Source organism: Lactuca sativa, chromosome 5 (assembly GCF_002870075.4).
Source record: "Lactuca sativa cultivar Salinas chromosome 5, Lsat_Salinas_v11, whole genome shotgun sequence".
Classification (NCBI taxonomy): Eukaryota; Viridiplantae; Streptophyta; class Magnoliopsida; order Asterales; family Asteraceae; genus Lactuca; species Lactuca sativa.
In genome coordinates this window covers 352,831,401-352,903,489 of record NC_056627.2, presented here as the reverse complement: position 1 = coordinate 352,903,489, position 72,089 = coordinate 352,831,401, and the positions used below count along the sequence as shown (strand labels likewise).

Genomic DNA, 72,089 nt, shown 5'->3' with positions numbered 1-72,089 from the left:
TAAGGAGCTGAAAAGTTGTGAGTGATACCTTTAGACACCAAGAAGCTGTTGAGAGGATGATTAGTGAACTCGGTGCCATTATCACTGTGGATTTGTTGTACTGGCAGCTTGATCTGAAGTTCTATTTCTTTGATGAAGTTGATGAGAATTTGCGGTGTTTCGGATTTGAGTCTAAGGAAGAAAACCCATGTGAAGCGAGTGAAGTCATCTACTATAACCAGTATATACTTTTTGTGATGGAGACTGGCTACAGTTGATGGACCGCAGAGATCAATGTGCAGAAGCTCAAGTGGTTCAGATATTGAAGAGTCAATCACCATAGGGTAACTTGCTTTGGACTGCTTATCACATTCACAAGCAGGACAGATAGTGTCATTGCTGAACTTGATAATAGGGAGTCCTCTGACCAGCTCTCCAGTGACCAAAGTGTTGATGTATCTGAAGTTGAGATGAGCGAGCTTGCAGTGCCATAGCCAGCTGACTTCCGATACAGCTTTGGAAAGGAAACACAACTGTGGTTTGCCAATGATAAGAGAGACATCCAGCGGATACATGGTACCCTCGGATCGAGATTTGATCAAACAGGTGCTCCTATCATTTTTCATTACATAACAAAATTGATCATCAAATTCAACTCAATGGCCTGCCTTACATAGTTGGCCAACACTGATGAGATTGTGTTTAAGGTTTTCTGCATAAGCAACCTTTTGAATTGAGAAGTTCCCCGTAGTGAGTACACCATAACCTCGGATGATTCCATTCGTATTGTTGCCGAATGTAACATTTCCACTGTTGCAAATTGGCTTAAAATCCCGAAGGTATTCTAACCATCCGGTCATGTGCAAGGAGCAGGCACTGTCAATTAACCATTCATCTTCTTGTTCCACCTTGCACAAAGCCTAAGAATTACACGGTTAGTTTAGGCATCCAAACTAGTTTGGAGCCTTCAACAACTGATGAGTTTTTGAATGATGCATGGACCGAGGTTGCAGGGACTGGTTTCGTGTCAACTTTTAAACCTAGTCCTGGGAGTTTGGGTAGTTTTGGAGTGTTGTGTGTTTTTGCAAAGTTACGAGGTTTCTAGTCTTGGCAACTACACTGACACTCACAGGTTGAAATTTTGTCTTTTGTTCTGACACCATGTTTGGTCAGCGGTCTAAAGGATGAGTTTTTTGGCTTTTGACTAGTCCGAGGTTGAAAAGATCTGACATGAGTGTTGTTCGTTTTCTAAAAAGTTTGTTTTGAAAAAGGTTTAGCACGTGTAGATCTTTGAGTCCTTTTTGTTGGATTTGGCAGAATACCCTTCCACTTGTTAAAATTTTGATGTAACTTTAAATGTGTTAGAGTGGGTAAAATACCTTTCCATTTCGGATCATCTGAGGAATAGATTTGAAAAACACTGTTTTGAAAAGACTTTACACTCTTTTGAGTTGTGTTAGATGATTTAGGAATGACTGTTGAAACTGTACATTCCGTTTTGGATGTTTTCTTGATGGTAGAGTTTTTAGAAAAATAGTGAGAGAAAACAAATTTTTCTGGACTTTTGGATTTTTGAAATCTGACATGCTTTTTGTTTTTTGAAAACATTTGTCTATTTGTGCCTCGGGAGCGAATTTCTTCTTTGAAAGCCTTTTTAGCTAAGGATTTTGGTGAACCGCAGTCTCTGTTATTCAACTATGGTTTCCTAGAACCCTTTGGAATTTTGTGAAAACGTGGGCTTGAGTCATCAGAACTTGAAGATTCTAGGATTTGAGAACATTGACCCACTTCAAAGTTTTTTATGGGTAATTCATGATGAATCGTTTGAAGAGTGGCAGAACTTTTGTTCGAAGACTGCGGTAGGGATGACTTGACTACCGCAGAGTAAGTCTTAGATGAGACTTCAGTGGGATTTTTGTGGGACTTTTGACTACAGTGAGGGACACTACAGTCTGAGGATAGGGATGGAAAGTCTTTCGAGACTTCAGTGTCCTTAATGACAATTTCTTCATCAACTACGGATGATTTTTGATAATTTGTGAAGGTAGTGCCACAGATAGGAATTTGATCACATGTGTGACCCGAAACCTTAGGCACAATTTCCTCAATGACACAATTGTTGCTTAGATTATGCAGTCTACCGAAGTGAGTTTTGATATCTTCGGGAAAGGTCTTGTCATTGACTGGGAAATGAAATTCTCGGTCTGGTGGGACATACAGTCTGTCTTTGTTGAACCGGGGTGAGGAATCCATTACGGTAGGATATCCATTTGACCAACCCCAGTTATATGTGTTGTCCACGGTTCCATTATTTACCAAATTTTCAATAGCTTCACTTTCATTGAACAATTTTTCGATTAAAAGATTTAAGCGTACAATTTCACTCTGACCTAATTCTCTCTAGTTCAAAGCTATCTCTAATTAGATCTCACTCAACATTCTTGCATCTTTTTCTAACTCTAAATCTATTTCTAACATAGCCATTTTGAGTCTTTTGTTATCCAGTCGTCCTCTCACATGGAACATCTCGTGCGACGCAATGTTCTTCTCATATAAGGCTTTGTTATAATCTGTAAGGACGGCAACACATGTGTCGTTAAGATTATCTATGTAAGGTTGAAAATCATGCATGCTATAGTTTAGAGTTTGGATCATGAGTTTTACCTGTTCGACGATGCTTAGAGCTCCATCCTCTGCCATGTAGTAGTAGTTTTTGTCCATCTTTGTAGACCCATCATCATCAGCGGTTGCCAACATGCAGATCTTCCCTTTTCCACTGACACTGCTGATGGCCTCATCTTCGTCTCCGGATGACCAAACTTGATGGTCTCTTTTGACATGGGATACGTATGCCCTTGCCTTCTCCTTTTCTTCTAATTTTTGAGCCATTCTAAGGTAGAATGCTCTGTCTTTTACTACATTGGCCTTACAATCTCTTGCAAAATGATTCTCTTTGTTGCATTTGTGACAAACTACAACATCAGTCTTGTCTTCTGAGGGAGTACTGGAGTCAGTGGTTTGAGTAGGTTGCGGTGCTTCCTTTGGTTGAGTATTGTGATATTGCGGTGGTGGATGAGAACTTTTAGGATAATGTGAGTGATTGTTTTGTGGGTTGAAGTTACGATTGAAGGGTGGTTTGTTGAATTGTTGATTTTTGCGAAAAGAGTGAGGTGGTAGTCGGTTGAATTGTTTGCTAACTAGAGCAATTGCCTTTTGAAATTCTTCTTCATCATCATACTCTGAATCAGCCTCGTATGACTGAGGTGAAATGTCATACGAGGGGGAGTAAGATTGATTATGTGGAGTTTGTGCTATGAGAGCAAGAGGTCCTCTGAAGTCAGCACAGTCTTTGAGTACGGTGGATTCCTGTGCTTGCAGTTCTCCATAGAGTTTGTAGACTGACAAAGAATGAATCTTTCTATCACCTTGGACTATCATTTTAGCCGTAGTCCAATGTATTCCCAAACCATTAAGAAACTGAAGATTTGTTTCATGGTTACTGCGGATGGTGCCCCCATTGGATAACTTGATGACAATCAAGTTAAACCTTTTAAAGAAGTCTTCCAAACTTTCGCTAGTATGAGCTTTGAAGTTGTTAAACTCATTGAGTGCAACTGTAAGCTTCTTGTCTTGTGCTTGTTCTGAGCCTTCGTAAAGATTCTTGAGAACATCCCAGATCTCTTTTTCTGATTTGCAATTTATGATAATATCGAAGTTGTCAAGAGCAACTCCACGGGAGATTTCATAAAAAGCAACAACATCATTTTCCATTTTATCGAGATCATCCTTGGTGGGACGGATCATAGTTGGATGACCTCTTCCTAGTCTTGTTGTAGCTCCGTCAGTTTGGATTGGTGTAAGGACTGGGAAATGTGGTCCTTCTTCTACAGATCGCCATACATCTCTACCAAGTCTCCTTAAATATCTTTCCATTCTTTGTGACCAGTGATGATACTCATTTGCAACAAGTATTGGGGCTCGATTAGAACCACCAACACTGTTGGAAACATTCAGAGATAACGATTGTGCCATATTTTTGAAGTTTTTTTTGTTTAAGAAATGAGCTTCAGTGGTATAGAAGGCTCTTCGAAAAATCAGAGTTCCGATTTTCAAAAAGCAACCACTATGGCTCTGATACCAATTGTTGAGAGAAAAACTTTGAGACACACTTGAACAAACGTTAGAATAAGTATATTGCGGAATAGTTAATCTCGAAAGATCTAAAAGCTCAACAATAATATTTAGAGTTAGATGTTAGATAGTTAGTAGCGGAAAAGTAAAGAAATGGAAATGACAACAATTGTTATATCAAGTATACACTTAAGCTGATTCATAACGAGGAATGCATTCAAGCCAAGTTAATAAGTGAGATCAAACTTAGTGATTAAATCACAAAAGAATTGCTCCGAAGAGAGATTGTAATCGATTATGAAAGTAAGAAGAGTGAGTAAGAGAGATAGAAAAAATAACTTCAGAGATGTGTATTCAGAAGTTAGATGTGTAAGTTTTTGATATAAGAGAATGAGCTCTATTTATAGAGACTCATGAAGTACACTAGATTACGTCTCTAAGAGTAGCCATGCAAGGCATACTGGACAATAGAGAGTATTACAAAAAGATAAGTAAAGTAATCTAGTAAAAAGGACTGCGGTAGATAGAGACTGCGGTTGCGGTTGCTGATGAAGAAACTTGATTGTGGTGGCTTGTTGGCTGCGGTAGCTGAAGTTCAAGAGGGTCACTTTTTATGATTCAACAACAAGTTTTTGACATTTGAAGATTTGGTATGTCGCAATGGAATATTGCCATATTGTCTAAGAATATAATCTAATAATACATAGAGGAGGATCACCACATAGCAATGTAATCGTTGGAGGCCATTTTATCAGTAGGATTGCAAAATCATTTGACATCTTATCAAATAAAGTGATATTGAGCATGAAGGGGTATGCACCATAAATCATGGATATGAATTTTCTTAAAACCATTGATTCTTTTGAAGAGATTCAAGGATTTACTAGATTGAAGACGGTGAAGGAAGAAAATGAAGAAGAAAAAAAGGAATGCAAACACTAAGAAGAGAGATGGAGACAAACGAAGAATAGAAAAGGAGAATTATAGGTAGGTTAGAGCCAAATTTGAAGAAAAAGTGAAGAAATCAATCACTGGAGGAACTAACAATGTAGATATGATTAAGGGATTAATGTAAAGAATTTCACATGTGCGAGAACATGTAGATCGACTTCATTAGATGGTAGATTGGTCATTGGATTGTAGAGAAACGACCTTGGGATAGAAATGTTATTCCTCTAGAAAGATTGGTTTGGGTTGATGTGGAAGGGGTGCCATTATGTGCTTGGAGTAAAGAAACTTTTCGAAAGATGCTAAACAAATAGGGAAATATAGTACACATGGAAGATGAATTAGGAGAAGATGTATACAAAAAGCGTATTTATGTTTTGAATACGTTTTAAGGAATAATTTCGGATGTTTCGAGAGTTGGTTTTGAGTATCATTTTTTATCGATTAGAATTAAAGAAGCTCTCGGGTGGGCTCCTTCATTTGCATGGGATACCACAAAACCGGATTTTGATAATGGTGATATACTTGGGAAATTTCAAGAAGATGGTAGTTGTAATAAAAATTGTGAAACAGAATAAGGCTCAAATAATCCTTTTGGCACATATGAGACTTGGGCAAAAATGAAAGAAGTTGATGAGAAAGAAAATGATCCTTTTGAAGTAGAAACTCTATGTCCTGATAAAAATAATTTGGAAGTTAATAATTCTGAGGAGGGGAAAAGTCAGTATTCTACATCAAGTATACAAAATCAACAGAAGATTCACATCCCTACTTGAGTTCCTGTTTAGACACATTAGTCCCATGATTTTCTACTGTTGAAAAAGAGTTTGTGGTCTCTTTTTACCCTCAACGAACTTTGGTTTCGAGTACGGTTGTTGTTTGGCAAGCAGCGTCTGCTGTGTCTGGAACAAATCAGACCACATCAAGTCTGAAATCGACTATTATGGTGCTTGAGGCTGTTGCTCAGTTGAACAATGGTCAAAATGAAAAAATTTAAGAAGCTCCAGTTGGGTTTTATGGAGGTTTCGGTCAGGTATCAGGGATAATTGATTCTGAAGATAATCTCTCTCATCCTCCGGGGTTTTCAAATTTTATTAAGCATGGCGAGCATTCCGAAAGATCTATTAACAAGGGATCGTTTTTTAGAGAAATTCTAAAAAACTTTGGATATCGGGAAGTCAATGGGATATAATTTGGATGGTTACTTTGATCATGTTAAAGAAATAGTTAAAGGAAATGGAGAGAAAAGGGGTTTGAAATGAACTGTCTTTCTATAAACATTCAAGGAAAGGGTTGCAGAGATAAGCGGGGTTGGATTCGATCTTTATGTCAAAAGCTAATTTTCTAGTAATTCAAGAAACAAAAAATGGAAACTATTTATTTAGTTACAGTGAGGTCGTTTTGGGGAAATTACTCTTTTCTTTTGAAGTTTATCCTTTACGGGATGTTGTCGGGGTATCTTAAAAGTATGGGATTCGAATCGGATTTCTCATAAGAAAAGTCATATTTCTGAGTTTTTTCTTGCTATTGAGGCGGTATGGGTGAATTCTGGGTTGGAGGTGATGTTTATTGTGGTTTATTCTCCGCAAGGGGTGCAATGCAAGAGATAATTATGGAATCAAATTTTTCATTTAATTAATTATTTTCATGGAGAGTGTGTTTTGATGGGTGATTATAATGAAGTGCAAAATGATTTGGAAAGAATTGGTTCTCAATTTCACCAAAATTCAACTAGAATTTTTAACGACTTTATTGAGCAAGCCAACCTGACTGATATTCCTTTGGGCGGGCCACATTTTACTTGGAGTGATAAATGGGGATCAAAGTTTAGTAAGTTAGATCGGTTTTTCATTTTGGATGGGTTTTTGGATTCTTTCCTCACATTTCGGGTATGATTTTGGAAAAATTTATTTCGGATCATAGCTCGATTCTCTTATTGGAGCATGTTGTTGATTATGGCCCAATTTTGTTTCGTGTGTTTCACTCTTGGCTCGATATGGACGGGTTTGATATGGTTGTTCATGACTCTTGGTCCCAAGCTCATGCCAGGACTGTATTTCATCGCCCTTGGGTTAAATTTAAGAAAAAACTTTAGTTTCTTAAATATAATCTTCAAGCTTGGAGTGCTAGTAGTCGTGTTCGTATGGGTACTAAGCATAGAGAACTTCAGCAGCCTCTTGATTCTATTGATATGCGGCTTACGGAAGAGAGGGGTACAGTTGATTTACATGAGCAATGTGTTACAATGATTACAGAAATCACTAAGTTGGACCATATCTAACAGCTGGATTTAATCCAAAAGGCTAAGATTTGGTGGGGTATTGAGGGTGATGAGAACTTGGGATTTTTTTTCATGGTGTCATAAAGGATGGAGTGTGGGTTGATGAGCCGATTATTGTAAAGGATGAATTTCATGAAAATTTTCAATCTCAATGTTCCAAATTGAATGGCCCATGGCGTCGAACGGATTCTTCTTATTTTTTTAAGTTATCAGACTCTCAGATTCAGTTTCTTCAGGCTCCTTTTATCAATGAAGAAATAAAAAAGACGGTGTGGGATTGTGGGTCAACGAAGGCTCCGGGACTAGATGGGTTTACTTTCATCTTTATTAAACGTTACTAGTATATTATGGAGAAATATTTCATTGATTTTGTGAGCCATTTCCATTCACACTCTTCTATTCCTAAGGGTGTAATGTGATATGTGCATAATTAGTTAATTATTTAACATATATTCTTAGTTATTTTTGGTTAATTATGAGAATAATTTGGACAAAAGGTACTTAAAATGCTTTGAATTGTGTTTTCAGCCCAAAAGATATGCTTGGATGTAAAAAGGAGAAAAGGAAAGCAAGAGAAGATTAAAGGGTGCCAAGAATGACCTACTCGGCGAGTACCTCGGCCCTACTCGGCGAGTACACGATGAGATACTAGAAGATATGTACGACTGCTAACCTGAAGACGGATAAGTATTGACCTACTCGGCGAGTTGATTCTGCTACTCGCCGAGTAGCCTCTGTTTTGAGATATCTTTATAAGACGAATCCTGATCACTTGGGAGGAAACTTCTGGCGAATTTTGGGAGAATTACCTGCGACAAAAAGATTCAGAAGGCATTGAAGAACTCTAAGCTTCAAGAGTTGGAAGAATTCAAGCAATTAGGTTAATTCTACCACTTAGACTTAGGAATTAAACATGTTTGCTTTCTTAAACTTCGTTTCTTTGTTTGTTTCTACTGCAACTATGAGCTAAACTCGTTTTTGTTTCTGTTTGGGGAATACCAAAGAACTCCTATGGTTTAATTATTGAATTTTGTTTAATTGTCTATTGGTGATTTGTTAAATTAAGTTTGTTAAAGAACCTTATGTGTTAATCACTACTATTTTCTGTTAATTGGAAGGCAATTAGGTTGCATGAACATCACTTAATTGTTAACCTCATATGTCTATGTGAATGCTAAAACGTATGCTTGGAAGTAATGATTATGAAACTAAGATTAATAAGAAAATAGGAAGATTAATGTGTGAGCTTGTTGAGAAACCACCAACAAGAGGTTAATTGAATTAATAACTTAGTTGACCATTACAAATCTTATTTAACCCAAATAATTAATCTAGGGAATTAATTAGTTTAAACACTTGATCAACGCTTAAATTAGTTAATTGTCTAAGGGTTAGGAGTAATGAACATGAACCTAACTATTATCATTGGTAACCAATAGCAATTAATCTATCTTAACTTAAATAACCATAGGAGTGAATTGGTTGAACCTAAATAGAAACATCTTTATCAAATTTGGTGAATAGTTGTTGCTTTAGTTAATTAGTTAAATTTAATTTGTTAAGTTTCTAGTCTTGCAAAACTAGAGAAAAACCATTTACTTTTATTATTTATTTTAGTTAAAATTAGCTATTAGTTTAATTTCCGTTCCCTGAGTTCGATACCTTACTTATCAATCTATACCACTTAAAGACAGGTTCACTGCCTTTGTGTGCTCAAATTATTAATAAAAAGTAGGGATAAAACTAGTTGAATTTACACACATCAAGTTTTTGGCGCCGTTGCCGGGGAACGGTTCTAAATAATTAAGCTAATTCCTAATTTTTTCGATCCTTTGTGTGAGTTTACTTGCATAAAGTTCATTTATTGCAGTTTAGTAAATAGCAATTAGGTTTTAGTATCTGTTTTAGTTAGATTTAAAACTTAGAAATTTTTTTGAAAAATCACTGCTACTCGCCGAGTGCACTCGCGACTACTCGGCGAGTAACAGCTCATTTAGATTTTTTTTCTTTTAGTTGTTTGCAATTTTTTTTTGTTCTTTTTACGCTTTTATTTGATTAATTTCAGGACTTTCATGACCAGAGGAGCAAACACGCCACTGGTACCCCCGTTTGAAGACCCCGAATCCGAATTGAAAAGAAACAAAGGGAAGGACGTGGAGAGTTCAAGCACACCAAAGAAATCACCATTGTCCAACTTGAAGACTGTTTTCGGAAAAAAGAAGAGCAGCAAATCCGGAGCTTCAAGCGCTTCCTTAATAATTGAAGAGCCAATTCAAGAAGAAATTAGATACGAAACCGAGGAAGAAGACGAGGCAACTTACGAGCAAGACACCGAAGAGGAGGAAGAATTAGCATTCACTATGGCTAACATTGATGAAATTCTCATGGGAGAATGGAAGAAGAGGATGCGCGACGACCATGGCCCGGGACTTGTGCAACCCGCAATTCCCGCAACTGCCACCTTTGAGCTAAAAGGTCATATCCTAGCTTCACTCAAGGAGATACCTTTCCACGGGAAAGATCATGAAGACGCCTACAAACATTTGGATGAAGTAAATGATGTTGCTGATTACTTCAACATTCCAAATGTTAACCGCGAAACTCAGCTGCTTAGGATGCTTCCAGTAACCTTCAAGGGTGCTGCTAAAGACTGGCTCAAATCACTTCCTCCTGGGTCAGTCACTACTTGGGCCAGAATGAAGGAAGAATTTATAGATCACTTTTGCCCACCATCAAAAATAGCCAAGCTCAAGAAGGCCATTGCAAATTTTGAACAACAAGCTGGAGAGTCGTTGTATGAAGCATGGGAGAGGTACAAAAGTCTACTACGAAATTGCCCACACCATGATCTAAATAGCCAACAAGAAGTGTCCATCTTTTATGATGGAGTCAATGTTACGACCCGGCAGCTGCTAGACTCACAGGGCCCACTTACGAAGAAGCCACCCCCGGTAATCAAAGAATTAATTGAAGAATTCTCTAAACACTCTAGAGAATACCACAACCCAAGGAATGATGTCACGAGGGGAGCCGCATATGCTGCTACTGAAGATTTATCCGCGGTCATGGCCATGTTAAAAACCATGGATAGAAGAATGGATAAAATGGATCAAACGATCCATGCCATACGGGTGGGTTGCGAGAATTGCAATGGACCTCACCTCACTAGAGATTGTGATTTGGATGAGCACGGCAACAAAAAGGCACAAGCATGCTATTCGAGCGGTGACCGATATGATGAAGACTGGCGAAGACAGAAGAAGGAGTGGTTGCCTTATGAAGAGTACAAGAAGGCCAAGGAGGAGAAGTATAGGCAAAAAGGGAGAGGATTCTACCAAAAAGAGGAGCCGGTGCAAGAGAAGAAGCCAAGCTTGGAAGAGATGCTAACTAAATTTGTGGCTGCTTCCGAGAAAAGACACAGTGACCACGATGCTGCTATCCAAGAAACAAGAACAATGCTCAGGAATCAGCAAGCATCCATCCATAATATAGAAACTCAGCTTGGGCAACTCGCTCAACAATTAAACCAAAGGTCACCGGGTGAACTTCCTAGCAAAACCGAGAACAACCCACGAGGCGCGCAAGTGAACATTATTACCACAAGAAGTGGGAAGGTTATTACTCCCCTGGCCCCCATTCGTACTGAAGAGAATAAGGACTCACAGAAGGAAGAAACGGAAGCACAAGCTGAGAACCAACATTCACAATCTGAGAGATCTACTCGCCGAGTAGGACCGATGTACTCGGCGAGTACATCTGAAAAACCGCATGATCAGCCACCCGTCAAACCTTACCAGCCTCCAATGCCGTACCCAGCCCGAGCCCAGAAGGAGAAGCAGGAAGAGGAGTATCAGAAATTCCTTGATCATATTAAAACTCTTCAAATAAACATTCCTTTCATCGAAGCCGTCATGCAAATGCCCAAGTACGCAAAGTTCCTTAAGGAACTCCTCACTAATAGAAGAAAGATGGAAGAGGTGCAGAAAGTAGTATTGAATGAGAATTGCTCCGCAGCCATGCTAAACAAACTACCAAAGAAGAAGGGTGATACGGGGAGCTTAACTTTACCTTGCCAATTTGGCAACTTGGCAGCAATTCATGCTTTAGCTGATTCGGGAGCGAGTGTAAACCTTATGCCATACTCGTTCTTCAAAAAGCTGGACCTCCCAGAGCCAAAGCCAATTCGGATGGCAATTCATTTAGCAAACAAGACGGTTACTTTCCCAAGAGGCATATGTGAAGATCTATTAGTGAAAGTAGACAAGTTTGTCTTCCCGGCTGACTTCATCATTCTTGACATGGAGGCGGATCCGCAAGTACCAATCATCCTTGGAAGACCCTTCCTCAACACCGCTAGTGCCATCGTAGACATGAGAGACTCAAAGCTCACATTGCGAGTTGGGGATGACTCAGTAACATTCGGGGTAGACCAAGCCATGAAGTACTCAAGGAGTAGTGACGACGCGGCGTTCTCAATCGACATGCTTGACGAGTTATTGGAAGGAGACATACCTGAAGATTCCAGCAAGGTTGCAGCTTTTGAAGAAGTATTTGATCCAGAGAAAGATTTACTAGAGATTGAAAGACTGTTGGAGGAAGCAGAGTATGAAGAACTCAAAAACCAAGCTGAAAGCCCTACTCGCCGAGTAGACCCGATCTACTCGCCGAGTACACCTGAAGAAAAGTCAGCAGTCGCAAATGCCGCCATGAACTCGCCGAGTACCATACCTGCACTCGGCGAGTACGCCACTATGAACACTAAATTGGAGCTCAAAACACTGCCTAACCATCTGGAATACGCCTTTCTGGAAGAAGGAAATCAGAAGCCAGTAATTATAGCCTCAGATCTCTCCAAGACAGAAAAGGAAGAGCTTGTACGGGTACTGAAGAAAAGAAAGAAAGCCATCGCGTGGAGCATCTCCGACATAAAGGGAATAAGTCCATCCTACTGCTCTCACAAAATAAACTTAGAAGAAGGAGCCAGACCGGTGGTGCAACATCAAAGAAGGTTAAACCCGAACATGCAAGAAGTCGTCAAGAAGGAGGTGGTAAAGCTTTTGGATGCAGGAATCATCTACTCCATCTCCGATAGCCCATGGGTGAGTCCGGTCCAGGTGGTGCCCAAGAAAGGAGGAATGACGGTCATTACCAACGAGAAGAATGAGTTAATTCCAACGCGAACGGTAACCGGTTGGCGAGTGTGTATCGATTATCGCAAGCTAAACGATGCCACTCGCAAAGACCATTTCCCCCTTCCTTTCATAGACCAAATGTTAGAGAGACTTTCGGGCCATAGCTATTATTGCTTCTTAGACGGGTTTTCCGGGTATTTCCAAATACCCATAGACCCAATGGACCAAGAGAAGACCACCTTTACATGCCCCAGTGGGACCTTCGCCTATAGACGCATGCCATTTGGCTTATGCAATGCACCTGCGACATTTCAAAGGTGCATGACCGCCATATTCCATGATATGGTGGAGAAATTCATGGAGGTCTTTATGGATGATTTCTCTGTATTTGGATCTTCTTTTAATGACTGCCTTACAAATCTTGACTCGATGCTTGCTAGATGTGAGAAAACCGACTTGGTCCTAAATTGGGAAAAGTGTCATTTCATGGTCAAGGAGGGTATAGTATTGGGACATAAAGTCTCTAAAAAGGGGATTGAGGTGGATCGGGCAAAGATAGACACCATCGCTAAATTACCCCCGCCAACTAATGTGAAGGGCATTAGAAGCTTTTTGGGACACGCAGGCTTTTACCGGCGTTTTATTAAAGATTTTTCTAAAATTACGAAACCTCTAACACAATTATTGTTAAAAGATGCACCCTTTAATTTCACTAAAGAGTGTTTAGAGGCATTTGACTTTTTAAAAGAAAAATTAACTAATGCCCCAATCATTATAGCACCAAATTGGAACTTACCCTTCGAGATCATGTGTGATGCGAGTGACTATGCACTAGGAGCCGTCCTTGGACAAAGGGTTGACAAGCATTTTCAACCCATTTATTATGCAAGCAAGACCTTGAATCCTGCCCAAGAGAATTATACCACTACTGAAAAAGAACTGTTAGCCGTAGTTTATGCTTTCGATAAATTTCGCCCTTATTTGGTTTTATCTAAAACCACTGTTTTTACTGACCACTCGGCTATCAAGTATTTGTTTTCCAAACAGGATGCCAAGCCAAGACTAATACGATGGGTGCTGCTTCTTCAAGAATTCGATATAGAGATACGAGATAAGAAGGGAATGGAGAACGTAGCTGCCGATCATTTATCTAGGCTCGAGAACCCGGCATTGCAAGAAGATAAAGATGGAGATGACTTCCCGGATGAATACATTATGGTGTCCGTGGGAGAGGAACCATGGTTCGCGGATATAGCTAACTACTTAGTTACAAATTACGTCCCGAAGGAGTATAGTAGTCAGCAAAAGAAGAAATTCTTTTCGGAGATCAAATATTACTTTTGGGACGATCCATACCTCTTCCGAAGTTGCGCGGACGGGATTATAAGAAGATGTGTGTTCGGAAAGGAGAGTCGAAAAATACTAGAGCAATGCCATAGCGGACCCACGGGAGGACATCATGGCGCACACTATACCGCAAAGAAGATCTTTGACATTGGGTTTTATTGGCCAACAATCTTCAAAGATGCAGCCCAATATGTCAAAGAATGTGATGCTTGCCAAAGGGTGGGAAACATTTCCTCCCGTAATGAAATGCCACAACATAGCATTCAAGTGTGCGAGGTGTTCGACGTGTGGGGCATAGACTTCATGGGGCCATTCCCCACATCCAAAGGAAACAAGTACATTCTCGTGGCGGTGGATTATGTGTCAAAATGGGCGGAGGCGCAGGCTTTACCTACAAACGACGGACGGGTAGTGGTACGCTTCTTGAAAAGACTATTCTCCCGGTTTGGTGTTCCAAAGGCCTTAATTAGTGACCGTGGTACACACTTTGCCAATGATCAATTGGACAAGGTGCTCAAGAAATATGGGGTGACCCATAAGTTCTCCACATCATACCACCCGCAAACGAGTGGGCAAACGGAAGTTACCAATCGAGCTTTGAAGCGTATCTTGGAGAAGTCGGTGGGAAGTAATCGCAAGGAATGGTCGGATAAATTGGATGACGCGCTATGGGCGTTCCGTACCGCTTTCAAAACACCTATTGGTACTACACCATATAGGTTAGTTTATGGAAAGCAATGCCATTTACCGGTTGAAATCGAGCACAAGGCATATTGGGCGCTAAAAAGATGTAACTTTGACATGGAAGAAATGAAGACAAACCGCTTAATGCAAATGAATGCCCTTGAAGAACTACGAAATGAAGCCTATTCTAGCTCATGGCTTTATAAAGAAAAGACCAAGAGATGGCATGACCTAAGAATCAAAAGCAAGGACATCCATGAAGGACAAAAAGTACTACTCTTCAATTCCCGCCTAAAACTCTTCTCGGGAAAACTTAAATCCAGGTGGGATGGTCCATTTGTGGTCAAGACGGTGTTTCCTCATGGGGCTATTGAATTGATCTCGAGAGATGGCACGCCATTTAAAGTCAATGGCCATCGAGTGAAGAAATATGAAGAAGGAGTCCCCCGCAATGAAGGAATGGAGGAGCTCCTGCTGTGCGGAATCGCAAAAACATAAAGGGGGCGGAGTCCAGCTAATGACTCCATCAAAAGAAGCGCTTCTCGGGAGGCAACCCGAGCTTCACGTTTGCATTTTTTTCCCGCTCTTTATTTTTCGTATTGTTTTTTTTTTCATTTCTAGTCATTCATTCTACTTCTCTAATTGCTTGAGGACAAGCTCTACTGAAAGTGTGGGGTGGAAAGGCTAAAATAAAGGAAATCACATAGTAAAATTGGCAAAAACGTAAATTTTTTCAATCTGAGACATATACTCGGCGAGTATATCGGTTACACTCGGCGAGTAGATGCTCGTATACAGCTAAAACTTCACAACACGCGTCCGTACTCGGCGAGTATATCAATTATACTCGGCGAGTATACGGTTTAAACCCAGTAAAATAAAATCTGTAAAAAAACTGCTTTTGTTCAACACTTCACCCCCATACTCGCCGAGCAGTTTCTCTCAGCCACCTCCCAAGAAGTTCCTCAAGATCTAGTCAATTTTCTTCCAATTTCTCTTAATTCAAGCACCAAGGTAACATTTTTACTCTTTAATTTCATGAAAGGTCCAGTCTTTGTCACCTATTTCCCCACATTTGGTATATTTTCGGATTTGGGGAGTTTTTCACAATTTCTAGGGCTTTGATTTACTCATGAATTAGGGGATATTTGGTGTAATTTCTTCAACATATGTGGTTAGAAACACAATTACGACAAACCCCTATGGATAAATTGGACTAATTCGCAGACTACACAGCTTCGATTTCGAATCTGTTCGAGTGTTCATACTACTCGGCGAGTATGCTCGCGTACTCGGCGAGTAGGTCTCGCAAAGATGAAAAATTTTCTGTTTTATTTATGGGGTGTTGTTTGTTGTTGTGTTTTTGTTATGTTTTTACAGGGAGCATGGCAAGGAGAGGACAATCATCAAGAGGAGGAGGCCATGGTGATATGCCATGGTTAGCCTTTCAACAAATTACCTCTAAATCCTCCAAAACTCGAGCCCTAAACAGGTTGGAAGCGCTGCGACAGAAAGAAATTCACTTGCCCACTGCAGTGGATTGGGGATGGATGGGTAATGTCGGCTTGGAAGAGGAACTTACTCCATATTTGGTAAAAGATTGTAACTTGGGTTATGCCAACATCACTTGTGATGGTTGGCTGCAATTATTTAAAATACAAGAGCCAGTATATGCGGAGTTGTGCTGGGAATTCTTTGCTACTATTTCATTCCGAGGTGGGAGTGAATATTACAATCCAAACACGATCTCGTTTTCTTTGGGAGGAGAGATGCGACAATGCAGCATGGTTGAGTTCTCTTGGCGGTTGGGCATCTACGATCAAGATATGGCGATGACGGACTACTTTGAAGCCTTCTTGGAAAATACCTACAAAGAACTTCCCGAGGGGGTGGTGGCATCAACATGGTGGAGTACAATTGCTAACCGGGTCTATATACCTTCCACTGCTCAAGAAGGGCATATTCGTTCTCCAATCCATCGACTCATTCACCGATTCATTGCAAGCACAATCAACATGCGAAAGGATGGGGATAAAGTTCCCACCCTTGATATCTTTTATATGTGGAGTATCATCACCCCCGATGTTTTCTGCGATCTCCCATATTGCTTTGCTAAATTTCTTGCGGAGGGAGCAGTTAAGGAAAAAATCAACTCGAAGATCAATGGGGGTATGTTCATCACGAGGCTCGCGCGATCATTTGGGATTTTGGAATTACCGCAAGCCCAAATGCTAACGGTTATCCACCCTCCTCCGTTCAATACGGCACTCTATAGGAGGGCTCGGATAGTGGAGAAATTTGGTGATTCCTTTACTATTCCAAATGAAGATGAGCCGGCGGTCCCAGAAGAGCCCGGAAGGCGGGTTAGGCCAAGGAACGAGCGGGTACGTGAAGACCCACCGGTGATTCCGGTGGAGGATAACGAAGGGTGGAACCAAGTGGAGTATCGGCGATACTTGGATGATATAGGGCAAGGAGTCAATTACACCAATCAATCCTTTGATTATCTTTTCCAACAAATGCACATTGCCCCGCGGCCGGGACCCGGTTATCCGTACATAATGAATTGGGACGAACGGATGCAACGAAGGAGTGGAGAAGGTGGAAGTGGAGCTGGAGGAGCTGGGATGGACGATGAGGAATGAAGATTTTATTTTGTTTGGTTTGTGATGTTTGTTTTAAAAAAAAAAAAAAAAAAAAAAAAAAAAAAAAAAAAAAAAAAACAATTGTGAACTTGGGACTTGGTGAAGTGGTTTGAATTTTAGTGTTACTGTTAGTTTTCTTTTCAGGTATTGAAGCTAGGATGCATGCTATTTAGGAATGGTCAAGCGAGACATGAGAGCTTTTAGGGATGCTTATGGAGTTTTGTTCCTAGGGTTGAGTCCGTACTAATCGAGAATTTATTAGAGTGCTGCTATTTAGAGAGTTCTTGGAGAGTGCATTTATATTTGCATGACAACACTAGAGTAAAGAAAGCCAGCAATTAGACAATTTCTGGAATTATATGCTCTACTCGCCGAGTGAACTAATACTACTCGGCGAGTACATCTGCTTCTGTGCGATCTGCTTGTCCGATACATCCTACTCGCCGAGTTTACTCCAATACTCGCCGAGTATCCTGCTGCAGGAGGAATTTTTCTTTTTTCTGGTTATTGTTCATGTGCCATTCATACATTCTTTGTGCACTACTACTGCGACTTGTGCAACAACCAATTTTCCTTGGAGTTTTTCGAGCTATCAACCACACGAGACATATGACACCCATGCCATGGATGAGCTGTTCCCATGGTTAAAGTCACTAGAAGATGGAGTTGAAGACGAGAGTGTCAACCTAGCGACTGCTACCCCAGGGGAGTTTGTTCCAACTTTCTCTCTAATTGCATTTTTTGTTATAATATGCAATGAGGGCATTGCATAAAATAAGTGTGGGGTAGGGGGTTAGTCACATCTTAGAACACTTAGAATCTTAATTTAGGCTAATGTTTAACTTGTTGAATATTTAAAATGCTTAGGTCTTAAATTAGAAAATTTTGGTAAAAATTAGGATTCCATATTAAAGTTGTGTTAATAATTGCATGAGAACCCAAATGTTTAGTTGAGCCTATACACGTTCTAGTGCATTTGTGGCTTCCTTATTCCAGTGAAATCATGAGACAAAAACACGACCCTGCTCAGCCTGAGGGATGCAATATGTTTTGCAGCCTAAACCTGAAATGTATCCAGGAAGATTTTTATCATTAGCCAATAAAGGTTGAGATTGAGCGCCCCTGCTTAAGCATGTAGGGATTTGAGTGAAAAAAAGTGAGGAATACATGTAAAAAAAAAAAAGAGAGAATTACAAGAAAAAGTTTGAAGAATTTTTGGAGCATCAAAGTCAAATGTCAAATATGAAGATCGGAAATTCGAAGAAATTCAAAAAGTTGAAGATACCAAAAATCAAGCAACAAAGTTGGTGAATTTGAAGATATCAAAGATCAAATGTCAAAGAAGTGAAGAATTCCAAAGAGCTCCAATGTGGTATCATTAATTGTAATTATCTAGATTATGTATGCTTGGGTTGCTCAATTAAAAATACCTTGAGGGTAAAGAGGTTTTCTGAGGATGGATTCGGAGGGTTGCATAAAATGAGCATAGTTCGGGGTGAGTGGGCGAATGTTTATGAGGATTGTGAGTATTTGGAGTATGGGGGGTTTTTAGGAATTAGACACAAATGCATGCGTTGCGGTCTTGGCATAATGGCTGGGAATGATTGGAATTATTAATGTGATTTTAATGTGTTTAAAACATAGTTTTGCTTGGGGGCAAGCAAAAGTCAAGTGTGGGGTATTTTGATATGTGCATAATTAGTTAATTATTTAACATATATTCTTAGTTATTTTTGGTTAATTATGAGAATAATTTGGACAAAAGGTACTTAAAATGCTTTGAATTGTGTTTTCAGCCCAAAAGATATGCTTGGATGTAAAAAGGAGAAAAGGAAAGCAAGAGAAGATTAAAGGGTGCCAAGAATGACCTACTCGGCGAGTACCTCGGCCCTACTCGGCGAGTACACGATGAGATACTAGAAGATATGTACGACTGCTAACCTGAAGACGGATAAGTATTGACCTACTCGGCGAGTTGATTCTGCTACTCGCCGAGTAGCCTCTGTTTTGAGATATCTTTATAAGACGAATCCTGATCACTTGGGAGGAAACTTCTGGCGAATTTTGGGAGAATTACCTGCGACAAAAAGATTCAGAAGGCATTGAAGAACTCTAAGCTTCAAGAGTTGGAAGAATTCAAGCAATTAGGTTAATTCTACCACTTAGACTTAGGAATTAAACATGTTTGCTTTCTTAAACTTCGTTTCTTTGTTTGTTTCTACTGCAACTATGAGCTAAACTCGTTTTTGTTTCTGTTTGGGGAATACCAAAGAACTCCTATGGTTTAATTATTGAATTTTGTTTAATTGTCTATTGGTGATTTGTTAAATTAAGTTTGTTAAAGAACCTTATGTGTTAATCACTACTATTTTCTGTTAATTGGAAGGCAATTAGGTTGCATGAACATCACTTAATTGTTAACCTCATATGTCTATGTGAATGCTAAAACGTATGCTTGGAAGTAATGATTATGAAACTAAGATTAATAAGAAAATAGGAAGATTAATGTGTGAGCTTGTTGAGAAACCACCAACAAGAGGTTAATTGAATTAATAACTTAGTTGACCATTACAAATCTTATTTAACCCAAATAATTAATCTAGGGAATTAATTAGTTTAAACACTTGATCAACGCTTAAATTAGTTAATTGTCTAAGGGTTAGGAGTAATGAACATGAACCTAACTATTATCATTGGTAACCAATAGCAATTAATCTATCTTAACTTAAATAACCATAGGAGTGAATTGGTTGAACCTAAATAGAAACATCTTTATCAAATTTGGTGAATAGTTGTTGCTTTAGTTAATTAGTTAAATTTAATTTGTTAAGTTTCTAGTCTTGCAAAACTAGAGAAAAACCATTTACTTTTATTATTTATTTTAGTTAAAATTAGCTATTAGTTTAATTTCCGTTCCCTGAGTTCGATACCTTACTTATCAATCTATACCACTTAAAGACAGGTTCACTGCCTTTGTGTGCTCAAATTATTAATAAAAAGTAGGGATAAAACTAGTTGAATTTACACACATCATAATGCTTCCTTTTTTACTTTGATTTTGAAAGTCATTGATCCAAAGATTGTAAAAGATTTCAGACCAATAAGCCTAATTGGGTGGAAATATAAAAATATTGGTAAACTTTCAGCTAATAGATTGGCGGTGGTTATTGGTAGTGTGGTGAGCATGGAGTAGTCTTCTTTTATTCAGGGAAGACAAATTTTAGATGGTCCGTTTCTTCTGCCAGGGTTGTGGTGGCTGCAGCAGTAATAGCCTCTGTGACAGCAGCATAATGCTCGTCAAAAGTCTCAATTAGTGTGGTCTTAATAGACCCGAACATCTCTAGTTTTTACTTGGTCGCATACAGAAACACAAATACAAAAATCATTATGGACTGGCTCAAGTGCACACTAAATACTACCTTCCACACCAACCCATAGTCGCCCCTAATCCTCCTCCTAGGATCCTAATTCACAAGTACTCTATCCCTCATGGATATCAAACTACTATCTCAGTAGATTCCTCAATGAACATCTAGTTATCTCTCCTAGATTAATCTTTGACTCAAAACTCTCTTAAAAAGGTTCCTACTATGTACCCTTACTCAGCACACACACAGAGCAAATAGTAGATAATATCAATCAATAGCAATCCCCCTAGGCATCATGAATCAGGCAACTCTAGCTCTAAATTCCTAAAATACCTAGCCTATCATCTAGCATGCAACTCAAATATATCATAATATAAACAAATAAGGGTATCTTGGGAAAATCACCGTTCGGGCTCTGGTTGATTGTACATACTGCTTCATCTCGTTTCCTCTTAAAAACTTTTACTCGTTTTGAAAATCATTTCTCTTTAGAAAATTCCTCAAATCCTCAGATTGAGTCCAGACATACCCAAGGGAACATCTAAATCCCTCAAACCAAGGCTCTAATACAAACTTATAACGCTCTAAATTTTCAAATAAAATTTTCATTTTTAAAACCACACAAAACACAGTTTCACATTTCTCAAACCCATATTTATAAGTTGTTCAAAACACAATACAACAAAATGTTTGACAATATCCCAAAATCCTCAAAACATAATCCCAAGCAGGTGTGTACAATCATGTTGATGCCTTCCTGCGATCCTAAGAGGTACCTGAAACACATTTCACGCAACACTGTAAACACGAAGCTTAGTGAGTTTCCAAAATACCACACACAAATAATTAGCCTCTCATGGCTATATCTCGATAAGGACCCTCCGGTCATGTGTCTCAGTAAAGACCCTTTGGTCTCACAACTCGGGTTGGACCGTCCAGTCTGGTATCTCAGTGACGACCCTCCGGTCTCACAACTCAGTTTAGACCGTCCGGTCCTAACACAATAAGGCACAAAATAGTATACATCATAAATCACAAAGACAAAATGCATGATATCACATAACTCAGTATAAGCACATAAGACCCTCCGGTCACACAGTATTACCACTCAGGTAAGTATAGTGAGAAGCATCACCTCGTAAGTAACCAAGTAGGTCTCGTACTCAACGATCAGTCTAGACTCCGCCTACATATCATAATCATCTCTAATTAACAATTTATAACAACTCCAAAGATGTTAAGCTAACCCTTTTACTGCCTCTCGGAAAGGGTGAAAGACCATTTTACCCCTCATGGCGTCCAAAGTCCACAACTTGACCAAACCCTAATAGTGAACAGAAGTCAACGTTCTAGTCAACATTCCATGTTGACCCAACTCGTCGAGTGCATCTATGCGACTCGTTGAGATCCTTCGTTTATTTGAAATATCAGGAAAATCCAACTCAACTCGCCGAGTTGTCTCACCAACTCGCCGAGTTTGTAACGCATCCAAACTATCGGTGGAAAACCCTAACCAACTCGTCGAGTTGGCTCACCAACTCGTCGAGTTCCTTCAATCCATTCTCTCATTCAGACATCTTTAAGCAAGGCTCGGACCCAACACTCTAGATCTAGCCTCCTAAGGCTGAAATAACACATAAAGTTGCAAGCTTTATGTCCATGCATGGCATCTAGGGATAAGTTTGCCAAACCAAAGCTCAACAAAGGGTTTAAGGTATGGAAGTAGTCCAAAACTGGATAAATCTCGAGTCTTTAGACCTAAAGAGCCTAATAATGTCCAGATCTGAAGTCTTAGCTTCAAGGTAAGATCAAAGCCAATAAGGACCCAAGGGAAATGCTAAAAATGGCCATAACTCTCTAATGGAGAGACCTAACAAACAAGTGATCAAGTTAGTGGCTTTTTACCTCCAAATGGCCACTAACACTGAAAGAATACAGGATCCAAGGACTCCTTCTCGTTCCAAGCCTTTTGCTCCTCAAGCTCCTTCAAAGAATGCACCCAAAACACACTCTTAGCCTCTCTATCTCTTTCTCTCTCACATATGATAATAGCTCGATTAGGGTTTCTCTCAGGGTGTTAAGGTGATGAGGGAGGCGGGTAAAGTAGTTAAGGTTTTTTAAATAGGGTACAAACCTTGAGTATTAGGGTTTTCTCGCTTAGCTCCTACTCGTCGAGTTTTCTTGTCAAAATGAATATAAATTAGTTTAATTTTATACCTTGAAGTTGGGATGTTACAATTCTCCCTCACTAGAATCATATTTTTCCCTCGAAGTCATTCTCCGGAAACAGCTCTAGGTACTGCTCACGCATCTCGGACTCCGGCTCCCAAGTCCACTCGGATCCCATCTAATGTTGCCACTGAACCTGAACCAAGGGCACCTCTTTATTCCTCAAGACCTTCATCTTCTTATCCAAAATCGCCACTGGTTTCTCAATGTAGTTCGGGTGATCATCAACCTGAATGTCCTCTAAAGGGACCATTGTCGTCTCGTCGGCTACACACTTCCTCAGTTGGGACACATGGAAGATTTTATGGATATGGCTCAACTCTGCAGGCAACTCTAACCGATAAGCCACCTTACCTACTCGAGCAATCACTCTGAAAGGACCAATGTATTTAGGCCCAGCTTGCCCTGCTTCCTAAATCAGATCACCCCTTTCCATGGGGATACTTTCAAGAGGACAAAGTCGCCGACCTGGAATTCTAGGTCGGCACGTCTCCGGTCTGCGTAACTCTTCTGACGACTCTGGGTCGTCAGTAAACTCTGTCTGGCCTACTAGATTTGCTTTGTTGTCTTGAGCACTATTTCAGTGCTCCCCATCACTCTCTGGCCGACCTTTACCTAACAGATGGGAGTCTAACACCTCATCCCATACAAAAGCTCAAAGAGAGGCATCCCAATACTAGAGTGGTGGTTGTTGTTGTATGGAAACTCAGCCAAGGGCAGGTAGGTGCCCCAACTCCCACCAAAGTCTATAACACATGCGCGTAGCATGTCCTCGAGCGTCTGAATCGTCCGTTCGCTCTGTCCGTCTGTCGGTGGGTGGTATGCGGTGCTAAAATGCAGCTGGGTGCCCAACTCCTCATGAAATTTCTCTGGAACCTGAAAGTAAAACACACATCACGATCTGACACTATCAATGTTAGCACCACATGCCGGGCCACCACCTCTTGCACATAGACCTCAACCAATTTGTCAGCAGAAGAGCTCTCACTTATAGCCAGGAAGTGAGCACTCTTCGTCAATCAATCTACAATCACCCATATCGCATCGACACCTTGCGCAGACCTCAGTAACTTGGTAATAAAATCCATGGAGATATATTCCCACTTCCACAGGGAAATCTCCGAAGGCTGCAACTGGCCGCGAGGATGCTGGTGCTCTGCCTTGACCTGACGACAGGCCAAGCATCTCTCAACTACCCATGCCACATCTCTCTTTATACAGGGCCACCAATTATCCTTTTTCAAGTCCAAATACATCTTGGTGGCCCCATGATGGATCAAGAATCTCGAACTATGGGGCTCCTCCATCCAAATCCATCGAGCTCCACCCGAATATGGCACCCATATTCGTCCACGGAAGGTCATAAGCCCCCGACTATCAGTCTCAAACCCAGAAATATGCCCAATCACCCGCTGTCTCTTACAGTTCTCTAGTCTCATGGCCATCATGTGGGCCTCTCGGATGGTATCTAAGACTAGATTCGTCATTGTCATCCTCATACACACATCTCGGATCAGGGCACTCGCTGCCCTACGACTCAGGGCGTCGGCTACCACATTAGCCTTGTTAGGGTGATACAAAATCTCACAATCACAGTCTTTCACTACATCCAACCACCTCCTATGTCTCATATTTAGTTTGGGTTGATGCATAAGGTACTTCAGGCTCTTATGGTTCGTGTAAATGGTACATAAGACACTATAAAGATAGTGGCGCCAAATCTTGAGGGTGAATACCACCGCCCCCAACTCTAAGTCATGGGTGGGATACCTCGTCTCGTGAGGCTTTAGCTACCTTGAAGCATATTCTATCACATGCCCCCCTATGCATCAACATGGCACCCATCCCATATATGGATGCGTCACAGTAGACTACAAATTCCTCTACTCCCTCTGGAAGAGCTAACACTGGAGCTTCGTACAATCTCTGGCAAAGAGTCTCGAATGATGCATGCTTCTTAGGCCCCCAAGTAAAGATAACACCCTTCCTGGTCAATTTGGTGAGAGGAACGACAATCTTGGAGAAATCTAAAATAAACCTCCAATAATAGCCTGCCAGGCCCAGAAAACTCCTGATCTTGGATGGGGATCTCGGCACCACCCATCGCATAACTGCCTCAGTCTTGGTCGGGTCGACGAAAATCCCATTCTGGTTAACAAGGTACCCTAAAAACTGGACCTCTCGTAACCAGAAATCACACTTGGAGAATCTGGCATAAAACCTCTCCATCCTCAACACTTCAAGAATCTCCCGAAGATGTTCCTCGTGTTGTTCCCTAGACCTCAAGTATAACAAAATGTCATTGACGAACACGATCACCGACCTATCCAACATGCTTCTACATCCATTTCATGAGCTCCATGAACGCTGCTAGTGCATTGGTGATCCCAAAAGGCATCACCACAAACTCGTAATGCCCATAACGAGTCTTAAAGGTCGTCTTATGAATATCCTCCTCGCAGACACCCATATGATGATACCCAAATCTCAAATCAATCTTGGAAAACCAAGACACCCCCTGCAATTGATCAAACAAATCGTCGATCCTCGGTAGTGGATAACGGTTCTTGACCGTCAGATTGTTCAACTCCCAGTAGTCGATGTACATTCGGTGTGAACCATCCTTCTTCTTGACAAAAAGGATCGGCGCTCCCCACGCCGAGCTACTTGGTCTAATGAAACCCTTCCCCAGCAACTCCTGGAGCTGAGAGGATAACTCCTGCATTTCGGGCGGCGCAAGGCGATAAGGTGCCTTGGCAATAGGCACCGCCCCCGGAATCAGATCGATCCGGAACTCCACCTGTCTCTCAGGAGGCACACCCAGAAATTCCTAGGGAAAAACATTCGGGAACTCACATACTACTAGAACATTGGAAATAGAACTCGACTTCTCAGCGGCAACTCGCGTATCCATCACGTACGCTAAAAATCCCATGCATCCCTATTGTAGACACTGCCTCACCCTGGTGGTAGAGCATAAAGTTGATCCCGATCTAGTTCACTCGCTATAAACAGTAAGGACTCCCCCACTAGGGTAGACCTGGCAATGGGTCGGGTTTGGAGCGAATCGACCTTGATCCAAACCCTTTTAACAAATTCCAAAACCCAATCCAAACCCGCTCCATAACCCGCAGGGTTTTGAATAATCAAACCCATACCCTTATCCACCGAATCAGCAGATATCCAAACCTACCCCAATAATCAAACACATTTTACTTAAATCATAAAATCACATTTGTAGTTACTTCTATTTGGTTTTTGACCCTTGATTGCATTGATAGAGAATAACAATTACAAACTTTCTTCCAGTTGATAAATGAATTTATTGATTTATAAATGAATTGGTGTTTACATTATGAAATATAAATGAAATGACATCATGATTCTAGGGAGAAGACTGCAAGTCAAGAAGTTGAGTCCCCGAGTCCTATGTATAAATAGTTTAGTCTTTGGCCTTTTCTCTTTGGACTTTTGATTGGTATTTAAAGTAAAATTTAGGTAGTATAAAATATAAATGTATAATTCTAAAATTTATATGGGGCGGGTTATAAATGGAGCGGATCAGTGATGATCCATACCCGACCCTTTTAATAAAAGGGTTAGCGGGTACGGGTCGTTAATGGGTAAATGGATCAAAAACTATGCTCCAAACCCATATAATTGTTAAGGGTTTGGATCGGATCAGGGTTAAAACCCGCTCCATTTCCAGGCCTACACTAGGGTCTTGTATGGTCACCGTCTGACACTCACAGTCAATCACGGCTCCAAACCGGCTCAACCAATCCATGCCCACAATGACACAGACATCACCCATCGCTATCGGCACCAGATCTATTAGAAACTCAATGCCAAAAATCTCTATAACACATCCTCAGAATATATTAGTGGAAAAAATCATATGCTCAGCGGCTATAGGAACCCTCAGTGGTCGACTCAACGCCTCGCGTATAACACTAATATGACAACTAAAGGATAAAGACACAAAAGATCGACTCGCACCTGAGTCAAAAAACACCAAGGTAGGCACAAAAATCACAAGAAAAGTACCTATATGAAACACATTATAAGCATAATAAAATCTCAAAATAACACGAATAAGGAGATACGTACCAGCAACAACGTCAGGTGTTGTGCGGACCTCCTTCGCAGTTAGCTGGAATGCCCTCCACGAGCTCTCGGAACCTCGGCCTTCCCCAGTCGGCCATCAGTAACGTGAAAAGCAGCAAGAGCAGAAGCATGGGTTGGTCCCTGAGTGAGATGGGGACACTCGGGGTTCCGGTAGCCAGTCTGGTTGCAATGAACACAAACCGAAAATCCCTTGGGGAAGTCCTTAGCCATATGCCCATCCTTGCCACATTTGTAGCAAATCCCTACTCGGAAAGATCCCCCATGGTTGTTGTCGTACTTGCCACAAGTGCGGCCCTTCTGGCCTCCTGCTCTCGTATCAACAGGCTTAGCCCGCTTCGTCGTCAGCTTCAACTACACTGGTCTCTTGTCCCTCCCCTGAGGCTCTCCCTCCTCCCTGGCCTGAATCTCCAGCTCAATCCCTCTCCTCCTGGAATTGGTCTGTAACTTGGCCAATGTCTGATATGATGAGTTCGCCACGAACTCTCGAATATCTCTCCTCAAAATTCTCAAGTACTGGCCCACACGTGCTTACTCAGTAGACACGTGCTCAGGGCAGAACAATGCCCTCTCATGAAACATCCTCGTAATCTCTATCACTGGTTTTGCCTTCTGATTGAGAGAAAGAACTCTTGTGCCAATCATTCCCTCTCCACCTGGGGAACATACTCATCTCTGAATAACTAGGTAAACCTCTCCCAAGTCACCGCAACATGATCTGCAGGAGTAAAATCAATCGTCACGAACTTCCACCAGTCCTTCGCTCCCAAGTGAAGCTGGTTCAGTGCAAACCAAACTCTCAAGTTCTCCGGGCATGAACACGTATATAAACACCCCTAAATGTTGGAGATGTATCTCATGGTAGAAATCGGGTCCTGGGTCTCATCAAACTCTGGTAGCTTTGTGTTGCTGAACTATCGAAACAACAACGAGTCACCCCCTGTGGCCTTGCATCTGCCAAGGCTGTAGTGGCTGCAGCAGCAGCCTCTGTGACAGCAGCATAACGCTTGTTGAAAGTCCCATTCAGCATGGTCTTAATAGACTTGAACATCTCTGGAATGGCCTCTCTGATAGTTGCGGCCACCTCCTCCGCAATGATAATGCGGATCTCCTCGTCACTGGTACCACCACCCCCACGTTTATTGCAGGTAATCACCATAGTCTTTCTGAAACACAAACACAAAAATCATCAGGGACTGGCTCAAGTGCACACTCAATTACCCACCCCTACATGCTCCTTAGAATCCTAAGGTTCTTACTTGGGTCGCAAACAGATCTGGTGCTTTCATTAGTACGGGCCCAATACTACCTTCTACACCAACCCATAGTCGCCCCAAGTCCTCCTCCTAGGATCCCAATTCACAAGTACTTTATCCCTCACGGATATCAAACTACTCTCTCAGTAGATTCCTCAATGCACATCTAGGTGTCTCTCCTCGATAACTCGTTGACTCAAAACTCTCTCAAAAACATTCCTGCTATGTACCCCTACTCAGCACATACATAGAGCAAATAGCAAATAATATTAATCAATAACAATCCCCCTAGGCTAAGGCATCATGAATTAGGAAACTATAGCTCTAAATTCCTAGAATACCTAGCCTATCATCTAGCATGCAACTCTAATATCTCATAAGTATCTCATCTCATAATACATACAAATAAGGGTATCTTGGGAAAATCACCGTTCGAGCTATGGCTGATTGTACACACAACTTCATCTCGTTTCCTCTTAAAAAACTTTTATCATTTTGAAAATCATTTCTCTTTAGAAAATTCCTCAAATCCTCGATTTGAGTCTAGACATACCCGAGGGCACATCTGAATCCCTTAAACCAAGGCTCTGATACCAACTTATAACGCTCTAAATTTTTAAATAAATTTTTCATTTTTAAAACCACACAAAACACAGTTTCACATTTATCAAACCCAAATTTATAAGTTGTTCAAAACACAAGACAACAAAATGTTTGAAAATATCTCAGAATCCTCAAAACATAATCGCAAGCTAGTGTGTACAATCATGCCGACGCCTTCCTGCGATCCTGAGAGTTACCTGAAACACATTTCACACAACACTATAAGCACGAATCTTAGCGAGTTCCCCAAAATACCACACACAAATAATTAGCCTCTCATGGCTACATCTCAATAAGGACCCTCCGGCCATGTGTCTCAGTGAAGAACCTCCGGTCTCAAGACTCGGGTTGGACCCTCCAATCCGGTATCTCAGTGAGGACCCTCTGGTATCACAACTCGGTTTGGACCCTCCAGTCCTAACTCAATAAGGCACAAAATAGTATACAACATAAATCACAAAGACAAAATGCATGATATCACATAACTCAGTATAAGCACATAAGACCCTCCGGTCAATGACTCAATAAGACCCTCCGGTCATACAGTATTACCATTCAGGTAAGTATAGTGAGAAGACTCACCTCGTAAGTAAGCAAGTAAGTCTCGTACTCAACGATCGATCTAGACTCCGCCTACATATCATAATCATCTCTAATTAACAATTTATAACAACAACTCCAAAGATGTTAAGCTAACCCTTTTACTAACTCTCAGAAAGGGTGAAAGACCATTTTACCCCTCCATGGTCTCTAAAGTCCACAACTTGACCAAACCCTAATAGTCAACGGAAGTCAACGCCCAAGTCAGCAATCCATGTTGACCCAACTCGTCGAGTGCATTTATGCGACTCGTTGAGTTCCTTCGTTTCTCTAAAATATCGGGAAAATCCAACTCAACTCGCCGAGTTGTCTCACCAACCCGCCGAGTTTGTAACGCATCCAAACAATCGGGGGAAAATCCTAACCAAGTTGTGGTGAGTCACGTCGTTTGTAAGACGTGACTTAAGGCGGTAAATTTTTATATAATTAATAACTATATATATATATATATATATATATATATATATATATATATATATATATATATATATATATATATATATATATATAAGGAACTCAAAAATGGTACAAACCACAAGAACAATTTTTTACCTTAAGGATGAAAAAATAAATTGTCGGGATTTAATTTTATTTATCATCAAAATCTCGCGAGATGATATGACATTTTAGTAATCAATTAAGAGATTTTGATAATTTTCGGCGAATGTTAATTGTTTGGAGGGTACAAGTGACAAAAGCAAAATGATTAAAAGAAAATGAAAATTCGGCCATGTGGCCTCTCCAGGAGCTGACACGTGCCCCCACACCTCAGCGTGATAAGTGTCCAGCCCTTATTAGCTGGTGGGTTTTTTTTCCACTCGTTTGGTTTTTCGGTCATAACTTTTTTTTTTGAAAAATAAAATTTGAAAAAAACAAAGTTTTGAAATTTAATTCTCTACAAAAATAGCACAATCATGAAAATTTAAAAAAAGAAAATATATTCTTTTATTTTTTTATATTATAAAAAAACCCAGAAAAAAATTCTCCAAAAATTATAAAAAATTAAGGAATGTTTCTACTCACTGTTCTAATGACTTTGTAAAAAGAAATTTTAAAAAATAAGGTGTTTTAGATACCAAATTTGATTTTAATAGATTAAAAGTTTTTAAAAAACTGTTGAACATAATACGATGAAAATAAAGATTATTCAAAAATATTATGATTCAATATATTTATGATCCTTAATTTGTTGTGACCTAAAAATATTTTGATTCAAATATTTAATGATCTTTAATTATTCTATTTTTATGATTCAAAATTAAATTGTTCAAAAAGTATAATGATCTAAATGTTGTGTTGAACTAAACCTTTATTTAATTCAATATATTATGATCCAAAAATGTATGATGCATAATATCGTTATGATTAAATATACTATTATTCAAAATTTTATGATCTAAAAATAATATGAAAGAAAAAGTATGAACGGAAATTATTATTATCCTTAATATTTTTCTTATTAAAATTTTATAATTGTTAAACATTAAAACTCAAACGATATTTAGTTTAAAAAAAAAAGCAAAAAATAATCAAAAAATAAAAACAAAAAAACCCTACTATCTTCAAATATGTAGTAAAGATATTAAAAAAACAAAAAAATAAGAAAAAATACAAAAAAAAGGAAAAGAAAAATAATAACTTAAAAAACAAAAATAAAAAACAAAAAAAATTAAAATCTTTAAAACCGAGCATATATATATTTAAAAATTTTGATTTTTTTCACGAAAATTAAAAAAATTAAAAAAAACGAAAATAAAACAAAATAAATGAAAAAGAAAGAAAAATTCATTTAAATGACGTATAGTCTCTCGAGTTCGTATTACGTTCCATGTGCGTGCGTCGTCTGTAAACGCGTCACAACCAAATAAATGAGTTTGACGTTTGTGCATTGGCGAAATGATTGGTAGAAAATAGTAATTACGGTTCCTATCAATTTTTGAGTTTCTACCAGATCTTGACCATATATATATATATATATATATATATATATATATATATATATATATATATATATATATATATATATATATATATTAAAACGATATTTTATTAAAATTTGGCGTTAAATACAAACTTTTGAATTACGAGAGTCAATTTTTTTGAACCGAAGTGTAAATTGTACCAAACTTAAATTTTGGCTTGTGAGAAAAATAAATAAATTACTATTTTAATGAAAAAAGGTGGGCACCGAATTAAAATATTAAATTGGAAACAAACAATAAGATTTTGTATCGACGGTGGTCAAATGTCCTTCTGGTCCGCGTAGTCCCCGGTTAGCTGTATGCCCCATGGACTCCGTGATTGCGCCCACAATCCACCCTTTTGGCTTTTTCACCACCAATTTAGACCCCTTTCTATGGGTAAAAAAGTAAATCAATTTAATAATATGAAGTTTTAAATATTTTTTAGATTTTTTACACATAAAGTATACACCAAAATTACTTATCAATATTAAAGAAAACAACCCATTATCAAAAAGTAAAAGGCTTAATTATTTTCTTCAATTCTAGATGATTATATTGTTTTTAAGAGAAAATCATATAGGAAGTAGAATAAAAAAAAGGAAAAGAATTTAACATCTAATATATATATATATATATATATATATATATATATATATATATATATATATATATATATATATATATATATATATATATATAATCAAACATGGGATTTCTGTTCAAATCTTATTATAGAAAATATGTCCTTTTTATGGGGTGTTTAACCCGTCCAAGGAATCGTGTAAGTCAACAAAATTTATAATACTCGTTTTTAGGACTAAATATCATGATGTTTTTTATGATAAGATCTTATTACAAAAGACTTCTACTTTTGTACGAAGTTTTGTTGTTCCAATGGACAATGTATGTCGATAAAGTTTAGTGTTGTGATATTTGATTTTAGGGCTACATGTATCTTAATGTTTTTATATTCTTTTTTTTTTAGAGTTTAAGCACTATGTTGTGTTTAATTAAAAAAAAAATTAAAAATAAGTTAATAAAAAATGAGTTCTAATATATCTATAATTGACTTTAATATATATATATATATATATATATATATATATATATATATATATATATATATATATATATATATATATATATATATATATATATATATATATATATAGGAGGGTTCAATTGAAAAAAAAAAGGTTGAGAATGGGGGAATTATTCTCAGCCAATCATTTATTTTTGCTGCAAAAGCCTCCAACGTATCGGCGAAAATGAGAAAGAAATGCACATGTGTTTTCCAACAAAACATGTTTCCTTAAACTATGTTAAGTATTACCTTAATATATACAAAAACATAGTTTTTTTATTTTTTATTTTTATTTTTAAGAAGCTATTTTTATCGAAAAATGATTTTAAATATACCAAAATTCATGATTATTTATACTCTATAAATAGACATCCATATTAATATAGTTTTAAGATAAAATAATTTTTTTATATATATTTTCAGCTATCGTTATTCATAAGTGAATAAAAATGAACCAGGTTTTTACTACAGTACATTCGTTATTCACTTATGAATAAAAACTATGATTAATTTTTTTTTTACAATTTAAGTATCATTCATATATGAATATAACATATACTAAACATAGTATATTAATATTTAAATATTAGACGATACATTCACTTGTGAGTATTACATAGTATATTCATTTGTGAATGTTAGATGAGATATTCACTTATGAATATTAGATGATATTTTCATATGTGAATATTATATAATATTACATGGTATATCACATGAGAATAGTACATAGTATATTCACTTATGAATATTATATCGTATATTCACTTATGAATAATAGTTGGTATATTCATATGTGAATATTGCATAGTATATTCATATATGAATACTACAATGTGTTTTCAGAAATATATATAATTTTTATATGTTATTCACATATGAATAACATACAGACTTGCATATAGTATTACATGGTATATCACATGAGAATAGTATATAGTATATTCACTTGTGAATATTAGATCGTATATTCACTTATGAATAATAGTTGGTATATTCATATGTAAATATTGCACAATATATTCATATTTGAATATTACAAGGTGTTTTCAGAAATATATAATTTTTTATATGTTATTCACATATGAATAACATACAGACTTACATATTTGTTTTGTGTTTTAATAATCATATATTGATTCAGGTAAGAAAACATATTCATATATGAATATAACGTGGTAATTTAGTTTATACATTTCATCAAACAGTTGGAGTGCATACAAGTTAACTTTTTTAAAAATGTGATAAATACGATACTTTGACTATTTAAATCTTACAAAATAGTAGATTGGTAGAGAAATATATGAAAATTTTCAAACAAAAAATGATTTGATCTTTTTATAACCTTAATTTCGATGTTTTATTTGATGATCGATGTTGAATGAATTATACGAATTGAATTTTTTGTTGATTATCGATGATGTTGATCTAATGATGCTGGAAATATAATTAATCATAGATGTTGAAGATATGCTCGTATTCAAGCAGATTTGAAGGCTGGATTGAAAGAGCAAAAAATGATTTTTTGTTGTCAACTGTTGAATGTTGTTGATAACGTGTTATTAACGAAGATCGATGATTGATTAACACATAATGACGTTGATCGATGATTTAATTGAAGAAATCTGGATTGTTGAAGGTTGGAGGAGAAATTTGGATGATAACGATCGATTAGAATGAATTTCAATTGTTATCTAATTCTCTACACTTACGTATTTGTGATTGAAGGCTATTATATCATATTTATAAGTTTGCCACTGTGTCTTTTTATGCTTAAATTAAATGAGTGATTGAGAATGATTCCCTCATTCTCAACCTTTTTTATTTTCTCAATTAAACTCACCTCTCTCTCTCGCTCTCTTTCTCTCTCTCTCTCTCTCTCTCTCTCTCTCTATATATATATATATATATATATATATATATATATATATATATATATATATATATGTGTATATATATATATATATATATATATATATATGTATATATATATAGGGTTAAGTTCAAATGAGAACACTATTTAATGTGAGAACGTGAGAACACTACTTTATGTTACTATTCTCCTATGAATTTTGTATATACAGCGATATGACATTATTCATCAACAAATATACGAACAATCACACATTAATATTCATATTAAAATTTTGTATGTACAACTTTATGACATTATTCATCACCGAATATATGAACAATCACATATTTAATATTCACATTAGAATTTACTAAATTAATACACATATATATAAATTTTATAGTAGAATAGCAATATAAAATTGAATATATTCATATTATAATTATTACAATATTATACATATTAAATTCATAGTAGAATAATAACATAAAGTAGTATTCTCACGTTCTCACATTAAATTGTGTTCTCATTTGAACTTAACCCTATATATATATATATATATATATATATATATATATATATATATATATATATATATATATATATATATATAAAGTCAAAACACCATTAAATTACAACCGTTACCAAAATTATATTCATCAAATACCATATTGTATTTACATACAAGTAAACTAGAAGTGACACTATATAATAAGTATATGAATTACATAATTTTATACATATAAAAGTCAAAACATCATTAAACTACAACGGTATAAAATTAAAACATCATTTGATTTCATCAAATATTTACTAAATTATATTCATCAAATACCATATTCTTTTCACATACAAATAAACTAGAAATAACACAATATAATAAGTATATGATTTACATAATCTTATACATATAAAAGTCAAAACTCCAATGGTATCAAGTTCAAATATCATTTAATTTGATCAAATATTTATTAAATTATATGCATCAAATACCATATTGCATTCACATACAAATGAAGGAGAAGTGACAATATATAATACCTTCAATGATTTACAAAATTTCATTCATATAAAAATTAAAACCCCATTAAATTACAATGTATCAAGTTAAAACAACATTTAATTTCATTTACTAAATTATATTCTTCAAATATCATATTCTATTCACACACAAATGAGCTAGAAGAGTCACTATATAATAGTTTTTTTTATCTCACACACACACACACCACATCATCATCATTCTCTTCCTTCCCTAAAACCCACACATCCATCCATATGCTTTGCTTCTTTCACTGTCTAAATCTTGGAAAAAGAAAGTAATGGAAGTTTAGCAGAGAAAAAGGACATAATCACACTGTGTGTTCGTCTTTTCTTGGTAACGATCACATCGTCTTCTTTACGCAATCTTTTTTCAACAAAACCCAAATTTTCAGAGAGTTATTCTTATATATGTAATGGCGAAAAGTGGGGTGTTTGAAAGAGATCCGACTGCAGCAGCGAAGGTGACGACCGACAACTTGAAGAAGGAATTACAGAGACTTGTTAAGTCGATTGTGGAGGAATCTTCACCAGATGAAGAAATTGGATTTGGATTTATAGATTGTATTGATAGAGCCACTCAAACTTTGCAGAGTTTGAAGGATTTGAAAGAGGGAATGAAACATCGATCATATGATAATACCAGTTTTGATTCGTGTCCTCAAGAATTCAATTGCCCTCTTTCGAAAGAAATCATGAGAGACCCAGTTATCATCTCTTCCGGAAAAGTAATTTCTTTGCTCAATTCCTCATTTTTTTTTTCTGATCGTTGTTTATACATGTTCACTGTGAATGTTCTAAACTGTTGAAATCGGAATTGAAATTGATCCCACTCATTTTATTGAAAAAGATTATCAGTGGGTAGATTCAGGGGACGATGCCTGGGTTCCTGTCATTGCATGGTTTAATTTCAATTCTTTTCATGGGTTCTCCGGTGGTGGTCCGATGACACGAAGAGGTAATAACGGCGGCGCTTGCGGTGGTGGGAAAAAACGTCACCGGACCACCGTTTACAGTCTAACTTTTCTATACCCGTGAACAGTGAATGGATAAGAACATGACAATGATTTTAGTTTTGGAGCGAATATTCTCTTATGATTTTATACCAAAACTTTCAATCACCGACACCATCTGTAATCTGCCAACTCCTTCATGGCTTTTCTCGTCGGGTTTCAAAAGATATTTTTTCGATTTAGAACTGGATTTCGGAATTTGATCAACTGGGTTGATGATTAATTTTGATTTTCGTGTAAATTTCTGGGATTTGGGTTTCTTAATGCGCTGATCATTTCTTGCTAATTTGCAGACATACGATAGAGCTTCAATCCAAAAATGGCTAAAAGCAGGGAACAGAACTTGCCCCAAAACCCAACAAGTTCTTACGCACACAATTCTAACTCCAAATCATCTTGTTCGCGATATGATCACGCAATGGTGCAAGAATCGCGGTGTTCGATTGCCGGGTCCTCTGGTCTACTCCGATCAAAATCTGGCGACCGAACCGAATCAGAGTCTTTTCCGGTCACTTCTCAACAAGTTATCATCGAGTCTTCCCGATCAGAAAGAAGCCGCAAGTTCATTACGTTCATTAACAAAACGAATCCCATCTTTCCGTGCATTTTTCGGCGAATCTGATGATGCGATACCTCAATTGCTAGCCCCATTGTCAGTGATCAAACCCGAAACGGAAACTCACCGTGATCTTCAAGAAGATTTGATCACAACCCTTTTGAATCTATCGATTCACGACAACAACAAGAAAATCGTCGCCGAAACACCAAACGCGATTCCAATTTTACTGGACGCGTTAAGATTGGGAACAATAGAGACTCGAAGCAATGCAGCTGCAACCCTTTTCACTCTATCCGCCCTCGATTCCAACAAATCACTCATCGGAAAATCCGGCGCTTTAAAACCGCTGATCGATCTTTTAGACGAAGGGCACGTAATCGCAATGAAAGATGCCGCTTCGGCGATCTTCAATTTATGCATCGTCCATGAAAACAAAAGTCGAGCTGTGCGCGACGGAGCTGTAACCGTGATTTTAAAGAAAATCGGCGAGAGGGTTCAAGTCGACGAGTTATTGGCCATTCTTGCGATGCTTTCGAGCAACCAGAAGGCGGTGGAGGAGATGAGTGATCTCGGTGCAGTTTCTTGTTTGTTTTCTTTGATCAAGGAGACAAGTTGCGATCGGAACAAGGAGAACTGTATCGCAATCCTGCACACAATTTGTTTCAATGATCGGACGCAGTGGAGGGAGATGAAGGAGGAAGAAAGTAAGTACGGGACTCTGTCTAGGGTTGCCGGAGATGGGACTTCGAGAGCCAAACGGAAAGCCAATGGGATTCTTGATCGGATTAATAGACCGATTAATCGCACTCATACTGCTTGAGCTTCATTGGGTTTTCAAAGAAATCTGTAAATTCATCATCTTCTACATCAAGATTTTTTAGGGTTCATGAGTTTCATGACTCTACTGAATCTTAGGTTTTACTTTTTAGTCAACTTTGTTGCTAAGTTTGACCTCAAATTTTTGTAAATTCGTGTTTTCTATAGTTACCATCAATAACTGTTTCTTAAGAAAAAAAAAGGTTATTTTTACTGAGAAATTATTATATTTTTTGCAATAAAATGAAATATGGTTGTATAGGTTGGTGAGAAAATCTATTTTGTTATACTTTTACCAAAATATGTAAATTTATTGTATAATAAGGTTTTAATCCTAAATATATTATAAGATATTATATAATATAAGTTGGTTAATACATTTAAGTTGTGCATATTTGCTGTCTTTGATCTTTGCACATGGCTTTTGTGGTAGATAACTTCAATTCCAATATACTAATCACATGATTTTCTTGTATCGTATTTGACTAAAATGCAAGCAAAATGATTTCGTACGATACCAGTTTTGGCAGGTTCGATAAAATATCTAGACTTATTATATGTTCAATAAAAGATTATTAAACATTTTTTTTATATAAGATAACATATGAAAATGAAAATGAGTCACGAAATTAAACTTGTAGGTTTTAGTGATACAAAACACAGTAAACAAATACGCAAACTTGATGACTAAAGTAATTTGAAGTTAATTAAATCGACCATAATTTTGGATCCGACAAGAGCAAAAGAAGTGTAGTTGCTTTCTCATGCATGTGCTTCATTAAGACCTTTTTGATGACTAGTCACGAGTACTACTGTTGCACTTAATCTGAAAGTTACTACGATTTAAGGTTGATGCGTTTTTAATATTTTATGTACTGTTATTGTTAAACAGTTACGCAATCTACTCAACCATATACATTGGAAGTTATCTTTGTTAGAATGATTTCGATTTTATATGATCTAAAAGAGCCGAAACATTAATGATTCTGAATCTTCTTTTCTGTTTTCAAATTTTGGTGTCACCCGCTAAATATTAGATGTCAAATTTGAACTTAAGATATTTATGAGTTTAGGTCATAGTGAAAAGCATCAAGTGCTTAAAAGAGAGAGAGATGATAATTGTTTGAAATAATTGAAGTGGGGTTGGGGGGGTAGAGAGCCAAAATAGGAAGAATGTGCCCACAATCAATGGGGCAATGTGTCCCTTGCTTGTGTGATAGATGTAACATATTTTTTTGGTGGTCCATTTAACCATCCAAAATGGCACACATCCTTTTGTGAAAGTCTTTATTGAGAAACGGTTAGTATCCACATCACCCTTTTTGTCATATCACCACCATATTGCCTATTATAATAAACCTTTGGCACTATTCATGTCTTCAACCTTAACATGACGGTGGTAGTTGACAACATAGATTTTAGTTTTTTAAAAATTAAATATTTTTTTTTATTTTTTTTACTTATCATTTTGCTTATATAGAATAATGATATGTAAAAATCTATTAATGATTTAATTCTCTATCTTAATCTTTTTTTAATATTTGATTTGATCTTATGAGTAGAAGGATGGATAAAAATAAAGGGTAAGAGAATATTTGATTTGTTTTTAGAGATGTGAATAATAATGAGTGTTTGAATGTGCTTTTGAAAATAATTATTTAATTATCTGATAACTTGAGGACTTAAGTAATACGATCGAAGATAAAAGATCAAATAAAAGCTGTAAAAAATTAAAAATCTGTGAGAATAGATAATTTATAGTATTAAATTATGAACAATATATCATGGTTACTTTATTAAACTATGAATATTATAATATTTTTTTACGAAACTTACAATTTAATACATAAACCATATTACAGAATTCAGGTTTACTCAATAGTTCCTAACATTTTTAGGGTTCTTATTTAAACATTTACAACCAAATCAATTACAAACACTTTAACTTAGGAATAATATAATTAACTTTTGTTAATCAAAATTTTGAAAGAATTGTACTTGTATTTTACATGATTTTCTCTACTTTTAATAATAAAAAAAGCCTTTTTGATATCATTAAATAAATAGGTTATTAGACAATATTTCATACAATTGTTGCAATAATCAACTTTTTCCAGATAAACAAATTCTATTTTTATATATCATTTTATTTAAGAATCAAGAGCTTTGATAGTTAAATTAATATCAAATACAACAAAATTGAATATCAACTATTTAGGTTGTAATGACTTTGTGAGACAATATATAACATGTGGTGAGTAGACTTGGTTATTCATGTATTCATGTCATTTTCATGTGTCCTGTTGTGTCATACAAATTCATGTATTTGTGTCTCGAATTATGAGGTCTAATTGTGAGTAACTTATGGACCAATGTTCAAATCATTACACTCGCCGACTCATTTGGTTCTGGATGTTCACTTGTAGTGACTCCTGAACATGGTCTCATATTCACGAGGAATAGTAAGTTGACCCGTAAACCATGGGTACAGAAGTTTCATTTTCAAAAAAAAAAAGAAAAAAAATCATAAAATAAAACCAAATATCAAATGATATAATATAATCATATAATTTGGGAGACGTGTACTTTTATCTTAGGATACCTCTATCTTTTATTAGAAGATCGGGGTGTTATAATGGTTGGATCAATGAGATATGTGAAAAAAAACACTTTCAAATAAAAGCATTTCGAGGGTACATACGAAAATCTCTAATTGGATAAAGTTTAATATTAAAAAACAGAGAATGAAGAAGATGATATGATCTTGTGTACCAGAAAATTGATCAAAAACGGGCATATAACCCTTGTCTAAAAGCTAACAAAAAAAACTGTCATAAAATAGTTTCACAACCACCATAACATGTCATAAAGCTGCCACTAAAAACGGGTTAAAATACAAGATCACAAAACCGAGTTTAAGACATAAATTCAGATTTTAATGCATTTTTTATAAAACGGGTTCAAATACAAGAATTACAAAGTGATAGAAATCACCAACATCTTCTCCACAAAAAATCTTTTTTGTTTATTTCGTATATTGATTCCATAGACACTTAATTGGTTTAAAATCCCAAACATTCATTAAACTGTTTGTTTATTACTATAACTTCAAACAACAATATCACGTCTGAACATTATGTCTGCAATCAATTTTATGACATTACAGTTAATTAGTGAATATTATACAATAATATTCAAAACAAAAATAAAAAACACATCTAACATAATCAAGGGCGGTAAATAAAGTAAGCAAATAATGATGGTGATATATGATTATTATTTTAGTTGTGATACATTATGGTTATATTTATATGTGATGGTTAAATTCTAATGTCAACAAGTTATTGGCTGATTTTTAAATGTGACAGGTCAGAATCATGCTAAATTGACATGTTACCATGACCAATTAGCTTATAAGCATGCTCGTGTAGTTAACTCTTGACACGTTTCCAGTCGACATGATATTTATTAAACTATTGAGAATTGAGAATATGTCAAAAGTTTATTGTTTACAAATATGGTTTGAAATTATTTGATATGATCTAGTCTAAAGGTCCTCAAAAGCTTTAAATTATAAAGTCAAAAAGATATTTTATGTGTATAAAGTATAAACAACTCCTGTACAAGTTATATGAACACTTTCTAATTAACTTTTGTTTCTTTGGACCGAGAATTTCCTGGGATTGGGCCATCTGTGCCGACCACATCATCTAGGCTACGACCGTAGTTCTAATACCATTTGTTAGGATCGTTACCAGCTTAACCATGCTCAACTTAGAAGAAAAATGAGGTTCCATTTTCTAAAATCAATTGGTGATAGAAGTGATTACCCATTGCCTTATATGCTAGCATCTAGTTTCTTATTTTACCAAAGTGGGATTGGGTTTGCACCCCAAAAATGAACTGAATGTTGTATCGATCAGATATAATTTAAGTATAAAGAACTAAAGAAAACTAATCTAAGCAAATAAAGAACAAAAAGTAAAGAACACAAAGAATTCTCCAAATTGTCTTTCACCAAGAAAATGTTTGTTTTCACCAAGAAAACGGGTTATCACAAGTCACCAAGACGAACTCAACATTAGGGTTTACCCTAATGTTGAATATATACTAATCTATACAAGTATACCCCTTGATTGAAGGGATTGTATCTAATATAAACTAAGAACTGATCTTTATCACAAAGATATCGAATCTGATATCTATTCTATACTTATCTGTATCATTACCTAATATACAAAAGTTACATAGAATAACTATCTACATGCTTACACTGATAGACGTGAGACGCTGGCATTGATGTTGATCTTGATGTTGGCGTTGACAGTTAGCGTATAAAGTGTTTGACTTATCAGATCATAAGGTGTGACCTAACAATCTCCCCTTATCTGATGATGTCAAAACTAACCTTCAATGAATCCTTTAGCTCGTGCTCCCCCAGAGAGTAAGATTGAAATTTTAAGTTCTTCAACTTTAATGAATGCTCCCCCTGAGAAGATGAATGACTTCCCATTTTTTTATTGCCAAGCAATTGAGGTAGCATATATGAATCACAGCAGACGGACGAAGAGATGATGAGTTGAGAATGGTTATGTCAACTTGACTCCCCCTTAGATTTTTCTTTTCTTTAGATCAATAACATTTAGTAGATTCGTCAGCTTTAGCAAGATTTCTTCAGCTTTATCAAGATTCTCCCATTTTTTTTACATCAACAGCAAATACGGGTTTGGAGGAAGCAACCAGAGTATCATAATTGTAGCTTGCAGTCTATTAAGATTGTGATGTCTCCTGATAGTATAGGTTTGAACTACCATTCATTAACATAGTGTTGCGATATTTCATCAACATGTGGTTTCATACGTTGAGTCATTAATCACTTGTATTAGAAGAAAACGGCAAAAGTGGTATGATGTGTGTAATACATTCCGGTATGAAATGTACACATCGACAAAGAGTGTCAAAGTTTTATCGGTGTATTGCTAATACAGTGAATCGTTAACTTCTTAATAGAAGAATTGTTGGGAAATAGTGGGCAGGTGTGTGTGTGTGTGTAATACATCACGGATAATGATATACCCATCGGCACATATTTTTCGAATTCTCATCAGCGTCTGGTATCATATGTTGAATCATAAAGTTCTAAAGAAAATTTATAGAGAGAATGGTTTGATGCGTGTGATAAGTTGTGGTGTTTTAGCTTAACCATCGGCATAGATTTTTCAATCTCTCATCAACATATGGTACATTACGTTTAATCATAAAGCTTTAAAGAATAATATAAGGGAAAGACGGGGTTGGTGCATGTGATAGCCTATAGTACATAGACTAACTATCGGCACAAAATTTCAAACTCTTATCAGTGTTAGGTATATCACAATGAATCGTTAAGTTTTATTAAGAAGATATTAAGGAAAGAATAGATTTTTCAGTCACGTTGAGATGGAATCAATGTGAATCGAAAATGATGTTAACTCATCAACAAGAAGTGGTTTAACCTCCGTATGATAGAGTTAAGTTGTTGTCTAGAAATATAAAGTCCACCATCAATTCATTTAATATGGTACACGATAGAATAGTAAATAGTATAAGAATATAAAACAAGGCTAGTCAAACAAAGAAAAATAATATACAACCTTTTTTAGAGGCCCTCTACATAGCCTTTTCAGAAGAATCATAAAGGCAGACAATCTTTTGCATAGTATCATCAAAGATAAATATTTTGAAATAACTACACATTAATTAACTTCTTTTCTTCGAGATATCTACCCTTCAAGTCTAGCCATAAAAGAAAACACAACCAAAGATAAACCCATCAATATACAATACATCTCACTATAAACCAAGAGTGATGAAACCATTTACCATTGAAACGTTGTGTGACATCCATAAATTCATGAAAATCTAAAACTTTTTCAAGCATTCAAAAACCATTATTTATTACAAAAATGTTTTCAAAGTAGTTTCATATCAGAGTATCCCAGAAATTAAATCATAAAAATGCGAGGAGGTGCACGATCACGCCTTCGCCTTCCCGCGATCATCCGAAGTACCTGAAACAAAATCCAAAACTGTAAGTCTGAAGCTTAGTGAGTTCCCCCAAAATACCAACGCCATACAAACCATAACCATATCATAACAAAAAAAACATGCATATAGAGTCTATTTTATGACTTGACCACCCTCACCGGGCCTTCAGTCTGTCTGGCCCACTCTCAGAACCTTCAGCATGTCTGGTCCGCCCTCCCGGGCCTTTAGCCTGCCTGGACCGTTCTTTGAGCCTTCGGCCTGACTGATATGCCCCATTGGGCTGCAGTCTATCCGAGCCGCCCTGGGTATGTTGGCCTACAGCACAAAGCAGGTTTGCCTCAACCTACCCCCAAACACACAATCAACACATAGATAACAATGCTAGTATATACAAACAGTCAGACTAATCTAACATATCACTAATCATAGCATCATACTATAAACCAGGATATCGACCTAACAAGTCACTAAGCATATCATCATGCAATAACCAGGATAACAATCCAAAAAGAAGGATCGGCATTGGTACCTTCGACCTTGTTAGTAGTGAGGACAACTCACCTCACAATGTCGATCGGAATTAAAATATCAAACTCCCAAAGCACGGATCCATACACCAACACCTACAACCACCAATGACCCACTTCCATAAATTCCCAAATTACCAAAATACCCTCTGAACTCAAACTGGCCAGCCCTTGGTCAAAGTCAAATTCAACGGTCAAGGTCAACAGTCCATGTTGACCCAACTCATCGAGTGTAGCTTACAGACTCGCAGAGTTCCTTCAGAACCCAGAAAGTCGCGAAAACCCCAGTCAAATCGTCAAGTTACTAAGTAACTCGTCGAGTCCATGCAACATCCAGAATATCGGGAAAACCCTAACCAACTAGTCGAGTCATCACGCTAACTCGTCGAGTTCATGCAGAATCCAAAAAGCGGGAAACCCTCATCCAACTCGTTGAGTTGACTATGCAACTCGTCAAGTTCCTTCGGTCATTTTCTTATTCAGACGTTTTTAAGAAAAACCAAGGCTCCAAACTGTAGATCTAAACTCCTAGGGTGTAGTTACCACGTAAAATTGCTAACTTTAAGTGCATGCATGGATTCAAGAAGCTAAAACACTCAAAACTAGCCTTAGGAAGAGGTTTAGGGCAAGGAGAAGGGACAAAGCTTCATAAAGCTTGAGGCTTTATGTCAATGAGGGCCTAGAGGAGTCCAGATCTGAAGCTACAACTTCAAATCGTGCTCAAAATCAGAAATGCTTCAAGGATAAGCTAGAAATGGCCCTAAACTCTTGGATGAATAGATCTAGTAAGAGAATGATCAAGGTAATGACTTTTTACCTTCAAATGAATGCCAAAACAATGTAGATGCCGGATCTACAAGCCCCTTCTCATTCCAAGCTTCTAACTCTTCAAACCTCTTCAAGAAATGTACCAAATACACATTTTTAGCCTCACACACACTCAAAATAGGGTTAGATCGATTAGGGTTTGCTTCTGGACGTGAAAAGGTGGTAAGGAGGCTAGAAGGAAGGACTTAAGGTGCTTTAAATAGCATGAAAACCCTAAAAATTAAGGTTTTCATGCACAACCTCTACTCGTTGAGTTAGGGTCCTCCAACTCGTCGAGTAGGTTCCATAAAACACACGGCCATATTAGTCTCTACACAACGAGTTGGGGTAGCCAACTTGTCGAGTAGGTCTATAATTATGAATATAAAGCTTTAAAATTTATACCTGGGAGTCGGGGTGTTACACGTTATAGATGGATTCCAAGCTTCATATTCATCAGGAGCAAGAGAGGAGCAGAAAATGGTCTTTGTAATCAACGAGTTAACTTGCTTAAATCCATGAAACCATTATGTTGTCAAGATCAACACAGGGGCATTCGAGGTTTTATCGAATTATGAGTCAATAGATGAAAACAAGACTTACTGCATTGATGGTTTCTCCTTGCATTCATAACAGTGAGTGGAGGAGAAAGAGGATATTCGCAAGAATAAGAGGACATGATGCCACTCTTTTTCTCAACACTAAGAACATTCAAAACATTCTGGATGACTCCAGCTCTTGCAAACTCTGGAGGAAGGAGGTGCAAATAAAACTTAGATATGATTGAAAGATAGAGAGAAGAGAGAAAAGAGAATACATATAAATAGTAAAAGCAAAGCTTAAGCAAACTATGTAAAAATCTGTAAACATAATAAAAGAAGCATTTGTCTTTTTTTTTTATGTTTTTAGAAAGAAAGCAAAAGCAATGTTAAATCAGACGAGTTAGAAAACAATTAAGTCATTGAAAGCATGCCAAGATCTCCAATCAATTTGTTTAGAGTCTTCTCGTCCAATTCCTTGTTGAAAATGCCAGCCAGCTGATCAGTGGATGGAATGTAGAACAACTCCATTTTTCCCTTTTGAACGATGTCCCCATTGAAGTGATGATAGATATCAATGTGCTTGGTCTTAGAATGTTGCCTTGGGTTCTATATCATTTGAATGGGACTAGTGTTGTCACAACGTATGGGAGTCTTTGAGAAGTTTAGACCATAATCTAAGAGTTGATTCTGAATCCATAGAATATGAGCATAACACCTTCCAGCGGCTACATATTCAACTTCAGCGGTAGAACAAGCCATTGATGTTTGCTTCTTGTTGGATCAGCTTACCGGTCTATCTCCAAGCATTTGAGCTCCTCCTGAAGTAATTTTAGGATCAATTCCATAACCACCATGTGTTGGATTAATGTCTAAGTCCATAACTATATTTGGTATGTACTTGACCCGACCCGGCATGGTCCATTTGGGTTGCACTTCACCGACACAATTTATATGGATAATCTTTTGAGAATAGTATGTTTGTGATTAATATTAATATGTTATAAGTTCTAATATATTAATATGGAATCATATTATTTAATTAGTATTGATCAAGAATTAATTTATAATTAATTAAGTGATCAAAAGGAACTAATTAAATATGGACTCTTATATATATGGAATGGGCCAAGTTCATTTAGGTTGGGCTAAGCTTTCATGGATAGTCCATGGAGTGTTTAACCCATGGATCCTAGGAAATGAAAGGTCATGGGTATTAGGGTATAACCCTAATCCTCCATACTATATAAAGATGTCTTTGGTTGGTGAAATTGGCACTAGTGTGGATACACTAAAGAAGGGCTAGCCAATTTCACTAGAGAGAACCAAGTAATCATATTCTCTAAAGTATTCCAAGGTGTCTTGGTGATTTGTGATTCCACTTGAGGCTTCCACACTATTGGGGCTAAGCTCTTAAAGCTTGAAGACATCAAGCTACATCAAGAGGTATGTATTCTATCTTGTTACATTCATAGTTTTTGTATGCTAGATTAGGATAATACCTTGGATGTTCTTATTTGCATGTATAATAGAGAAAACATAGATCCAAGGTATTTAGGGTTGCATGTACACTTAGGAAGTGTTAGAATGCTCAAAACCCAACAGTGGTATCAGAGACACGGGTTGTTTTCTATTATATTGATGCAAATATTTTATTTTCAAAGTTGAAAAAAAAAACATGAAGTTTGTCAAATTTTAAGATAATTACTTGTTATTGTGAAAAACTAATTATTTGTAAAATTTGAATAATTTGCTTTATGAGTTGAATTAGGTCAAATTTAATAAAAGATAAAATAATATGATTATTTTATTAGTTTTAAAAGTTTGATCTAAAGAGTTTTTTTTTAAAAAAAAAAAAGAAAAAAAAAATTGATTCAAAGTTTTTTTTGGAGTTACAAAATTTGGTGTTAATGTTTTAAAGGATTCCATAACTTAAGAATAAGTTATGGATCACCAAAAGTTTTTTGTGTTACCTTGTTTTATGAGTGAATTTAGATTAATGAATAAAATTATGTGATAGTTGGTTTTAATCCAAATTAATCTAAGAATTGATTCTAAAATGTGTTTTTGTAACTTGTCCTCAAGTTATATGAAAAGTCACATTTAAGAATCATAAAACTCATAAAAATTGGCAAAGGTTACAAAAATGAAGAGTCTAGTTCTAATTAAATGGTTTTATGACTCCATAACTTGTCCTCAAGTTATGGAGGACCAAGAGTCTCTTCATTTAATAAAATAAAATAAAAAAAAGGTGTAACCTTAATTAATTCCATAAGTTATAAAATAAAGAAAAGTTAATTCTTTTATTAGTTTAAAGTCTTCCATAACTTGTCCTCAAGTTATGGAACTTGAAGAGTTTTTGGATTAAAACTACTTTAAACACATAAGTTATGGAATTAATTAGTTTTGAATAGTTTCAAAACTTGCCCTCAAGTTTTGGAATTTGTAAAGTTTTCACTTATGAATACTTTAATTCCAAGTTAGCCCTTAGAATTTTAAAAGTTAAAATTCAACCCTTATACTTTATAATATTATAAGTTAATAATATATATATGTATAAGAGTAAAGTCAGTCTTACCGCTAGTACGCCTCATTCACGAAGCCGATCTATAAGGTGGGTATAAGGTTGTTGCCTATAAAATGGCAACTTAATGGGTGTCCACTCTCACCCACCGCTTGCTTGACTGGTGGAGGGTCGTTAGCCGAACGAGTTTGACAGGACTAGAATTCTCCCTTCATTAAAAGTATTAATGATAATACTAAGTAACTAAACTCTTAATAATACCCAATCTTAGTTACTTAGGAAAAATGTGAATAAGGTGCTAACCCATGAAATTACACTTTACACTTTGTCTAAGTCGTTAGTGGAGCGTGTGTGGTTAACCGGCACACTAACTTGGACTTAACAAGGTAGGTAAAGGGTGACTTAATATTTATCATAGTATCGATGGAGCGTGTGTGGTTAACCGGCACATCGATTGAGGGGGAATTTATTAAGGGTACCAAGTGATTTGCATGGTTACTTCACACCTTGTTTTGTGATCCTCGGCATCCCAGTCACAAAACCTGAAGGGCACACTCGAGATTGAAACATGCCTTTGAAAAGTTCAATGAATCTCAAAGATCTAGGAGTTTCAAAACCAATTAAAACCTAATAATTCATTTCGTTTATCTTGGTGGAAATTGGTGAATCGTCATTCACCTACCTTCAAATATTTTATAGCTTGGATTACGGCATACCTCTTCTAAGTTATAAAATAGTTTGTTGGGTCCTAGCCTTAATATTTCATATTGGGTGTCATATTAAGGACTTTAAATCAACTATCTTGAATATCTCCCAAAAGATGTCTGTAATAGACACCTATGATCTTCCCAAATCTAGTGAAACAAGGTTTCCTAAATGAAGATGATGTCCTTTGGAAATCATACTTCTTTCACCTCCTCCAATTATTCTCCCCAACCCACAAGTTCTTGAAAAGTTTAAGGTCACTCAAGCCCTATTGGCAAGGCAAGGTCTAGGTGTGAACACATCTTGGAGATGTAGTCACATATTGACAAGCCGGGAGAGTTGGGTGTCAAAGTCTTGAGAAAGTTGGTGGTTCAATCACTTTCTAAGTCACATAGTGAGTTCCTTTGGGACACCTATGAAACAGACTATGACAAGACCCTTAATGATCTTATCTATTTGCTAAGATCAACTTCCTAAAACTTTATGGACATTGACAATGATGACATTGGATATCCAGTAAAGCATTCTCTTCCCAATGGAAAGGGATCGGCCATAGTCAACTCGGTTGACCAAATGGTAAAGAGAAAAGCTAAGTCTGTGATAGTCTCGTGTACCATTATCAAAGGTTCCATATGTTTATATTGCCAAGGGAAGGGGCATTGGTTGCAAAGCTGCCAAATTTACCTAAGGATGTTAAAGTCAATAAGTTTGACTCTACTTCAGGTAAAGACCACTATCTAACTCTGTTAAGTTTCTATTCTGAGATTCCTGATACATGATGTGACTGGGTCACATGGTGATGTTTTAAGAATCAAAGAAAAGTGAAGAAACTTAAAGAAAGAATATGTTGAATCTGATGGCGTAGATGGATTTCTATCGCATAGTTTGAAGATCGGATTCTTGAGCAACTTCTTAGGAGTTATGAGATATTGCTTAGGAATAGATAACAACAAGTTTTCATATGGATTGTAAGGATAAGTTTTTCCGCAAAGTTTTAAAATAAAAGAAAAATTTTTTGATTTTATTTATTTTAAAATATCCTTACAATGGCTTTTGAGGAAAAATTGTTGCTTATATGATTCCATTAAGAGCAAGAGTGGAAATATGAAATTGATTCTTTCATTTGTGGTAATGTCTAGATTTACCAAATAAGGAAAGATTCTCATCACCCAAGTTTCAATTGGACCGGAACTTGGAATCATGCAAGTTGTATAGCATGATGAATGAGAACTTTCAAGTTTTGGAAAATTAAGACTAATTACTCGGCCACATGGATGTGTGAGTCAAGTAAAGGACTAAGGGATCGAGTACACATTCTTGTGCACTGATTAAGTCCACCACAAAAGATTGATAAGACTATTCGTCATAGTTTACTAAAGCTCAGTAAATATGATTATACTTACAAGCTTAAGTGTAACTCTGAGACATTGGAAAAGGTTCCAATGTATGGCAGGGCGAATAAGAAGAATCAAATTAGGCAGAAGGATAAAAGTTTCTCATATCTGAAAAGATGGGAGAGTACTTTAGTATCAGTTTTGTGATCATCTTAATGATTAAGAAACCATATCAAAATTAGTTCTCTAAGGAAATCTTAGTGCATTCTTATGACTAAGAAGAGGAACTTGAATTGTTGAAATGGTTAAATCAAGAAGATGAGTCATACTTCGTTCCAATACAAGTCTTAGAGTCATACTCCAAGATTGTCATTTGAGTGACATGTCTTAAAGAAGGTTTAAAACACTTGTCAAATGTAAGAGTAAAAGTTTTCTACTCTTGTACATTTGAAATTGGTAAGTTGTGATGTTTTGGATAAAACAAAGACCAACTTAGGCCAATTGGGTAAAGTGTTTTTCTTGATTAGAATCCGCACTATCTCTTGGATGTTTGACAAGGGAGTCTTATATGTCAAGAGGACAGTGGGAGTCTTAAAGGTCTTGAAAGTCTCAAGAAATAATCAAGAATAAAACCTGAAGTTCTTCACTAGCACACGACTTGAGGTTTATAACCTATCGTGTTGACATATCTGTGCCCATTCCAGTTAAAGTTGGCTTTGCATATGAGTTCTTAGAGTTCTCAGTTTGTTGCATAACAACTTGGAAGCAATGGCAGGCCCTTGAGCTGCCAGGTGGCAAGAAGTTAAGATTGAGTTCAATCCATATGGTTTTGGATTTGTCATTATCTTTGTCTTGTGATTATGGTTTGACAAATTCATATGGGTAGGAACTCATACACCATATAAATCTAAGTGTCATAAGGTTTCTCTCCGATTCATGAAAATGATGGTGAGGAAACGCTTTCACTAAGTAGATTTTACGAAGATATCAATTGTGTTATTTGCATTTTCAAAAGTCGTTAGTGGAGCGCATGTGGTTAACCGGCACACTAACATGGACTTGTGAGAAATGGAAAATGCCTAAGCAATTGAGACCATGATTACGGTATCCCTTTTCATGGTTCTTGAAATTGCTTAGACACACAGGTGAGCTATCTACGGAAAGGGTGTATGAATCTAAATTTCAGACTGTCCAGCTGATTTCTGAGTACATGTCAAAGCTAGTGGGAGCATAAGTGTTATGCTAATAATCATCATGTTAGTGGGAGCATGATAATTATGATAAGTATTGCAAGTTAGCAATGTTAATTATAGAAAACAAAAGTTTCAATTGGGAAAAAGTTGTTTTGCTATAATTAAGGGAGAGGAAATTATGCTTCATCTCAAATCTATAAGCTTAGATCGTGAGGTTATAATCATTTAGTCAAGGATATATATGAATTTCATGTTGGAATGGCTCAACATAAGGAAATTCTGTATATGGGTCCATTATTTACGTTCTAAAATTCGATTATGATTACGGCATCCCTTTTCATAATCTGAATTATGAGAACTTGGCAAATTGAAATGGAAATATTATAGCAAAAGACTGGTTTAGTCTTTATGTAAGACATCATGAATCGTGTCCCATATGCTTCGGATATAGGATCGATTACATGTGCTATATTCATCCGTTCTAAAATTTTCCAAATGCCTGGGGCATTAAGAAGGGAAAAGGTTTAGAACTGGATATGACTAAAAGGATTAAACAATTGTCGAGGACAATCTAAGGTTTACCAAAGATTGGTTACTCAAGGACAATTGGAAGTATAGTGATAATTCTGGAAGGACCATATTGACATAATCTGTAAGGAGGCAACTCTTGTTCAGAAGTGATAGTCAAAATGGAATCTGGAAATGTTTCAAAGTTAGAATTTTCAATCTGTGTAAGATTAAGGAAACTTAATGCAAGAAGGATATTTCCAAGGAGTTGATCCCCTTTGGAATACTCTGTAATGATTGTTGCCAAGTCTTTGTGACTTTGTGCATAATCGTTACAAGAGGATCAATGCATATAAGTTTAGAATCTAACAGATTTCTGTAAATGGCATGAATTTGCAATTCTTGCATTTGCAGTAAGGATTTGGGAGTGTGAAAAGAGAATCATTGAAGTTATGTTCAATTGATCTAGTTCACAAAGTAAAGATCATAGACAAACATAGTATGCATACTTGGTGTGTGGCATGACTAGTGTTTAAGAAAACATAGTGTACATGCTTGGAGCATGGGACAACTATTGTTTTAAATTCAAGAATAAAGTTGATAGCTGAAACAGTATACAATGAATAATGTGTAATCATATGGTGATAAATAAAAGGTGTTTTATTTATGTTCAAAGGGATGATACCATATTGGATTCAATTATTATTGTGTTTTATTTTGCATGTTTTGACTTCGCGAATAAACTGGGTTATTCTTCCTGAATAACTAAGCTATTCAAACATCCACAGTCGGTCATATGTTGGAAGTAGATATGAATTAAGACTGTCATGGGTTGGCTTGTAGAGGTCTAAGGTGTTGGACAAAGGGCTACAACACTCATGAGTGCTCATAAGTTCTGAGTATTGGATTCAACCCGCGCTCATTGGAATCACTTCATGGATTTTATCATGAGTGATCATGAGATTATAATATCTTATATTCTTCAAACCTAGAGATATGAGTTGTTACTATGAGTTGGTTGTACATTGATTGCACGAAAACACATTTGGTAACTCGGTGCTATAAAACGTGCCTTTGTGTATGATTCAACAAGTAGTAGAACAAGCCATATGAGTCGAAGTTTATCCATTCCTTTTACCTTCGGGATAAAATCGATATCTGTGGGTCCCTCGATGATTTGATGATGACAAATGGAAGTGCTCGGCCGGGCCAGGACTGATTTGATTTGTTCAATTAGTCAGTCGTCATAAATCGAAAATCGGGAAACAACAAATGGACAGAGAGAATGATTATAATCCATGTCTCAGTCCATACGATATCTAGAATGGAGGAATATATGATCCCTTATCTAATGGACAAGTTCGTTGACAAGATCAGAGTTCGACAGCAGCTTTAAGAGCTACGATTGCCAGTTAGGTTTGAAGTCATACGCAATAATAGTTTTAGACTTATCCAAGTGGGAGACTGTTGGATTAATGTCTAAGTCCATAACTATATTTGGTATGTACTTGACCCGACCAGGCATGGTCCATTTGGGTTGCACTTCACCGACACAATTTATATGGATAATCTTTTGAGAATAGTATGTTTATGATTAATATTAATATGTTATAAGTTCTAATATATTAATATGGAATCATATTATTTAATTAGTATTGATCAAGAATTAATTTATAATTAATTAAGTGATCAAAAGGAACTAATTAAATATGGACTCTTATATATATGGAATGGGCCAAGTTCATTTAGGTTGGGCTAAGCTTTCATGGATAGTCCATGGAGTGTTTAACCCATGGATCCTAGGAAATGAAAGGTCATGGGTATTAGGGTTTAACCCTAATCCTCCATACTATATAAAGATGTCTTTGGTTGGTGAAATTGGCACTAGTGTGGATACACTAAAGAAGGGCTAGCCAATTTCACTAGAGAGAACCAAGTAATCATATTCTCTAAAGTATTCCAAGGTGTCTTGGTGATTTGTGATTCCACTTGAGGCTTCCACACTATTGGGGCTAAGCTCTTAAAGCTTGAAGACATCAAGCTACATCAAGAGGTATGTATTCTATCTTGTTACATTCATAGTTTTTGTATGCTAGATTAGGATAATACCTTGGATGTTCTTATTTGCATGTATAATAGAGAAAACATAGATCCAAGGTATTTAGGGTTGCATGTACACTTAGGAAGTGTTAGAATGCTCAAAACCCAACACCATGATCGTAGTCTGTGTATCCCACCAGTTTGAACTCAAAATCATGAGGATACCATAACCCAATATTGGGTGTATGCTTTAAGTAGCGAAAAATCCTTTTTGCAGCAAGAAGATGAGATTCCTTAGGACTGGCTTGATAACGAGAACACAATATAGTAGCAAACATAATGTCAAGGTGACTTGCAGTAAGATAGAGCAAAGATCGTATCATTCCTCGATATAGAGTTACATTCGCATATGCGCCATTTATATCAGTGCCAATAGATGCTGATGAGGACATCGGAGTCTTTACCGGCTTGCAATCAGAGAAACCATACTTCTTTAGCATGTCTGCAATATATTTAGCTTCACAAAAAAATTCATCATTTAGTTGTTTAACTGCAAACCCAAAAAGAAAGTTAGTTCACCCATCATGCTCATCTCGAACTTCTTAGCCATGATCTTCGCAAATTTTGAACTTAGTTTTTCATAAGTGGATTCGAAAATTATATCATCAACATACACTTGAGCAAAAATGATGTGAGATCCTTAATGTTTGATGAACAAAGAGTTGTCAATATTTCCTCGTTTGTATCCACTTGCAAGAAGATAGCTCGCCAATGTGTCATACCATGCTCTAGGTGCCTACTTTAAACCATAGACAGCTTTATCAGGACGATACACATTATTCGGAAACTCTTCAATTTCAAACCCTGGAGGTTGCTTTAGAAAAACTTCTTCTTGAAGATCTCCTTGTAAGAAGGCAGTCTTGACATCCATTTGATAGACTTTGAAGTTCTTGAAAGAAGCAAAGGCAAGAAACAAATGAATAGCTTCAAGTCTAGAAACAGGAGCAAATGTGTCATCATAGTCTAACCCTTCCAGCTGACAAAACCTTGAGCCACAAGTCTAGCTTTATTTTTTATGACGATCCCATCTTCATCTATCTTATTCCTGAATACCCAACGAGTTTCAATGATATTTTTTCCTTGGGGATTGGGAACAAAAGTCCACACACGATAACATTCAAATTCATTCAGCACATCCTGCATAGCCTTGATTCAATCAGCTTCTTTTAGGGCGTCAGTGACATTCTTTGGTTCAATCATCAAAGACAAAATTCACCACCATGCAGAAGTTGCTACTAACTCTGGTACGAGTGAGAATCACATAATTTACATCTCCAATGATTTGAGATTCAGGATGATCTCGAAGAATTTTTAGATTAGAGCGTTCATATGTATTACTTTGAGCAGAGTCTTCCTGATTAGATGGCTCAACTTCTTCAAAGAGGACATGCTGATCTTCAGAGATAGGATGTGAGTTCATGATTTGATCAACATTTGGAACAACAAACTCAGTGTCATTTGGCAAGAAATAAGGAATGGGTTCTGAAGGACTGTAAGTAAGTTCATTCATAATTGATGAGGGATGATCAACCCGATCATGAATAAATGAGTCTTCATCGAAAGTGACATGAGTTTTTTCCTCAACATTTTGCCTTGAAATATTGAATACCTCGAAAGCCTTGGATACACTAGAATAACCTAGAAACACTCATTCATCAGCTTTAGCTTCAAACTTCGAGCGTTGATCTCTTTAATTCAAGATTTAACAAACACCCCCAAACACATGAAAATAAGAGATGTCCAGTTCCATTCCCTTAAGTAGCTCATAGGCAGTTTTCCTATAACGCTTAACAATAATAAATTGTTTTGGGTATAACATGTTGTGTTGACATCTTCAGCTCAAAATGACAAAGGAAGACTAGCTTCAATGACCATAGTTCTTCCAGCTTCAATGAGAGTTACGTTTCTTCTCTCCATAATACCATTTTGTTGACAAGTTCTAGCAGCGGAGAAATTCTGAGAAAATCCTGAAATTAAGCAAAAATCTTCCAATGAGGAGTTTCTAAATTTAGTTCCATGTTTATTATGTAATTGTCTTACTTTGTGATCATAGAGAACTTCCCATTACTTTATGAGAGAAATGATTTCATCGGTTGCATGACGTTCTTTCTTAAAAAGACTACCCAGGTGAATCTTGAAAATTCATTCACAATAACGAGAGTATACTTCTTCCCAACTTTTGACTTAATCGGGAATGGTCCAAAAAGATCCATGTGGAGAAGATGAACAGGTTGTCATAAAGGCGGCCACCAAGACAAACTCAACATTAGGGTTCACCCTAATGTTGAATATATACTAATATATACAAGTATATCCTTGATTGAAGGGATTGTATCTAATCTATACTAAGAACCGATCCTTGTCACAAAGATATCGGATCTGCTATCTATTCTATACTTATATGTATCATTACCTAATATACAAAAGTTACATAGAATAACTATCTACACACTAACGCTGATAGACATGAGACATTGGTGTTGATGTTGATCTTGACGTTGGCGCTTACAGTTAGTGTATAGAGTGTTTGACTCATAAGATCATAAGGTGTGACCTTACAATGCAATATTTGGTCGCAAAGCTCCTAAAAATCAGGAAATAGTTTGATCCTCTTCCTCTTCGACCCCTATAATCAGTTCTTCAACAGTGGTTGTTCGTTGGCTGAAATTGTGGTATTCCTGGAAGGCCTGGCAATAAGTTGGTGGCAAAAAAAATTCTTTTAAGAGCTTTTTTCATCTTGTCCCAGGTTGTGACCTGAGACCTACCTTCCTACACGTGTTTCATTTTCACATGTTCCCATCAAAGCAAGGCATATTTCTTGAGTTTGATGGCAACCAGTTTGACCTTGTACCTGTCGGGAATGTCCCGCATGTTAAAGACTCGATCCATTGTGTGGAGTCGATCGATAAATTCATCCGGTTGTGCTCTCTTGTCAAACTCTGGTAACTCGATCTTGATTCCCAGATTCCGTAACGGGTTGGCTGGGGGATCCATTCTAGAGGCGGGCGATCTTTTTTATGTCTCGTGGGTCGCATTGGATGTCATAGTTGCCTCAGTCGGCGTTTTTACAATTTAATTGATGGTTGTGTCTTCCACGTTCTACTATCCTTGAGCTCTCATACCAATTGATGCAATATTCTTAGCAATCAAATTGGATTAATAAAAGCAAGTTATAAATTTTCTCTTTATTTAATTATCAATCATCTATCAACAAAAACATTTAGAGTATTTAACGGAAATTAAATCCCATAAACTAGGAACTAGGATATGACTAAAAGTCTAACAAAAAATTAGGGATACACTCAAAAAAATTAATTCAAATGTAGAGAGAATTCCAGCTGGATTGCGATTAGGAAATCGGGCCTAACCGTGATCATCATCTTGACTGGGAACATGGGTCGAAGGCCGAAGGATCTGGTAAGCAAGCTGATTGGTCTAGGTCTGAGTCGGAGGTTGCATCACTAGCATACATAACTATGAGATTGTCAACTTGATCTTATTAAGGTCAAATAATATGAAACATAGTGTACGATATGATCATAGTCTAAGTAATGAACAAACATCATACATAAGGTTGTGGGGATGGAGCACTCAAGGAACATGAAGCAGACTAAATTGGGGCTAGATGTGATGGACCAAGCCATTACAGGCACGGTCCAATCACATTCAAGGGAATATTATGCACGATTCATGTATGGGCCGAGAACAAGATATCTCGGATTAACCTTAATCCTTGATTTGTATTTGACCTAACGACATAGAGCTTCGATCTTCAATTCCAGTAGTAGACTCCCATGATTCCATAATTGCACTCGTGTATACAAGATAAAGGGAAGCAAGTAAGACCCAAATATTTCAGGAAAATTAGACCTACAACATGGTGTGAATTTGTTGGCCAACTAAAAGAAGGTGACGGGTAATTGTGTTTGTACTTCGTTTTGGAAGGATATGTGGTGGAATGATGTTCCTTTCTTTTTCTAATCAGTTCCCTAAGATGTTTGCTTTAGAGTTGAATTAGGAGGTCTTCAGTTGAAAAAAAGAAAAATCACTCTTCTTGGTCTTGATCTCTTCTTAGTTATCCAATGAGAGGGGAAGGGAGTGAGAATTTTTTTTTGGTGGGTAGGTGGGGGGTCTTGTAGGATACTATAGGGATTGTGGTAAAGATATGGATATCAGCGGGACCCCAGCCAGGGGTTCTGCCCCTTAGACCCCGCCAAAGGGGCGGCACCCCTTTAGAAACCTCGGACCCAGGGGCGCTGCCCCGACCCCCGACTTGACATCGAACCGGCTTCTAATGCGATCTTATACATACGTGCACTCCACACCAACCCGTACATATATTAGAGTACAAATTAAGAATCCCTTTAGCTCACATGTTAGTTCCAGTTACATAAAATGACATGGTGACACTAAAATCACCAATAGTTTTTGGCTCTATTTTTGCTATGGTTTCCTTGACTACGCACCCTAACGAATGGGTTTGTAATTTCAGTAGCTTCAGCGCAGTATTTTATGGATTCAACTTTTCTTAAGTTGGTTTCCTCTAGGTGGGTGAAACTTGTGCTTTTCAAGCTTAATGTTTTTCACTTGGAGATTGATGCTCGATGGGCTCTCAAACTATGATGAATCTGTCTAAACGGGGTATGGAGATTCATAGTTTTTCATGTCCAATAGTGGGGTGGGGTTGAGTCTGTTCATCACCTTTTCTTTTCTTGCCTAGTTACGGTTATTGTGTTGGAGAGATTGCTTTGATGGTAGGATTGGATGTGTCAATCTTGTTTTCTTATGGAGATTGGTCCCAATGTTTTAACAGCTTTTGATTAAGAAAGTTTGTTGTTGGAAAGGGTTTTCTTCGCTATGTGGTTATACATCTGATTTTTTAGGAATAAGGCTTCTGGAAGAAAAAAATAGATGCGTAAAAAATGTTTTATCATTGACGACATTTGTCTCACGAGCTTTACATTGTGCTTTAATAGGTCTAAGGTGGCGTTTAAGTGGATTTTATGGCTTCAAAATACAATTATGGCAATTGTGTAATGTTTTCGTTTTATTTGTTCTTTTGATTCCAGCTTCTTGCTGGTACGTTTTTAATGAAATTCCTGTCATTCTAGAAAGGGAAATCTCCAGAAAAATCCTAAAATTTTACCCTAATTTACGAAAAAGTCCCAAATTAAAATTTGTTTACGAAAAAGCATGAATTACCGGTAATAATGACGATTTAACCCTTTTTTCCCGGTTTACCGGTTTCATTACTTTCCTGTTTCATTAAAGTCCCAATATTTTACCCTAATTTATGAATAAGTCGCAAACTATAATTTAGTGATGATTTTGCCCTTTTCTCTATCAAACATACATTTTATCGGTCTCATTGCTGATTCAAACACATAGTCATTAAATTAGTTGATAAGATGGATATGTTGGGTTATATAATAATATATTTACTATAAAATTTTGATATACATCTCATCGGCTCATTTATAACTATGTATCTAGGTCAGCAATGAAACCAATAAAATATGTGTTTGCAAGAAAAAATGGCAGAAAATGAGTTGATGTCAGATGTGATGGATATATTGGGTTACATAAGATTAGATAGACAATTTGAAATTTCTTATAAACGTAAAAATAGCATAGTTGTTGCGAGTTTATGTGATTATTACAGTCTTCGTCAGATGCATTTTATATTGTACAAAATATACAATATATCAAGATATCATGTTTTATGGTAAACATGACATTATATAACCCAACGTATCCATCTTATCAACTAATTTAATGACTATGTGTTTGAATCAGCAATGAAACCAAAAAAATGTATGTTTGATGAAGAAAAGAACTAAATCATCACTAAATTTTAGTTTGGAACTTATTCGTAAATTAAGATAAAATATTGGGACTTTATTGAAATAGGAAAGTAATGAAACCGGTAAACCGGAAAAAAATGGTCAAATCGCCATTTTTACCGGTAATTCATACTTTTTCGTAAACAAATTTTAGTTTGGGACTTTTTCGTAAATTAGGATAAAATTTTAAGACTTTTCTGAAGATTTCCTTTCTAAAAAAACATAAAACAGCCTATTACAATTCGTTAACCTCATGTAATAAATTTTTGTAGTATAATGGTTGACGCTTCCATTTTTCTTTTACATTTCCTCTATGAATGTAATAACCACTTCAAAACCCTAGAACACATTACAGTTCTTTTTCTTTGAACTTAGATTCTATTTGAAAAAAAAAATTGTTGCTTATCAATCAATTGTATATGAAAAATGTACATGTGGTAAAAGCAATACTAACTTTGTTTCAGTTATGGTGAACATCTCTTGTATTCCTCTTTGGTTACCCTACTTGTATATTAAACTTTTTGTATTCTCAAAGATGAACTTAGAAAGTCCCATAAAATGAAAAACCCCATTTCACAATTTTTGTCATAATTAAAACTTAAAGTAGCAAGTTTTGCCACTCAACTGTACAATCAGAAAAGCCAAATGTACCTCTCTCCCAATACTACTAGCAATCCCAAAAAGACCAGGGTTTGGTTTTAAAGCTGTACAATAGATCAATTGTTTAACCCCCTCTCTATTTACCACCAACCCCCAAATACCATATCATATATCATCATATCTTATCTATGCAAAGAGACATTAAGTTTCAGTCCATCTTATATGCCCAACCATGTTTTTCCAAAAACGCCCCTACCGCTTCCTTTATCGCCAAATTTTGAACCAATTGTGATGGGAAAAGGGTTTCCCGTGTAATCGGATCAAACTTCCCCACCTAACTCAAAATCAAATCAACCCATTTTTAGGTAAATATCTAAAAGTAAAGCAATAGCTGATTTTGGTCCCATGTTTCAAGCAGCATGACTCGTTTTTGGACCAAAATTGCAGAAATCAGCATACTCAGGGACCAAAAATGTAACTTACTGAAATACCTTTTCTAGATGATCGAGAATGACAGCCCTTTCGTAGGTTAAACCACTTGGAGTGATGACAGGATCACGGAATATATCAAGCGTGATTTTGCAGCAAAGATAGTCCGGAACCTGAAATTACAAATTTGCCCTCGTTTATTTATTTATTTTTTTTAAAATATTATGTATAGAGCACCGACCTCAGTTGGGATGTCGGCTTCTGCAGCTTTGGCGAATACTAATTTAAGATCCGCTAACTGTTGTGAAGTAGAGTCAGCCGCATCTTCATGCACGTGTTTTTCTCTAAGTGCTATCTCACATGAGTCTCTGTGCCACATAAAAAATATATATTTTTTAAAAAAGAAAATTCAAAAGATTAAGTTAACATCAAAAATGAAACATACTGGAGATTTTGCAATTCCCATGATCGCTTGGTGGAATCACGTTCCCATTCCTGATACTTTGCTTTTGCTAATTCCTGCCATATCTCCTCCACCATATAGCTATTAGGGTGTGCACCTCTCCCATGATCCAAAGCCTGCATGGTGATACTGTTAATAGTGTCTAAAGGGTTTGTTTGATGTGCCTTTTACTAGTCTTGTTGGATCTGACTCAGTCAGATTCAGACTGTTTGATACCACAATTAGAAGCCTGTCTCTGATTCGGTCCTATAACCTCTTATATGCCTCTTACTGAGTTTAGTAATAAGTTGGGTCTGACTCAATCAACAACTATCATACAGCTCCTTAACGGGTGTTTCTTTTTTTACTTAATAAAGAAAAGAATAAAAACGATTTAATGTGATACCCTTTCCAATGATTTTATTCCTTCAGCGTATTTTTCCCTTTGTAGCAATGCAAGTCCTAGCATGTAATGACCCTGCAGTCTCACAAGTGTTTCATTTTGTTAACAAAACATTTTACATGCAAGTAAAAAGATATTATTTTTAATCTTTTATGGTAAACTTTTATAGAATGCTGGTAAGATGACACACAAAAGGCAATCTAATGAATAGTTATCAATTTATCATTAATGTCTACTCCGATAATATAGATCATTGTACTCCCCCTATTCCTTAAAAGCATGTCCTTAGGTTTCACTGTTTTCCTATTTTTGTTCGTTATCAAGCGTATATTAATTGATGTTTCAATCACAGCATATTGCATAATAAACAGATACTTGTTTCTAGAAATATTTTGATAGGGGGGAACTTTTGTTGTTGAAGTGAAATGGTAATACCATTGTTGGGAGATAGAAATGTGACTAAAGAGCCTAGAAAAGAACAAGATGGAGCTCAATCTACTTAGGAGCAACTTCAATTCATGCATACTAATTTCTACATAAAGGTAAAAAAACAATGTTTCCTTATGTTATCATTTTTTTTGTTTTTTGTTAAATACATTTCTCTGATAGAATTATTAATGTTGATCTTTCTCCATGTATGTTGGCTTGTTTAAGGCGATGGATAAAACAGACACACGATATAAAGGGTTTGCATGTATAGATTTAATAAAAGGAATTGGCTGCCTGCAATCTTCAAATGAGATGTCAGCAACAAAAAATGAAGGGTTATAAAACTGAAAAAGAAAAGAAACAGTAAGCAAGTGATTAGTGTATTATGTATATGTGCATGAAAAAGAAATCTCAAGTCTAGACCTTGACAGATTTATGATCAAGCTGAACAGCCTTCAGACAGTCCTCTTCAACTCTTGCCCAATCACTATACACAAGAAACGTAATACACAAATACAAAATTAGTCATTATTGGAAATTTACAGCAAACCCTAGCACTCCCTCCCAAAATGAAGTTGTATTTTGATTGTTGATGTCAAACGTGGTCATCATCAACTCCAAAACTGACATGACTTCTATACTTTGAGTAGCAATATTCATTTCAATTTACATTTACGAAGTATAGGTTTGACTGCGTGACTGTTTCTTACTAACAAATCCTAAATGACACATAAAAACCTCTTTATGAAGAAAGTATATGGGATACATACTTGCGCTTGCGATGGCATAAAGCCCGATTGGTCCAATAAACCGGAACATCAGGGCACAAAGTGATCGCCTGGAAATTTGAAAAACAAAGGAAGAAAGCAGCATTTCATCAAACAGATTACGATCATAAAATGATCGGGTTTAAAACAAATCCAATTGTGAGAATACCTCGGTATAAGCATCGATGGCGGCTCCCAACCGATTCTTCTTGAAATAGAGGTTTCCATCTTGCTTAAGTTGTTCTGCTTGCACGGCCGCCGAACTCACGCCCTTCGCCATTACCGATCCTTCTGTGAGTGTAATTTTCTCTCCCTCCAAATCCTTGAGTAAAGAAACGGATCGTGAAGGGCGAGAAGAGAGAGCGAGAGAAAAACGTTGGCGACGGCGGGAGCGGAAACTAATATCGGAGGCGAGGATGGTTCTAGATCACCGTCGAATATGACTGGTCCGTCAACGATTGTGTGTGATTAGGTATGAAAAGGGTGTTTGGGAATTGGGATTGCATTTTGAAAGTTTCTGAAAATTACGATCATGGTTAACATTTTAAATCCAAGATTTTTAAATTAAAACATTTTTTTTAAGTTTTATATTTTTATCATTTAGTTATTTATCGATTAGTTTTTGGTTTTTCATAATTTCCTTTTAAAAAAATCATTTTGTTAATGGTTTAAAAGTTAGTATTACGAAATTAACGTTTGAAACCTTCGAAACAAATTCTCTATCGTAGTATTCCGATATTAATAAAGAAATCAATTTTTAATTTTATTTTTCCTATTTAACAAACCTTTTTATCTGGCCTAACTTTTTTACTTGTAATTTTTACATTTTTTATGTTGTTGGTTATAATGTTCTTAATAGGTTTTATTATTAAAATCTTAAAAAATATATATTATTAAAAAATCAAGAATGCAAACACTAAAACTAAAACAATATTAAAACTTCTAAATAAAATTTAAAATATAATTATTATCATTTTCATTTTAATGTAAACTATATGACAAAATTTATAAATATTTAATAATTAAGAAAATAAAATAAAGTTAGTAAATAGATTTTAAAAATAAAATAAAGTTATTTTAATAAAAAATAAATAAAGTAAAAAACCAATAATCAAGAGGTTTTTTGTAACTTCAAAAATCAATACATAAAATATGATATGTCGAATCTTCAAATTAGTTAAAATATCATCGGTTATTAAGTTTGGTCTGCTAAAAGTAAATATATCTGGAATCGAATATCACTTGTAACCATGAATAATTTAAATATAATAATTTATTATAAGATATTCTAGTTTGTGATATATCTGGATCTCTAGATAAAATTTAAAAAGAAAAAAATCTTTTATTAACCTTACATGTACACAGTTACATTACATGTTCTTAAGTTTTATTGTAACTACTTATTAAGACTTATCATCTTTAATATGCATGTATACAAATGAGAGTATCGAGAGTGTGGTAGATTTGAGTGACAAGAAGAGATATATAGAGGCGAGTATGTACCTTGATTGTAGTAGGAACAACACAGTCACTATTGTTGTCGTTAAATCACTTTGACGACTCCACAAGGAAAGAGAGCAAGAAGTTGGTGAAGAGGACTGAACCCAACAAGAAGGGAGCAAGAAGCCCAATGAATTGCATAGCAGTGAAAGATTTATATTTTCGAATTTGGGAAAATCTAGTTGGGATCTTCTAGTTTTCAATAGGATTGAGAATTCCGATAAGTTGCATGGCGACGCCATTAACATTTAGGGTTTCCGACTATTTTGAAGATTTAAGTTAATAGTTATCTTTTTTTGTATTTGTATAGAGTTATTTATTACTTAGGTTTTCATGTTAATTTAGTTTTCAACTAGGCGAATCCATACACATTGCGTGAGAATATAATTATATAGTTAAAATTATAACTTTTATCAAATTATTATTTAATATTTTTCTACGTTGAAACCTAATGTTATATATAAAGCAAGTCTATTGTTAACCTATTAGTTTTATTAAACATTATAGTTTTAACTTTTAAATCATTATGACGTATACCACTATTTGATAATTTTATAAACAGTTTAAAATTATGTAAATTATATATTGTGACAACCGTCAAATTCGGGTCAAAGTAAAAGTCAAATAAAGGCCAACGATTCGAAAACAGTAAGTATGATATGTACTTGTTTAGTAGAATTTACTCCATGTTCACTAATGTACAAACATCTTATATCAATACAAAGTATCACTCGAAAATTTCATATATTCAAAAATTCTAAACCCTAGTAGGGTAAGTGACTGGAAAGACTCGAATATTAACGATCATAATGGGGAGTGCAAACCCCGCAATACAAGGTTGAACAATATTAACGATCATAATGGGGAGTGCAAACCCCGCAATACAAGGTTGAACAATATTAACGATCATAAACAAAGTCTCTTTAAATCTCTTAACTTTTTATGAAACACTGGGGCACCCAACCCCTGTAGCGTAGTCAAAAATTACTCGAGACAGGAAGATTTCACGAGAAGCAGCAAAAGGAACCGAAACCACCTATGGACCGAGCCTACCTTCGGTCCAGAGTCACTTTCAGCCCAAGACCTCTTTCGGTCCAGACTACTGCGGTTCGACACCACTTTCAGTCCTGCACTTACTTTCGGTCCGAGGCCATGTTTGATTCATCTCACTGTGGCACGGCCCGGACTACTCTCGGTTCCAAATTACCTTCGGGTTATCTCTACTCACAGTTCAAACCACTTTCGATCTGAGGTCTCATGAACCGAGACCTCACACAAAATTTCCCCTCAACCTCACAACTCAAACCAAGGTAAAAAACCCAAAAGGGACCCTCTTGGTTCGGATCCCTCTAAGTCCAGAACATGACCCTCTAAAATCTACCGAACAATCTCTGCATACTCCGGAACACCTTTTTTTTTAAACTCATCATCCGGACCCAACTCGCCTCGAAAGGATCCGCACCAGACGAGTTTCGCGGCCTCGGAAGACCAAGGCCACTCTGGGAGTTGATAACCCCGCACCTCCACTCCGGAACCATGGATGGCTCCGGACGGATGAATCCCAACTCCGGACGGGCTCTCCTGACTCCGAGCACCTTATCTCATCACCAATCTCGAAGAGTTAAGACACGATTATGATGTCTAAGACTCATTATTTTAATCATATTTTGGGGAATTTCTCGCTGTAAACCATATCTTTTGTGCAAGATATTCTTCAGGGTTGGTTGACTTTTCCACAAAGTTATGACACAGCCCATTCCCCATAACCACTTTATGACTACTTTATGGCACTATTCCCATTGTACCTAATTTTATCAATATCTTTCTCCCAACACTCCATCAGATTTCCCTGCCCCAAATCCACTCATTATATCCTTACTCCTCACTTATAAAACCCCACTCATATCCCCCAAAGGCACACTTTTTCCTTACCATTTCTCTCCGGAACTTGAAGATCTCCAAGAAGTTCTCAACTCTCACTTCACTCTTGGTAAGTTCATAATTATCACCCTTGAATATTCTACCCTCTTTCACACAAATCTCGGATTTCTTATACAAATATCGTCATATTTGTTCTTAGGATCTTCAAATCCTCAAGCATCCTCTAAGTGTTCTTGACTTGGAAACCTCTTTTCTTTAACCATCCATCTCACGGAATCACTCAAGATGAGTTTCATACCGCTATATTTTCACATTTTACTCAAGTTTTAAGGGGGAGAATACAAGTTCAACACTAAAATGCATTTTAACTCAACCAACAGCCTTCAACAGAAAAGTTGGGCCTCATTCACGGACTGTTTTGAACATCTTAAACTTTTTATTTTTCAAAACTATACAAGATGCAAATAAATCAGGTTAATACCTTTCTAATGACTACTTTCACATCCTCATATGATTTTTCTACAATTTATGGTGATTTTTACAAAACTACCTATCATTTCGGAAACGAACTCGGACCAATCTGTGAATATGGGAATTTTCGAACTAGTTAGAGACCACTAAAAATCATAATAAAAATTATGAATAAACTAGACACATTTCCTGAACTCTCAAAGTTTACGGAATCAGATTTCGACTTCATATGATTTTTCTGTAATTTTCTAAAAACAGTACAGAAAAGTTAGAACTGGTTAAACAGTTTTCAATTTATTAACACTTTGTAACATGTTGAGCAAAGTGTATAGCAATAAAATTTCTATGTGTTGAATGTATTTCTTGTTAGTTTAATATCACAAACAGAAATAGTCATTCATGATAGATTTTCATTCACTACAACCATGTATAATAAACTATAATAGGTATAGTTTATGGTTCCTTACACTACAAATACACTACAAAAAGGGGTTCAGTTACACTACAAAAAATGTTTTTCATTCACTCTACATGTAAAGTCATTAACATAAATTGTGAGACACTACTTCATTGTACTCTTAGAGTACGGGTTAAAATTCTTGTAAGTTATAACCAGAGCCTCTTGTTCTTGTAGGGAGAGCGTGATAGTTGTATATAAATCTATATTGGGATTGACAACCCACACCCAAACTGGTTGCAACAGCTCGGCCGGTAGGTCAGGGGTGACAAATGTCATAACATTTCGACGCTTGAAGAACGTCACAGCAGGTCTGTTATGTCATAGTATGGTTGTAACGACTCACATAGGGAGATAATGACATATATAGTTTACGGGACTTCTTATATTAAGAAGGGTTTTATTTATTTAAAATTTTCATGTATCATCATAAGTATGGAAAATACTTGTACATTTCAGTCTTTAGGTCTTAAGGCTACAAAACATTTTATAAGGAAAATATTGGATTTTTTCTTGAACAAACACTACATTTCCAAATAACAGATTTCAACTCTTCATACAAAAGCTTATGAAATCACCAACTTAATTGTTGACACTCTTTCAAAATTACTTGTATTCTCAAGTAATCAATAAAAACAGGTAACTACCAGCTTTTGAGGGTGGAACGCTACGGCGCCAGACAAAACATTTTATCATTATAATGTAATCGATTTTGAAACATGTAACTCATGAAACTATGTAACTTTCTCGATTATATTTATAATGGTTGTATTTACTTTGAGAACTATTATACTCATTGTTGTGATACTATACATGAAGTCCTCCACCCCCAGACGTTTCCACCATCCTTGGTTTGGGGATGTGACATATATCAAACGTATAATGGTCTATATATAATGAATAACACAAATGTATGAAAAAATAAGAACTACAACTTTTAGTAACATAAAAAAATACTAAAACATTCATTATAACATTTATATTAAAAAAGGTCTATATACAATGAATAACAAAAAGTATGAAAAATAAAAATTACAACTTTTAATAACATAAGAACACAAAAATTGTTGGAAAGTGTGTCCAAGGTCATTAACTCTTAGTGATATTTTAATAATAACGGAATCCTCTTGAGTTGCCCTCAAGACTCAAATTAAGTAGAATTAATAAAAGAGGAATTGGTTTACTAATTATTATGGTCTGATAATTAATTATAAACTAATTGGAAAATAATTTGCAAATTAATTAACAGTTTAATTAATAGAAGGGTTGAATATCAATTAATCAATAGTTGATTAATCATGAATATTCCAGAACCCTAGGAAGAAGGGTGGTGGACGGAAATTCCTGTTGGATAAGGGGAATTTTGTTCTTAGGGTTATCCATCCCACATGGGCTTGAGGATAAAACCCTAGAAGGTATCCAAGACTATAAATAGGGTATTAGAGATTCATTCTTCCTTGCTCATTCTTTGGCTTGATTTTTCGCCACTTCTTTCTCCCTCCTTGTTGAAGAACTCTCCTTATAGTTCATCCCCTCCTATTTATTTTTTATTTTACTCTTTTGAGTTCATTGGGTGTGAACCAAGGAGAGGAATTTTGGTTTGGGTCCTCATCATACAAACAAAGGTGGCACGTACGAGGAGTCAAGTGCGAAGATATGTGGCTGCAAAAGAGGTATGCGGTTCTTCCTTGTATTTTTGGTTTTCTAGGGTAGATGTAATTAGTATGAAACCATAGATCCATAGGTTGCATGTACACTTAGGTATATCGTAGTTTTGATTTTTCCGCTACCTAGTTTAGAATGTATTTGATGCGTAGAAAAACCTAACAGTGGTATCATAGTTATTTGTTCATGATTACATTCACCATAGATCCATATTTTCTAAATACTTGTTTGAAATAAAATGAAAGAAACATGATTGAAAATTTTGTAATTGATAAAACCTTTAATCGCAGCTCATGACGTGAGAGCTTGTTGCTCACGACATGAGCTTGCCGGATTAGGGTTTCCCTAATTTTTCATTTTTCAAATTTGAAGGTTTGTTAAATATGGAAAATGTCAAATTTAAAATATTTTAAATTTGGAAAATTGATCAATATTATTTAAATATGATTATTTGAATTTGAATATTTATTTGTTATTTAAATAGTGAATTTAAATATTTAATATTATTTATAATACAGATTTATAAATTTGAATATTAACCCTTCGTGTTTTATTAATTATTAAATTGCGTCATCGCAATTAATTGGAATTAATATTAGACAACTAAATTTAAAGAGATTTAAATTTAACCTTTATATATATATTAGAATTGTATCTACTATATGTAAAAGAAAGTTACAACTAGCGTCATCGCATGATTTAAATATTGACATTGTCAGTCTTACCATGACTAGGCTCACCCATTTCTGATGTAGGGGTTTAAGGAGGTCTCTTTGATTTCTAATGAGGTAGGTGTTAATATGTTTCGCGCTTACCACCCTCACCGCCCTATTGCATTTTGAGAGTGGAGTTACCGAAAGGGTTTGATAGTGGTAATGGTCGATCTAAAAGTATTCCAACTACAAGTATAAAACAAAAATCCCGTTTTATTTAATTAAAAGTGAATCTTATGTTATCTATAAAAATTTCACATTTTCTTTATAACTTGTTGGTGGAGCTCGTGTGGTTAACCGACACATAAATTTGAGAGTATAAGTAGAGAATGATGTGAGACTCATGAATCTCAAGTGTAACTTGAGTTGGGGACCATGCAATTTTGTATGGGTGATTCACCATCTGTTCAATGATCCGCGTCATCCCCATTATTGAATTTGAGATGAATATAATCTGAGATTAACATGTCATTGATAGTGAATGAATCTCAAAGATCTAGGAATTTCGTAGTGATCGAAATTGACAAAGAGCTTTGTTTACCTAAATAACTTTATGGTGTGTTTACAGCATCTCTTTACATATCATGAAGCCAAATATGGATCCTAGCCTTAATTTAATAATTTGATTTAGGGTGATTATTTATTAAGGATTTTATATATTGAAATAATTGGAATCTTATCTTTTGTAGATCTCAATCCCAATCAACAACAACAACAATCCTCCTCTTCCTCCTCCTCCTCCATCAACTCAAAACGCAAGCTTCTTCGCACTGTCATTTCTTAACAAGGAAAGACTCAATGAGGATGGATTCAACTACCTTGATTGGATCAGAACCTTAAGGTTCACGTTGAGATATGAGAACAAAGAGTATGTTCTCGATGATGATGTTCCTGAACTTGGAGAGAATGCTACCCCAAATGAAGTTACTACCTAAAACAAGCATTATGATGAATCGACCAAAGTGTCTTGCCTTATGTTAGCGACCATGGCTTCTGGTCTCTAGAAGAACTTTGAAAATTGGGACACCTTTGAAATAAATTAATAGCTAGAAGAAATGTTCCCGTAGCAAGTTAGGCAGGAACAATTAGAGATTGTAAAGTCCATCATGGCATGTAAATAACAAGAGGGAGCATCTATATGTGTGCACCTCCAAAAGATGAAGTCATACATAGACAAACTTAGGAATCTAGGTGTCAAGCTGCCTAACGAGTTGACCGTTGACATGGTCTTGAACTCGCTTAGTAGTTTATATTCGTAGATCATCTTGAACTTCAATATGAACATGAACAACCTCGATAAGACCTTGATGGAGTTGCATGGCATGCCTAAGACAGCTGAGACGATCATGAAGAAACCCAACAACTCTAACCCTACTGCTCCAGTCTTGGCCACTAATCGTGGTTCTGCTAAATGGAAAGGGGTTTCTCATCCCAAATGAGAGGTAAAGGGCAAGGTCGGATAACCTGACCAAGGTCCTAAGAGAAATGTCCAAGCTGAGATAGCTTCTTCTGTTGATCCAAATGAGGCTACTGCCAGTCAAAGGGATATTGGAAGCATAGTTGCCCTAAATACCTGGAAGACCTTAAGAAGGGCAAAGTCAAGGTGGCTCTAAAACCTACAAGGGATGTTTATGGTCTCCAAAATTCATAAAAAACTTATAGCATAAGTTAGGGTTGAGAGCCAAAATGTTAAATATATAGTTTCCAAAAATCACCTCCCACGTCGTGGCAAATAGGCTCCATGGCGTGGCGACTGCTTAAAACGCGTATCCAACAAGGCATCTTCAGATCGTGAAAAACTAACATGTCATGGTGTGGCTTGGGATCTCCACGTCGTGGTCTTCAAATTTCTAGATATCTTTTGACTCCAATTGACTTGGTCAAAAATTCCAGCTTCCTGCTCCGCAATTGTTTCCTTTTCATCCCGAGCATGTCTTCACTGCTAAAAACATTTTTTAAACATATTAAGTACCTTTTGTCCTATAATGAGCATAATTGTAGCTAAAAGTATTAAGAAAAGGCGCATAGTATATGATTAAATATGCACATATCAACCTTCAGCTCTGATATCATTTTGCCACCCCCAACCTCGGCCGACGGCGGAAGCGTCGAGGGTTGACGGTGGTACATAGATTACCCAAATCACAAAGCATAAACTATAAATACATTTTATTAATAATTGATGTCAATTACAAAAACCTAGGTATCTTCACACGGCTTGTCCTTCCTTGTGTTGATCTCTTCTTCTTCCTATGAATACATACAATTTTGAAAACGTCAACTTGATGTTGGCGAGTTCACAAGTTTAATAGATATTGATAAAACTCTTTTTGAAAACTTTTTAGGATCTTGATTTATGAATAAGAGTATTTTCATTTATCAATTCCTAGGTTTTCCATTTCATCGCTTCAAAATCCTTTTATTTCTTAAAGCTTATCTTTTAGGATGTATAATCAATCCTAATATTCTATATTTTTCTTCTTTCCCTTTTAGGATATTTTACCAACCGTAATGTGTTTTAATATACTTCTAGGATGTTTACCAATCCTAACTGATTAATATATTT

The 72,089-nt window shown here is 36.3% G+C and overlaps 2 protein-coding genes and 1 non-coding gene across 3 annotated transcripts; 1 reads left to right on the top strand and 2 right to left on the bottom strand.

The window, feature by feature from the left end:
• Positions 1-10,083: 10,083 nt before the first annotated feature.
• Positions 10,084-10,190, bottom strand: LOC128126491 (small nucleolar RNA R71). The gene has a single exon (XR_008224487.1). It is a non-coding gene; the product is annotated as a small nucleolar RNA R71 (small nucleolar RNA).
• Positions 10,191-35,442: 25,252 nt separating this feature from the next.
• On the top strand, positions 35,443-37,919 carry LOC111900652 (U-box domain-containing protein 9). The gene is made up of 2 exons (XM_023896535.3): positions 35,443-36,000; positions 36,579-37,919. Exons 1-2 carry the CDS (start codon positions 35,689-35,691, stop codon positions 37,662-37,664), a joined length of 1,398 nt encoding a protein of 465 aa, XP_023752303.1. The 5' UTR covers positions 35,443-35,688; the 3' UTR covers positions 37,665-37,919.
• Positions 37,920-60,325: 22,406 nt separating this feature from the next.
• Positions 60,326-63,348, bottom strand: LOC111900651 (E3 ubiquitin-protein ligase CHIP). Its single transcript, XM_023896534.3, has 8 exons — positions 63,006-63,348; positions 62,840-62,907; positions 62,493-62,556; positions 61,644-61,715; positions 61,241-61,374; positions 61,037-61,163; positions 60,858-60,968; positions 60,326-60,700 (listed from the first exon to the last, which is right to left on the bottom strand). Exons 1-8 carry the CDS (start codon positions 63,114-63,116, stop codon positions 60,575-60,577), a joined length of 813 nt encoding a protein of 270 aa, XP_023752302.1. The 5' UTR covers positions 63,117-63,348; the 3' UTR covers positions 60,326-60,574.
• Positions 63,349-72,089: the final 8,741 nt, after the last annotated feature.

Excerpts from the sequence above, each read along its gene's own strand:
- LOC111900652 (XM_023896535.3), top strand. The coding sequence starts at position 35,689 with ATGGCGAAAAGTGGGGTGTTTGAAAGAGATCCGACTGCAGCAGCGAAG. Across the intron at positions 36,001-36,578 it reads TTATCATCTCTTCCGGAAAA|ACATACGATAGAGCTTCAAT; the intron begins GTAATTTCTTTG and ends GCTAATTTGCAG.
- LOC111900651 (XM_023896534.3), bottom strand. The coding sequence starts at position 63,116 with ATGGCGAAGGGCGTGAGTTCGGCGGCCGTGCAAGCAGAACAACTTAAG. Across the intron at positions 62,557-62,839 it reads TTATGCCATCGCAAGCGCAA|TGATTGGGCAAGAGTTGAAG; the intron begins GTATGTATCCCA and ends TCTTGTGTATAG. Across the intron at positions 60,701-60,857 it reads TTCTCGATCATCTAGAAAAG|GTGGGGAAGTTTGATCCGAT; the intron begins GTATTTCAGTAA and ends ATTTTGAGTTAG.